At 33.8% G+C, this 54365-nt stretch overlaps 3 protein-coding genes across 4 annotated transcripts; 2 read left to right on the top strand and 1 right to left on the bottom strand.

Moving 5' to 3' along the window:
* Nucleotides 1–4497: 4497 nt before the first annotated feature.
* LOC145631384 (hyperosmolality-gated Ca2+ permeable channel 2.1-like) lies at nucleotides 4498–23965 on the top strand. Of its 2 annotated transcripts, XM_081683456.1 has the most exons (13): nucleotides 4498–4738; nucleotides 6740–7141; nucleotides 7867–8013; nucleotides 8660–8723; nucleotides 12564–12773; nucleotides 13866–14036; nucleotides 15787–15834; nucleotides 17114–17412; nucleotides 17905–18184; nucleotides 19686–19964; nucleotides 22976–23209; nucleotides 23309–23483; nucleotides 23594–23965. In XM_081683456.1, exons 2-13 carry the CDS (start codon nucleotides 6861–6863, stop codon nucleotides 23689–23691), a joined length of 2286 nt encoding a protein of 761 aa, XP_081539582.1. In that variant the 5' UTR covers nucleotides 4498–4738; nucleotides 6740–6860; the 3' UTR covers nucleotides 23692–23965. The 2 variants fall into 2 exon arrangements, with proteins under 2 accessions (XP_081539582.1, XP_081539583.1); XM_081683457.1 differs by lacking the exon at nucleotides 15787–15834 and having other exon boundaries at nucleotides 4499–4738.
* A 1443-nt stretch (nucleotides 23966–25408) lies between these two features.
* On the top strand, nucleotides 25409–26068 carry LOC145631263 (uncharacterized). The gene has a single exon (XM_081683349.1). The coding sequence runs from the start codon at nucleotides 25409–25411 to the stop codon at nucleotides 26066–26068; it is 660 nt and encodes a 219-aa protein (XP_081539475.1).
* A 16977-nt stretch (nucleotides 26069–43045) lies between these two features.
* On the bottom strand, nucleotides 43046–44851 carry LOC145631264 (uncharacterized). The gene is made up of 4 exons (XM_081683351.1): nucleotides 44491–44851; nucleotides 43896–44036; nucleotides 43662–43815; nucleotides 43046–43565 (listed from the first exon to the last, which is right to left on the bottom strand). Exons 1-4 carry the CDS (start codon nucleotides 44849–44851, stop codon nucleotides 43046–43048), a joined length of 1176 nt encoding a protein of 391 aa, XP_081539477.1.
* Between the last annotated feature and the right edge of the window lie 9514 nt (nucleotides 44852–54365).

Genomic DNA, 54365 nt, shown 5'->3' on the forward strand with positions numbered 1-54365 from the left:
TATCTGATATTAAATTTGAATTGAGTAAAGGAATACATCTTCCAATAAGAACCACCTGCTAGAACTTCTCGTTACAGACTTAATTTCAGTTCAATTCACCTCCAATCAGTTCAGTTCCTAATTTTCTTCTCTCATAAAATTATACATCCCTAATCTGAAGGAGTTATGTCTTCGATAAGTGTAATTACTAGATATATCAAGGATCACTATTATGGAGATAATAAGTTCATTCTATAGGGTCGTCAATGTTTGATGCTAGATTTGACAATTGATCTTTGGGCTAGCTTAATAGCCCAAAGCCTTATAGAATGGATCCTACAAGGTCACACATAAGAATATTGGGTTAAACAAGTTAGAGGCCCATTATTGGGCCTCATGAGTTCATGACATACCATATTGATAATTGGGCTTGGATAGTTAGAAGAGTCTAATGGGTTTTTGACTTGACATGGTTTTATTTCTAGATATGATCAATAAATATAAACCATGCCTAGGGTTGCATAACAGAACAATTGACATACAATGAATTTTCACACAAGCAACCAGGTTTCCCAAAAACCCTAACTCTCTCTCTTTCTACTCGGCCCTCTCTCTCTCCTCCCTGTCCGTACGGCCCTCCTCCCCGGGTGGCGCGTGTGGTGGCGCGTGGGTGGTGTTGTGGTGTGTTCGTGGCTCAAATCTCCGTTGAAGGTTGATTGAAGTGTTCAATCACAACTAACTAGCATTAGTGGAGGTTTAATCCATGCTCGTGGACTAAGTAGAGGAATCACGCTTGGGGTTCTTTATCTCCCATTGTTCTTGCTCGATCGCACGTGGAATCATGCTTCAAAGGTACGATTATATGTTCTTTATGTGTTATGCATTAGATCTTTGGATTAGGTACTGTATGAATATGATTCATGTATTTCCGCTGCGTAGTACCTATAATTCCCTACATAATCCACTTCGGCACTTCATACAATGCTTAAGCTAAGCCATTAACAAAGCACGGTTCAATGGAGTAAGTTACTAACTTACAGATTAAATCATTCAAACAATATTTATGGAAATGACACTATATGTGAAAAAAAACTATATAAAAGTATTAGAGCATCTCCAATGGTATACAAAAAGGATTTGCTTGCAAATTAATTTAACTTGTAAGCATGTAGCTTACCATTGGAATGACAATATTGATGTAGCTAGATCAAGCAACATTGCTTTATTTTCTATAAAAAAATCCCATCATCTTATATTATGACATGTTATGTGTATGATAGAAACTATTTTTATTTATTATTTTATTTTTCCAAGCTACAATGTTCTATTGCTCATCATTGGAGCACTTTGTAGCTTAAAAAAAATTAGCTTGAAATTTTGATGTATCAAGGTAAGCTACAAGGCTTGTAGATTACCACTAGGTTAATACTTAATGCTTAATACTTATCATTAGTTTAACACTATTATTTAATTATAAAAAAATTATACCTAATTGCAAAATAGGATGAAAGTTCTGTAATTATAATTTTTTTAAAAAAATTTATCACACTAAAGAAAACAGAGAGAATAATATATGCACGACTAATAAAAATAACTATGAATTACATTACAAAGTTATAGATAGCAAACTATTATTGCATGTTATTGTATAAAAAAATAATATCTTTGTTTGGATGTGTATAAATAGAATATACTTATCAAATAGGAAATGAAATATTATTGCATATATTTGTATTAAAAACTTTTCTAGAGAGAATAATATATGCACGAATAATAAAAATAACTATGAATTACATTACAAAGTTATAGATAGCAAACTATTATTGCATATTATTGTATGAAAAAATAATATCTTTGTTTGAATGTGTACAAATAGAATATACTTATCAAATAGGAAATGAAATATTATTGCATATATTTGTATTAAAAACTTTTCTAAGAAGCTTTGGCCAAAAAAAAAAAAAAAAAAAAAAAAACTTTTGGAGGGAAAAATTTTAACCAGGAGATGACATGTGTCATTCCTGGTTTCGCCTTTAGTATAAAGTTATAGATTGGAGATACCCTAAAAAACTAATCCATAATTTTTATTTTTAGCCAAATAAATTTCTCATCAAAAATCGATTTAGTCTGTTTTTCTAGGGCACAAGAATCAAAGAGAGAAATTATATTGGAATTCCCTTGTTCAATAGTATAAAGAAAGTTTGTACTTCATTTATCCATTTTTAGTTTTACAATGGGTCATTTTAATCCAGGTTAGTGGGGTAAATGGGGAGAAAATGTGCAAGACACACAAATTTGGCACGAACTTTTAGCCCGCTAGCACGACCCACAATAATAATTATAAAAAAACACTATGAATAATAAAAATAAAAACAATAAAAATAAAAATTATATATAAAAAAAAAAAAAAAAAATAATAATAATAATAATAATAATAATAAAGAGTCATAATAGTATAAAAAAACTATAAATAATAAAATTAAAAATATTAAAATTATTTAATTAATAATAAAATAATAGGCTGGCCCGCGGCCCTGCATGACCCCGCCTGGCAGGTACGTGGGCCGTGTCATGGGCGGGGGTATGCCATTTGGTGGCCTGGCACGACACAATCCGCCATTACCTCGCTCGACACTCTTGGCATGGCGAGGCACAACTCGTGCGCGACTCGACACGACACGATGCCCAACTCCATCTGCCATATCACTATTAACGAAAGCTTAGGAGATAAAAAAAAAAAAAAAAAAAAAAAAAAAACTCGGCCTATTGGTTTTGGGGAGGTCTTCTTGCACAGGCCCAAAACCGACCCTGGCCAAGAGCAGCTTATGTACATCATTAGTCAGAATTTGGTATCAGCCTCACATGCCAACTTGCAAATCATCTCCCTTTTTTTTTTTTAAACAAAAAAAAAATTTACTAAAAATATCCTATATCCTATCATAGCTGTGAAGGTAGTTGTTAGTTGTGTAAGTAGCTTTTAGCAGTCAGCAAGCTGTAGTTGTGAAAATAGATGATTGAAGTATGAGTGTTCAGTAAAGTAGCGGTTGACTAACTTTTACAAATAAAAATCAATATTTTACATTTAAAATCATAGATTAAATTTTCAACAGCTACCTCTACTTTCAAAAGCTAATGGTATGTTTGGCAAAATATAGTTGTGTAGGTAGTTGTAGCTGCGGAGATAGCTGTGAGCTGTGTATGTAGCTGTTAGCTGTGAAGATAAATAATTTAGAATATGATGGTTCGGTAAAGTAGCGGTTGACTAGCTGTTACATATAAAAATCAACATTTTATTTTTAAAACTATAGATTAAATTTTCAACAGCTACCTCTAATTTCAAAAGCTAATCTTTCTAACTTTTCATAAAAGCTATTTCCACCATTAAAAGCTACCCTAACCACTACTTTGCCAAACACTCACATTTTTTGTCAAGTAATGATTTGACTTGGTCAAACCACTAAAAGCTACTCAAAAACTATTGCCGAACACGCCTTAATATTTCTAACTTTTTATAAAAGCTACCTCCACCACTAAAAACTACCATAATCACTACTTTGCCAAACACTCACATTTTTTTGTTAAGTAGGGGTTTGACCAAGTTAAACTACTAAAAGTTACCTAAAAGCTACTCGAACGCTAGCGTCGAACACACCCATAGAGTGAAAAGAGGGTTTTGGGTGATAAATTTCACTTTCCCAAAATACCCCTCTTATTTTAGTTTTTTGTTTTTTTATAAAAAACTACGATCCTTAAAATAAAATAAAAATAAACTACTGCCTAAAAAAAAAACTACCATTTGAAAAGAAAAAAAAAAACATTTGAAAAAAAACCCAGAGAATCAAGCTTAATAGATACGAGTAACTATATATTCACACACACGTTTTTTCGTGTGTCTCTTAGCTTGTAAAATTAAAATATACTCCAAATCATGCATGGGCTCCATTTTTTAATGAGCGATATGAGCTCGACATGATACTAGTTTAATTTTATAACCATGTTTGAAGCACAATCCTATAATACGTGGGCCTCCAAAATCTACCCCGTATCAAGCTTTACCTCCCATGAAATATTCCCGACATGCTAAGCTTGGTTTGGTAACATAAGCCATCAACATCCGAAGCATTGAACGCAAGAATCTTAAACCGCGTAAAAATCACACCCATAAACAGAATTAAAATCGTACACTCCATTCCCACGTTAATTCCAAAATCACAGGGCACCAAAATTCCCAAATGAATAAATTCCTGAATACTTTCCATTTCAAGGCCGTAACGGTAAATCATCCACCATTACCCCACGTGACGTAATCATTCAATCAATAAAAATAAAAAAAATGCTGCGCTGGATACACTTAATACCTTCCACGTTGACCTACAGTCCAAAACGGTGTGACAACTACCCAATCACGCCGTCCCACGTGGCCAACCCCGTTACTTTCTCATTAATTTGTTTTATTCTTCCCTTTTAATTCACCACATAATTGATTAATTAAAAATAATTTCAGTTTTTTTTTTTTTTTTTTTTTTTTTTTGCATTATTCCAAAATAATCTCCGCCATCGCTCCAAAAATCCAAATTTTGATTCGGTTTTTCGTCGTTTTTTTTTTCGAAATTATCCCAAATTGTGTTTATAATTGCTTCTAGGTTTCATTACTTTCTCCATTCAATTGTTTGTGAAGTATATGCAAAACGTTTCAGTTTTTTTTATTTTTTATTTTGTTGCAATTTGGTTCGAATTCATCAATTTCGTCGGAATTCAGGTATTTTTCATTGCATTTTTGCAGTTTTTTCTTTTGTTACATGTTTCAGACATCTTAATTTCACTGGAATTTAGTGTAATTCTTAGATTTGATATTGAGTAATGGTTGTTCTTGATTAAGTTATTAATTTAAGATTAGTGAAAAATTGTATAATTGCACTATTATAGCTACAGAGCTATTATTACTTTAAATCAATTTCTGTGTTTTTTCATTTATTTATTATTATTATATTATTAAAGTGATACAGAAAGCTAAATTTCTTTGCCGTAAAGAATTTTGTCCAGAATTTTGCAGTTTTTAGTATTGTGTAATTTTGTCTTTAGTTTCTCATTTTTGTGGGCATGAGAGATTTCTTGAAATTCTGATAGGTGTAAGGCAATATAGATGTTTACATAGTCAGCGTTGCAAATTTTGATGAAGTATGTTGTAGGTGGCGGTTTTAGGGTGTATATGGTTGGCTGATGGTTTTGTGTTGATGTTTTGATGAATGATATTATAGCAAAACACTTTTTTCGTAGTCATCGCAGTAGATGAATCGACTTAACGGAGCGTTGGTCGAAAGTACTTGTACTATAATATCAGGTTCCATTGTTGAATTGATGATTGGGAAGAAAATAATGAGGTTGCTGGTTCTTGTATTGGCATTTGTCTGTCTGACAAGTCAAGAAATAGTTGAGAATATGTTTCATGGAGAATTAAACCCCTATAAACAGTAATGCAGCGTCTACAATGGTCAATCTCATGTCTACAGCGGATCTGTCACCATATTTAGTTGAATTAGTGAGAGGATAACTGGATAAGTTTGACAGATTGCAATCTTTGTGCATAGGGGAGCTGTTCAGGAGACCAAGCTGTTCGAGTTCTAATCGATATCTTCTAAATTATTGGCTTGTAGATGGAGGGTTTCCTTTGTGCATTTGGACCAAGACTGACTAGATTAGGTTCCAGCCAAAATGAACTGTATAAAGGAATACTGCCATTCATTTCATTTAGGGAACATAAGAAGTTTATTTGCAAAGATAAGGTTTGAGTGACTGAGTGTTGAGTTACTCACTTACAGTGAGAAAAGTAAAGTTTGAGTTCAAAATAAACGCTCTATACAATTAGACAGGTAATATGAAAAGGAATATTGTATCCCCTTGTCTTCTCCATTCCCGAGCTTGAAATGTTACTGTAGGATCCATGAGTAAGAATAAGATGCAAGACAGACTTCACACTAGTTGTCTCTAGAAAGTCCATTCAGTAAGTGGGGAATGTGCATATCATTTATTATTATACGCAATGTTTGATTGATATTCCCTCTGCTTATTAGGTCGGAGGGAGTTATGCTCTAAACAGGCCCTTTTGATTAGTAGAAAATCAATCATAGGAAGAGAAGATGCTTTAGATAGTAAAAGCTTCTTATAAAGTCTGATAATGTATTCTGGAAATCTCTACGATCTTCTAATCTCTGCCCTTAATCAGTATTTGCAATCCTGTTCCTGCTGTATCCTTTTTTAAGTTTTGAAGGAAAATTGTGATGGTTTGAACTCCCCAGCAGCCCAGTTTAAGCCATTGCACTGTGGGTTTTTGCTTGCCTGTACTCTCTTCCCCATAAAGCTTCTAACATTCCAACTGCAGATATTCACTAAGGAAAGGATTAGTCTCTTTATGCAATACATGGACCAGTGTTTTCTTTTTTTTTTTTTTTTTCTTTTTCAATCTGTGATCTGGGGTTTGATTCTCTTAGACAGGTAGATTATAATAGGTGTCTAACTTGATATAAATACTAGAGGAGATTAGGAGGAAATATTTTATAAATTTTTTGTAATACTCAATTTCTATATAGTGCTTATACCTCAGTGTTTTTATTGAAAATTGCTCTAATATGACTTTTGATACATAGAATTTGAATCTGTTCATATACTAGTAACTAGTAATGTACTTTTGGGATAATGTTTCTGCTAATTAGCTCTCCTCTTATTATCTCCTGATGCAATTCTTTTACATTTTTTTTGGCAGGCACCTGCATACTGTAACATTTGAATTCAGCACAGAACGGTCTTTCACAATGGCTCTATAATATAGAAATAATTCTGATTTTCTCATTACCATGGTAAAATCTTCCTGTTAGTGGTTTAAAATGGAGATATCTGCTCTATTGACCTCGGCCGGGATCAATATAGGCATTTGTTGTGTGCTTTTTTCATTATATTCCATATTGAGAAAACAGCCGAGCAATAGAAATGTATACTTTGGACGTAAATTGGCACAGATGCGATCAAAGCGTAGTGATCCTCATTGGTTTGAGAGATTTGTGCCTTCTCCTAGTTGGATTGTAAAGGCCTGGGAGACATCTGAAGATGTAATATTGGCTGCTGGGGGATTGGATGCTGTTGTATTTATGAGAATGCTTGTATTCAGGTGACTAATCTTGATTTCATACTCATTTAAAGTTGTATAATTTATTAATATGTTCAGTATATGCTTCGTCTTTATTTGATCTGCCTATTAACCATAGTTTTTTGTTTTAGCCATATGTATAACAGTATATGCTTCGTCTTTGTATGTCTATTGTACAATCGGTTGTAATTGTGCATGGTCCAACCAGGCTATTTTTTTGCACAGTATTATAATGATGGTTGAAGCTGTTAACTGGGGGGAGCATGAAAGACAAATTTGGAAAAAGAAGCTCCAATTTCGTGTAAAAAAAAAAAAAATGAATTATAGAATGTGGCCATCTTTATCGACTATTTATAAAATCTTGAGTGTTTGGTCCAACTTCGAATTGTGAAGTATAAAAAAATAGAGCAAATATGTAAATATGTAATCCTCTATTTTCTTGCCATTTTAGATAGATTACTGCTAATTTCTCAAATGCCATTGACTCTTTTTGGTATGGTTCAGTATAGCTTTTGAAACTAGAGAAGTAGGGCATTCCAAGGGGAGTTAGTGTTTAATAATCATGCAATTTCTGTACTATATGAAACTTGTCAGCATTTATTGGTCTTGTATTTTTGTTCCCTGTTCATGCTCTCTGTTTTTAGTCTTTTTACCCTTGTGTTTAATTCCTGCCCTTTTCTGATAAATGTTCCTATATATATGACCTATCTCTACAATCTGATGCTGCTTAATTATTTATTGTGCAGTATTAGAATTTTCTCAATTGCAGCTATTGTGTGCACTGCTATTGTGCTTCCCTTAAATTACTATGGTCAAGAAATGCAGCACAAGCTCATCCCTGCTGAGTCATTGGAAGTGTTTACCACTCAGAATGTTAAAGAAGGTTCTAGATGGTATGGTTGCCTCTTCTTATCTAGTGTAGTTGCATCTCTTTTTTTTGGAATTTTCTGGGTATGAAAAACAAGATTTATGATTCCTTCAATCTAATGTTTATAAAAGATATATAAAAAAATCTGGATAGTGTGTGTGTGTGTTTTTCCCCGTTTTTTTTTTTTTTTTGGAAAGATTTTCCCCGGTTTTTGTTACAAGCACATACACGCATATGCATCAAATGGTGTTAGTTAAAGAATTTATGACAACATGACGCATTGATCAATTTTCTTAATGCTTAGTTGGTATGTTAGCCGTTAGTGCGTAATGTTTCTACTTTATACTTCTTATACTTTATCTTTTGGAGTGCATTAATCATTTTCCATATATTTTTTCTGTTGAGGCCCTTGGGGAGCTGGGAGTTTCTTCTTAACTTTACTTTTGGGGTTGAGGTTATTGTTGATTTTGATAATTTGGGATGAGGGGGTGTTGAGATCCTCTCTTACCCCCTTTTGCGAGAAGATAATTCATCCTTCACGTATTATTTTTGGTTGTGTAATGGCAAAAAAAGTTTTATTTTTAGGCTGATTTTTCCAACAATAAAAGATTATAGTAATTATCATATATGCTGCTATTTAGTGTAATTGTTACTGTTGTTTTTTGTTTCAGGCTTTGGGCTCATTGTCTTGCACTGTATATCATTTCGTGCTCTGCGTGCATTCTTCTCTACTTTGTAAGTATAAATCATCTTAAGTATTTTAAAATTATAGACCACTTGCCCTTATTTCTTAATAATATTATATTCTTGTAAAATATTAAAATCGCCTATACCTTACAATTCATCTTAGTGAATTTTTCAACTTTAGTTTATACAAATTTGAGGAGTTGTTCAAGCTTGCTATTTTAATGCATCATATGAAGACATTGATGCATCACATAAAGATGTTGATCCTTTACACTATGTTTGGATAGAGAGAAATGGAGGGAAGAGAAGTGAAAGGGAAGGATGCATCATCCTTTGTTTAAATATCTAATGCAAGGAGGGAAGGGGAGGGAATGGGAGAGAATGGGAAGGATCCATTTTCCTTGCCCTTTTAATAAACTAAATCCCTCCATTGTTGGAGAGATTTGGAAGGAAAATGGGTGTTCACCTTCTCCCTTTCCTCTCCCTCCCGTAGTCCCTCTTTTTCCTCACCTTTCCTGGTGTTATCCAAACATAGTGTTAGATTGCAAAAAGATGACTACAAATGGCTTACAACATTAACAAAACCAAAGAACAAAAAATAATGGGGTTAGCTGCATGAATTATGATCTATCTCCTATGGCCATCCACATGGATCCATTTTTCCATTCACATGATTTATGAATCTATCTAGTGCTCCATGCTTTAACAAACCCTTTATTAGCAAAATTTGGATTTTAACACCAGCAAAAAACCCCAAAATGGTTTTTAACACCCCCATGAAAAAAATTTATTTTAACACCTCACAAATTTTTGAAAAATGGATTTTACCACCACTTAACGATTTCCGTCCAAAATTTTCATTAAGTGGGGTCCATAGTAACACGTGTCACCATTTTATTTGTTTTAAAAAAATAAAAAAGAAAATATTAATACTTCGTAAAAATGAAAAGCCTAAAACTACCCGTCCATAACCGCCACACCATTGGCACCTTCACCCAACGCTACGGGCCGGCAAACCGGCGGCGCATCCCCTCCCCCTCCCTCCCCCAACCCACCTGAACCCTCCCCATCACTTTTTGCAGCCCTAATCGGCGCCAAAAACCATTAAACCAAAACCCTCCTTCCCCAAAACGACCACAAATGGCCGAAATTGGTTGGAGTGGCCTTAACCGGCCGATTTCGTGGCTGTTTTGAGGAAGGAGGGTTTTGGTTTGGTGGTTTTTAGGGCCGATTAGGGTTACAGGAAAGGGAGGGGAGGGTTCAGGTGGGTTGGGGGAGGGAGGGAAAGGGGATGCGCCGCCGGTGTGCCTGCCGACAACATTAGGTGAAGGTGGCAGTGGTGGTTGGGTAGATTTAGGTTTTTTTTAAAATTTTTGTTTATTTATTTTCTTTTTTTTTGTCAATAATAAAGCGACATGTGGCTTTATGGCCCCACTTAACGGAATTAGTTAAGTGGTGTAAAAATCAAATTTTCGAAAAATGTTATGGTCTATGTTCACCGGACTCGGCTGAAATCTCGGAGTGTCCGTGTCGACACGACACGACGCGGATTCGGACACGAAATTCGTGTCAGATTCGGCACTGTGCACTCGGACACTTCAGAGAGAGGGGAAGGGGAGAAATAGAGCTGAATTTTTAAAAAAAAAAAATGCCTAATTTCTCAAGTAAAGGAGAAATATAGCTATGGGTAACTGGATAAGTAAGAAATTTGAGTGAGCAGGAAGAAGAAAGGCAGTACAAAAAAATATCAGAAAGTCAAAGTGTCGGTGCTCTACAGCTGTATTCCCCCCCTTTTATTGGTTTTTATTTATTCTTAAAATCCCTTTTTACTGTTGTGATAGTTATGTCCTTCACTTTTTTACCCCTTTATTTATTTCTCTTGTGTTGAGTTACTGGGTTACTTTATAGTTTATACTTAAGTACTTCATCTTTATTTAATTTTTTTTATATATATAAAAACCCAAATAATAAGTGTTATTGAGTTATTGTCATAGTTTTAGCATTATATGGTACTCGTATAATTTTTTTGAATATTAATGAAATATTTAAATATTTTGTAATGTATAATTTTTTTTGCAAAAAATGAAAATGCCGTGTCCCCGCACCCGTGTCAAAATATAGGACAGAGTCCCCGTGTCCTAAAATTTTGAAAATTGGCGAATCAGACACTCGGACACGTGTCCGTGTCCGACACACGTACCCGAGTCCATGTAACATAGGTTATGGTGTTAAAATAATTTTTTTATGGGGGTGTTAAAAACCATTTTGGGGTTTTTTTTGCTGGTGTTAAAATATAAATTTTCCACGGCATTATAAGCTTTTTAATTTCCACAACTCTTTTTTTTTGGTTTTCTTTTGAAATCTTTATTGACGCAATCCTCCATCTTCTATACCAGTGCATCCTGATTGCTATTTTACATTCTCATAACAATATAGGTTTTCTCTTATCTACACTCATCCTAACATAAAACACCTCTGCTACACTCATCTTCTTACTATGCTCCTTAGAGCATCAACACTCGTGGTATAATTTTATACCACGGTGTAAATATTCATCCAAAATATGATAATTTTTACTACAATGGTGGTGTAAAAGTATACCATGGAATGGTATATACCATCCCATGGTAAACATTTGCTTGGTCCCCGTGTAACATAAACCAACCGGTCACGCCATGTGACCTGGCTATCATGTATCATTTATATTTTTTTTTTCAATTGCATTTTAAAAAAAATTATAAAGTAAATAATTATGAAAAAATTACCATTGTTCATAATTTTTCAAGACCTACACATAAACACCATATTGATAAAGTTTTATATATTTTTTCGAATTCGCTTTTTACTACCTTAATTGCTTATTTTATTTAATTAACTTTACAAACATTAATTAGTTATTTCCAATAATAAAATAAAATATAATTATAATTAAATTAATTGTATAATTAATACATATAGGAGAAAGAAAGTGTGGTGGTAAACTTTTTTTATACCATAGGTAAGGGTGATTTTTTGGATAAAGTATATTGTATTGTGGTATAAATGATGTGGAGGAGTGAGAGAGTGGTAGAGAGAGAGGGATGGTATAAATTTTTATACCATGAGTGGTGATGCTCTTAGGACCTGTCTTTACTGAGGTGAACTGAACTTGAGTTGAACGGAATATTTGATGAGAGATGAAAATTAGGAACTGAACCGAAGAGAACATGCCCTTAAATGCCTATGCCTAACATTTTAACTTCTATAATAATCTTATTTCTTTGCAGTCTTACGTAAATTTTATTTTAACATTAAAGGCTTGCTACGATAGCTCAATAACCCCGTCCACATCGTTGTTCTCTATTTGGGCCACCTAGTCTACGAATTACATCTTAATCAATATCTCCTCTTCTGTGTGAAGTTGATTCAAAGATTTTAAAACATTCAATAGTGGGTAATTTTTTGTCATCACATGTCATAACACACTTTTAATTGGTTATACTTCAACTTAGCGTAAATTTGTTTTTATTTTTTTTATTTTTTATTTATTTATTTATTTTTTTAAAAAATTTCTAGCTTTTGTCTAAGTACTTAAAGCATATCTTTGTTGTAATTAATTTGTAATAAGGTAATCCTCGGTCACTCCTCCACAAGATATTTGTTTTACTTGTATACACACACCCTTAACCAGGTCAATATAAAGTTATAAAAACTTAGTAGAGAATTCTTTTAGTAAGATATATTAATTATTGGGCTATAGTTGGATTTTACAATATACCAAATGTGGCCTACTATTATGATTTAGAGGTTGTACCAAAAATTCATTAGCTACTCTCTAAATCTGAAAGTTTATTTGTGTATGAATAATTATGAAAGGGTTTTTCTCACTAGTACTGTAATTTCCTTCAGGAGAATAAAAGTATTATTAAGAGGCGCCTTGCGTACATTAAGGGATCTTCTCAAGATTTAAGTCAATTTGCTGTACTTGTTCGCGGGATACCTTGGTCTGTAGAAGAGTCATATAGTACTTCATTGAAGAATTACTTTACGAAGCATTATCCATCTTCTTATCTTTCACACCAGATGGTATATCATTGTGGAAAAATTGAGAAGCTGATGGTATGTTGACTTATAAGTAATACTGTAAATAGTATCTGGCTGTAAAAATCCCTTATAACTCTTTAGAAGTTTTAAATGTGTAATCTTGATAAAAAGCGTGATCGTGATGCTTGCATGCCGCTGTGTAGCCTTTTATGTACATATTAAAGGTTTTTCTTGCAAGTGATTTCTTTACAACCCTTCCTCCTTTATCTTAGTAGCTATCTCTTTTCCTTTTGTCTTAATTATCATATTTCATCTTTTTTTTTTGAATTCCTTGTGTTTGTTGGAGGTGTGCATGGGACCATGATGACATATTTTGAGGACTTATTCTTAGAGAAGTTGTATAGCCTGAAGATTTTACCTGATGGGGTACACGGCTACACATTTGGAGGGTGTAAGAGATCGATAAGATGCTTTTTAACAGAATTTATGGACTGAACTTAGGCATTTGGTACGTTGATGGAAATGAAATTCCTGATCGTAATTGGTTTCCAGTACAGCCAACCCGAGATTCATCAAAATGTTTTTAATTGTGGCCAATTATATCAATACCATCAACTTCAATACTTTAGGATAATTTTTTATTATATTCGAGGATGACCGTGCAAGCTATTTTCCTTCTTTAAACTTCATTGATTGCACAGCACACTTATAAGGACAGAGTACGAAAATTGGTAATGGTGCGGGGGTTGGACACTTTGACCTTAATTGCAAAACTTATTATGGCTGTCAAATTTTAATTTTCCTTTATCTGACCTATTTTTCCATCCTTGATGTGTTTGATATAGTTATTTTAACAGATCCTGTGGAGAAAAAGCGCAATCATAAAATAGATAAATTACCCACTCTATAGCGTATTCTGAATTTGTTGTCCTTATCAGCTGATTGTTCTATCATACAATGTGAACTTGGTTTCTTCTCGGCAGAATTATGAAGTCTTTATGGGTTTAGATATGTTATGGTGCAACTTTTGAAGCCTTTCATTTTGTTAAAAGTGTTAATGTTAGTTGGCTTTATTGTATTTTTAGTTTTATCATTTGCTGGCTGTCCATGCAGTTTCCTACCAAAATGTAACCTATTTATGACTGGTATTTAACGTATTTGATGCAGAAAAATGTCAGGGAGATGTACGATGTTCTCTATCATGATAGCATTCCTTCCTGTCACTCATGTGGTCTTCCAGGTGGAGGGCGTCCAAATGTATTCAACATTCTTGTTAATGAACCAGAAATCATTGAAAAAGGGAAGCTTGATTTGCAAGACTTGCGTGATAGAGGAAAGGTTAGAAATGATAAAGTTACCTGTTATGCTACTTTAGTACAGCTGTGAATGTGTCTGATTTCTACTTTCATCCTGCTCACTATCTACTGCCTCCGTTGTATATTATTTGCAACGATTAGACATTTTTCCTCTCTACTTTATGTCAAATTGTTGCAAATAATATGTAGCGGAGTTAGTATTTAGCAATAATTATTGCTGAATCAGTTTTTCTTAATTGTATTCTTGGTCTTATGCTTATTGATGCCTAACTTTATATTGGTAGAAGATGACTTGTTCTCTCTCTTGAGATTGGTGGTGGGGGTGGGAGGTGTGTTTCTTGACCTATAGCAGCGTATCCTGAATTGATGAAAAGGAAGGCTTTATGCTCTATATTTTTTATTAAACACTAAGATAGCTGATTAAAATTTGGTATATGTACCATCAGTTAAATGAACAACTGATTTAGGGCGTGATAAATGTCCTCGGGGGCTGGGTACACCATGCTCACTTCATCACATGTCGACTTGAGATATGGTCAAATTAGTTTGACAATACCTGTATACTAGGTAGGATAGGATCCAAATTTCTATCAGCTATTGATATGGTGGGTTATAGGGTATAACCTCAATCCTGCCCCCATCAGGCTAGGCCAATTGGTCTCTCTCTCTTAGTATAACAAGTCTCTTCTTCCTCCAATTTCTCCATCACTATGTCGTACGTAAGCTATCAAAAATAGTTGCGAATGTAATTCTTCTGATGGAGCAAAGTAAACGTCGTAATATCACAATACTAAGTATTATTCTTGGTAAAAAAAATTATGGTGATATTAGATGGGTATAAGGTCATTTTTGTCAAAACTAATGAAGTAATGTATATTGTTTGATATTGTATCAGGTAATTGTAACAGCTGTCATTATTTTCAATTTATCACCATAGCTAGAAGGTTGCTTTACCCTCATAGTAAGGACAATTGATTGTAAAGTTATACTCTTATTTAGATGGGAAATTCTAGCTCTTGTTTGTTTCACTATTCCTCAATGAGTATGGACTTAGATTCATCCGTTTTCCTTGCCAAATTAATGACCATATCACTAGAAAATAAACCAAAATCCATTTGGAGTTGGGGATTTTTTTATAAAGATTTTTAGCTTTAGTGATAATGAAAATGCAAAAACGAATGTCACTGTCTGGTTGTAAGAAGCTTTATGTCAAGCCTACTCATTCCAATGCAGGATGAATACATAATCTATGCTTGTCCAACTTTCATAAAACTAATGTTTATATAGATGAAGGAAGAACTCAGTTTTCTTATAGGTCTTATAAAAGTTTATGCTGTAATATGATTCTTTTGACCCCCAAACTTTTTGAATTCTGTAGCTATCTTTAAAAGTAATTAATTAGCTTTTGATTCCCCCCCCCCCCCCCAACCCCCTGAATTTAGCATACTTTGTGTAGTGGCCTGCTAAGCATACCAAGATTATCAAGTAGCAACCTACTTCAGATTGTAATGTATTTATCATTTAGGATTCCTCTTTTTGTTTATTCGTGACGTCAGCTTAATAGTTGTGTAATTGTGGGTTTGGGGAAAAGAATAGTTTAATTTTATTGGAGTTTAAGAAAAAACATTCTGGTGATATTATGGACTGGACTAGTGAAAGAAAAGTCAGCAGCCACTGTAGCTAGTCAATGAAGGGCTGTGTTTATTAGTTGATATCTGATGCTAGTGTTAAATGTTAAAAGGTTTATTAAAATTCCCTTGCTTGAATTCCAGCCATTGCTGGACTATGAAGAGCTATTTTCACTGGGAATTTTGTCCAAGGTAACCCTGTGGTGTTTTATATGCTTCCTTTTATTTTTTAATAATTATTGGTCGCAGAATTTCCATCTAAAGACTATTATCTGCAGTTTGTCATTCTTACCACCCCCTTGCATCCACCCAAATAAAAAATAGCATTTTATTTAGGCTATTTTGTTTTTTACCACCTCACAAAAACACGAAAATCTCTTTTACCACCTCCCAAAAAAAGTATTTTACTTTACCACCTCATAAAAAACACGAATATAGGTTTTACCACCACTTAACTGATTCCGTTTAAGAATTCGTTAAGTGGGCCCATAAAGCCACGTGTCGTGCTATTATTGGCCAAAAAAAGAAAAAAATAAAAAAAAAAGAAAAAAAAATTAAAAAACTCTAAAGCTACCCAGCCACCGCCACAGCGCCACCACCACGCCACCACCTAACCCACAACTACCCCCCGAACCTACCACTGGCGGCGCAACTCCACCCCCTCCCTCTTCCAACCCACCTGAACGCCCCCTTCCATCTCCCGCAACCGCAATCGACCCAAAAACCACCAACCCACAACCCTCAATGACCACGAATCCCCCCAAAATAGCCACGATTTCGGCCACAAATGGCCGAAATCGGCCGGTTAAGGCCACTCAGCCTTAAAACCGGCCGATTTCGGCCATTTGTGGCCGAAATCGTGACCGTATTAGGGAAGGAGGGTTTTGGGTTTGGTGGTTTTTGGGGGTGTTACGGTTGCGGGAAAGGGAGGGGGAGGGTTTAGGTGGGTTGGGGCTGGTGGTGCGACGCAGGTGGTGGTTTCGGGGAGTGCTGTGGTGAGTTGGGGGGGAAGGCGGCGGTGGCGCGGGGGTGGTGCCGCGGTGGTGGCCGGAGTAGTTTTAGGTTTTTTTTTGTTTTTTTTTTTAATTTCTCTTTTTTTTTTAACAAATAAAATGCTGACACGTGTTACTGTGGGCCACACTTAACGGAATTTTTGGATGGAAACCGTTAAGTGGTGGTAAAACCTATATTCGTGTTTTTTATGAGGTGGTAAAGTAAAATACTTTTTTTGGGAGGTGGTAAAAGAGATTTTCGTGTTTTTGTGAGGTGGTAAAAAACAAAATTTCCTTTTATTTATTTATTTTGTTATTAGGAAATTCTGGGTGAAGAACATCATTGATTATTTCAGATGCAGTTCTTGGATTAAGTATATTTGTTGATTTTTTTTTCATTTTTAGATAATCATGTGGTACTTGTTGAAGTAGTTATTACTTTTTTTTTTTTTACACTTTAGCTGCTTCTTTTGTTCCAGGAGTGTCCATCTGCTTTTGTGTTCTTTAAAACCCGCTATGCAGCTGCTTGCGCTGCACAAGCTCATCAGTCATCAAATCCTATGTTGTGGGTCACGAATCTGGCCCCAGAGCCGCGTGATGTATATTGGCCAAACCTAGCTATTCCGTATAGGCAATTCTGGTTGCGAAGGACAGCAACACTTCTGGCTACTGCGGCTTTTCTGGTCTTCTTTATTGCTCCAGTTACTCTTGTACAAAGTTTGGCTAATTTAACACAGCTCCAGCAGGCATTTCCCTTTTTGAAAGGACTGCTAAAGAAGTAAGTGACATGATGTTATAAAAAGATGTTTAATTTTTAAATACAGGTTGAATGTTAAATTGAATAATGTAATTCATTGATGATAAAACAAAACAATAGACGAAGAGATTTAGCATTATTATGTTTTGTTAGGCAATGCTAAATTTTAGGGGATTACGGTAAATAGGCCCTGTGTATGTGCAAGGCTGCTAATAGTTTGAATAATGAAAATTCTTTAGTATGCTCGTTGGACAACAGTGGAAGATTTCTCTTCTCCAGCATGCTGTGTTTGTTTGGAGATGAACTCCAAAAGCTGAATTTTGTCTTCTTATTTTTGAAGGCCAGAAAGGCATAGCATTTTTGGCTTGTAGCTGTTTGCAGTTGTGGATTTGGGACCCATTTGTCACCCTTTTGTCCAGCAAAAGGGCTGCTGAAGGCTGCATTGCTTGGTCAAATAGTTTTTGATGGCGCATCATTTAGTACTTATTTTTTCTTTTTGTTTCCTTCCCTCAGGCCGTATGTAAGCCAGCTGGTTACAGGGTACCTACCCAGTGTCATACTGGTATTGTTTTTTTATACCGTCCCACCATTGATGATACTCTTTTCAACAATTGAGGGGTCAATTTCTCGTAGTGGGAGGAAAAGGGGTGCATGCTGCAAAGTCTTGTTTTTCACCATTTGGAATGTTTTCTTTGTTAACATTGCATCTGGAACTGTGCTCAACAAATTGAACGTCTTTTCCCAACCAAAAGACATACCTACGCAACTAGCGGCTGGAGCAGTGCCTGCAGCGGTAAGTATGTGTTGTTTTCGTTTAATAGTTCTTTTTAGTTGTAGATCCCTCCTTGCTATCACTTTTTTTCTTTGTCATAGTATTCTTCTATCTCCTGCATGGGCTGTATCTCATATTGTAGCATATCTCAGTATAGCTAACAAGCTTTAGACAGCCTTAAAAAGCCTTTTTTTTTTCAATTTATATATACTACCTCCGTTTCATGTTTTTTGCAACTTTGGGGCATTATTTGCAAGACATAAAATATTCCAAAGTTGCAAAAAATATGAAACGGAGGTAGTATATCTTTTCTGAGACTTTTAAGTACAGATGCTTGGTCTTAGTTTGTCATTGGTTGTGCATTTAAAGAGTAATAGCTGAGACATGGACTCAGGTACTCTTGTATGACTCGGCCTTTTTATAAAATTTTCATGTTTTTGGCTGAAGATGAAGTGTCAAAATGTTTTACTTCCATGCCAGTGTTTCGAGAATGTAGCATGAGTACTTTAGAGCAAAAGAAGAGTCCAAGTAACATAGATAGAAAGAACCATTTTGGGTAGGGGTGGGGGTGGGGGTGGGGATGGACCTTAGTTTCATTATTCCGACCAGAAATGAGTCAATGATCAAAGATTAGTTTCTAAAGCTTATCTAGGATAAAAAAAACTGAATAAGGATTTGAGAGTTTCAAATCTGGTATTAATCATGAGGGTTGTTTATATGAAGGGTTGTCTTCAAAAATAAAAAAATGTGAAGGGTGTGTTCTTGTCATCTAGTTGTTCTACTTTCCTCTGTTTAATTTTTTATCTTACAAGAAAATAGTCTTAATTTGAGGCGTTTGACATGAGTTTAAGGGAAATATGCAAGGCACAGTGTGAGGATTTGCTAATACAAGTATATGGTTGCTCATTGAGATTTGGAGGTTGCAGGCTCAACTTGTGGTATTATGCTGCACATTTGTTGCTCGACTTCCTGAACTTGCTTTGGCAAAACCCTCTTGTGCAGGGTTACTTAGAGTTGGCTATCACAGGCATACATTTTATATGTTTTTTTTAAGCCCCTTAGCAACCTGCATGTCTGCTCTGCTTGTGTAACTAATCATTTTTTGATTCGTAGGAGAAAAAGGTTTCATTTAGATGATGCTGTAGAGTTTTAGTTATCTGTCTTAGGGTGCTAAGTTGGAATTCAGGTTGCTCTTTTGGAAGCAGTAGGTTCGACATTTGGAAATAGGCTGCATATACCTTGCATGACTGGCATTGGTTGGACCCTGCTGCATAGGGTTCTATATTTATAACTCTTATTATTTACTCTGTATCAAATGCTATGAATTACATATGTTTAGCGTACAAGTTTTATAAAATGCCTTTTTTTTAAAACAAGTTTTATTAAATGCCTTAATAAGTCCTGTCTGCATGCATGTTCTACAAATTTTACTGATTTTTTTCTCTTACAATTCTCTAAAGTTTTTTGAAGATGATGTAGCAAGGGTTTGTCTTACTGCTTTTTACTCACTAAAACTATGCAGGTCAAGTTCTTTATGACTTATGTCTTGACATCAGGTTGGACCAGTTTGGCATGCGAAGTTGTGCAACTCTGGCCTCTTCTCTGTAACTTCATCTATAAGTTCATCCTCAGAAAGAATCATGGCCCATTTGATGGAGAGTACACCTTTCCGTATCATTCTGAAGCACCTAGAGTCCTTTTATTTGGACTTCTTGGTTTAAATTTTGCAATCTTGGCACCTTTGATGCTGCCATTATTGCTGATTTATTTCTGTCTTGCTTACCTCGTGTACAAAAATCAGGTATGCTTTCTTTTTTTTTTCTTTTTCCCCTTATTAAGTCACATTTGTTTTTCCTTTTTTCAGTAATTAGTTCATGGAGTTTTTCCTCATGATGCAAAATGCTTCCCTATTGTTATTAGTATAAATCCTTTTTCTTTCATCTGCATTCTGAACCAATTTAAAAGTTTATAGGAAGCAAATGATAAAGATAAATCTCTAGGAAAATTGTTCTCTCGCATTAATTATTGTATGCAAGAGATTGGAAGGATGAAAGTATAGAGATAAGGAAGAAGAGAATTCGAGAGAAATGGATAATTGATTGTAACTTGGTGCAATTAAATCATCAAATGATGTTTACAAGCCCAGGTCTTAGAGTTGCTGGACATTCCCAATATCCCAACTACAAGCTAAGCTAAATTAAAAACGCTCCACAAATTTTTTTGATTCATTTGTTCCCTCATCGACCTCCTCCTTATATAGATATTCTTTCTGCTTTATTCTCTCCCTCTCTACTCTGTTAATTTGAATCAATTAACTCATCTATATATCACATGGGATCTTGATGTATACGTTTTGATTTGTATTATCAAAATATCAATTCTATATTTTTTTTTTAATATATAATCAATGATAATAATAGCCAAAGATTTTCATTAAAGACCACGTAAAAGTCCAATGAGTAGGACTTGGGAAAATAGAGGGAGTACCTTTCAGCTTATTTCCCAAGCTACCACATAAACCCTTATTATCCTTTCTCTTTGGACTAGTTCATTACATATTATGTTATTTTTTTTGGAAAAATTGATAAAAATAATCCCAAATTTGCCTCATTCGCCCGAAATAATCCCAACTTTGGATTATGTTTTAGTAATATGAACTTTGATATGAATTTGCTTTTAATGGTCCTCAGTCACTTTTTGAAAAGGTATTTTTAGTTTTTTTAAAATGTAATGTACACATGTCACCATGTAGTTGGTCAAAATAAGTTGTAATTTTAATTTTTTTAAAAAGATTATTAGTAATAATTCAAAAAAAAAAAAAAAAATTATTAGTAATTTTTTTTAAGGTTCAGATTATTAGTAATAATGAGAGTGAGGGATAGCTCAAGTGGTTAGAGCTTCCTTCCCGATTCCAGGAGATCCTGGGATCGATTCTCACCCGCGCCCTTGTGGCTCTCTAAACACCAAAAAAAGATTATTAGTAATAATTAACAGTTAACTAATTACTTTGACAATAATTAAAAGCTATTTATTTTCAAAAATAAATGCAAGAAAAACCACCAGCACCCACCGTACTTTTCTTGCCCTCCACCCTCACCGCGCCTGCCCCCACCGCAGTGACGCCTACACTACCCAAATTCCACGCAACCTTTTCGCCGATCGCTCTCTTCCCGCCGTGACCCCCTTACTTCGACCCTAACCCTTCCCTTCCCCCGCAACCCCTTTTTGCGATAATTACCCCCACCTATAACCACAAAACTAGAACAATTCAGAAAAGCGGTGGGGTTTGGGTGGGCTTCACCTGAATAGGCTTAGGAATTGTGGTGCGCGGGCCGGGTGAGGGGTCGGAATTAGGGCTATTTCGACAAGGGTAAGGGTTGCAGGTGGGTTCTTTGGTTGGGGAAGTGGATTCGAGGTAGGGGAGGGGCTGTCGGAATGGAGGGAAGAGAAGGGAGGTGGTGTTGCCGGCACAAGGAGGGACTCCCGACGTGGGATGGAGGCAGCAACGGGGAGGGTGGTTGGCTGGGGGGTGGTGTTTGTTTTAATTAAATAATTGTTTTTTATTTTTCTTTAAAAAATTCTTTTTAAAAAAAAAATTTTTAATTTTTTTTTTACCAATCATATGCTGACACGTGTCAGACCGGTTGGGACTATTGGAAGCAATTTCATATCAAAGTTCAGATTATTAAAAAATAATCCAAAGTTGGGATTATTTTGAGCGAATGAGGCAAAATTGAGATTATATTTGTCAATTTTTCCTACTACCTCCGTTTCATAAAATCTGCAATAAATTAGCTTGCACAATTCCCACCAACACCCACATACTCCACCAGCAACACCAATCGGCCGCACTACCACCACACAAACACCCACGCCACCCTAACTGCGAAAACCACCACGGAAACCACCATATACTCACCCTGTCACCACCACAGGCTTCGAAACATGCCCAAAATCCACCTCATCCACCTTGTAACCACAACCACCCACCTTGCCACAACCCCATGTCACCAGCCAGTCAGCCACCACCAAACGAACCGCAACGCCGTCACCAGCCAGCACCAACGAACTGGAAACCCACGTCACCAGTCACCAACCAACACCAACGAACCAAAACCCCAACTCACCACCACCAACGAATTGAAACCCCACCTCACCACCACTTAGATATGAAACCCACCTTACCACCGCAAAGATCGAAAACTGACAACCACAAAGACCTCACCCTTATTGGTTACAAAAAATTATCGAACCCTACCCAAATTAATTGTGAATTGAAAACTTTGAAAAGGGAGAAGAGAACGGGCAGTGAATCCTGAGAACCGAGGGCTATGATGAGAACGGGTGGCGTGGTGAGAGAAGAAGGAGAAGAGAGAGAAAAGTATTGCTGGTGGTTGAGGGGGAGGAGAGAGAAAAGTTAGGTGATGTTGGCGGTGGAGGTGGTTGTGAGGGAGGAGATAGAATGTGGGTTGGGGTTTTAATTGGGGATGAGTGGGTTAATAAGTTAATAAGAGTTTTATTGAAGTTAAGTAAAATTAAGTAAGGGTTTGGTGGTAATTTTATCAAAAAAAATTTACTAAGAGAGGAAACTTTTAGTTTGTTGTAGATAATGTATGTGTAGCTTCCGTTTTTGAAAAATGTTGCAGATTTTATAAAACGGAGGTAGTATTTTTTTTTTCTACTGGTTTCTTTTGGGTTGGAATATGTGGTTTGTCTTATGATTTGGCATTTGAACATGATCATATATGCATCATAACAACTTGCTTTAATTTGAACTGATGCACCCTTTTGCACATTAATTTTTTTCTTCAGATTCTCAATGTTTATATCACGGATTATGACAGTGGTGGTAAATATTGGCCAATTGTCCAGACCTCAACAATATTTTCTTTGGTGATGGCACAAATCATAGCTATGGGAGTCTTTGCATTGAAGAAGTCGCCAGTATGCTTAGGATTCACTATTCCATTGGCTATATGTACACTGTTATTCAATGAATATTGTAGGCAGAGATTTCTCCCCGTCTTCAAAAACATTGCTTCTGAGGTAACATATTTGATGTTTGTGGTTCTTATCTGTAAGCCTTTATTGTAATCACAAGGTGTAAACAAGAAAATATGAATTTGATGGATTGCATAATCGCAGGTTCTTATTGATTTGGATCAGCAAGATGAGGAAAATGGGAGGATGGAGGCTATATATCAACGGCTTCAATCTGCCTATTGTCAATTGGAATGGCTTGCATATGGTAGCTCCAGACCAAAAACAAAGTACTTGTGTAACGATGAAGACATTAGGCACACTCAAGAACTTAAGCCAGGTCTGTCCTGTTATTCCTTTTTTTTGGCATTGAGAATTTTATTCATTTATTGTATTTGTATCAATTCTTTATCAACTAATGCGTGAATTTGACATGTTTTGTCATTACAGAAACTGAATTTAGTCAAGAAATTACATCAGATGAATCTGTAGATAGACCAAGGCCTGCAAATCACAAGACAGACGTCGAATCCAGTCCAATTAGATAGTACAACACTACATCATTAGGCTATATGATTGTTTTTTTATTCTTCTTCCATTTTTGATATTCTGGAAGTGTATAGTGGTATAGACGTATAGTGGTCATATCTGGTTGAATCAGCGCTTGTAAGAGCAAGTTGATTGACAATATAATTGTATAGACTTGTATAGGATTTGAGGCAATACTTTTGTTCTCTGCTTCTTTTGTTCAATTATACAAACAAGACTCTACATTCCTCGAGACCTCCACATTACCAGGTTGCAATTTTCTTTTCTGGTTTATTTATGGAGCTTATACGTCATATACAAAGAGGGGGAAAAAAAAAAATTGTTTACAGTTTGATAGCATATAATTGTACTTTGTAAGAATTTCTTAGGTTCATTTCAATTCTGAACATATAATATAAAATTATTAACTTATATATATATATATATATATATATATATATATATATATATATATATATATATATATATATATATATATATATATATATATATATATATATATATATATATATATATATATATAACTTTCTTTCTTAGACCATCTCCTAAGGTGAGACTCAAAATTGAGTATTGAAATACTAAATGTGTTGATTTTTACCTCCAATGGTGATACCATACTCGCTTCTCAATTTAGCAACTCATGTGAAGCCTAATTTCTCAATGGTGAGACTCTCTAAAATATACAAATATCACTTTCAATTTATGGATTACCATTTCCATTTCTTTTTTATTATCAAATATTGTAAAATTAAAAAAAAAAAAAAGTTAAAACTTAAATAAATTTCCAAATATATTAGAATATTGACAATGTGCCCACAATTTTTGTCAAATGAGACTCAAAGTTGAGTAGGTTACTGTAATAAAATTAGGGGTCACGTACTATGTTAAATATAATGTCAGTTACGTGTGTATAAATCTTAGGTCCAAATCCACGCAATTAAGTCTCACCATTGAAAAGAGTCTTTTTACAATAACACATGTAAGTAATGTGTCAACTAAAAAAACACAATGACGTGCATTACTCCCTCCGTTTTTAAATACTTGCTCCATTTCTCCATGTGCGGAGTTTTAGGAGAAATTGGAGAAAGTAATAAAATATAAAGGTAGTGTGATAGTTAAGAAATAAAAAATTGTAAAAAAACAAAAGTAGAGGAAGTATAGGAGCAGAAAGAGTATTATATTGGGTTTACTAAGTGTGAGTAATAAATTAAATATTGTAAATGCTTTACAAAAAAGGAAATGGTGTAAGTATTTAAAAATAGCCGGAAAAAAGAAATTGAAGCAAGTATTTTAAAACGGAGGGATTATTAAGAGGAAGCACAATTTCTTTGATAATTACACACACCATTTTTTTATGGGAAATTAATATTATTACAATGTACAACAAATCAACAATCTAACATCAAACTACAAACGACCTTGTCTAATGATTTGACGTGACGATCTTCCGTGCATGGCGTTGTGATCTTCCGTCTTCGTCGTCAATCTTAATTATGACAGTCAGTCGTCAACAAAAAATCCTCATTTATTCACCGATTTCTCATTTTTTTGTAACCAAAAAAAAAAAAAAAAAAAAAAAAAAAACTCAGTACAGTAATTATTAATTTCATCTATAAATACCCGAAACCCTTCACCACTTCTCAGTTCTCACCCCTCAACCCCATTTGAGAGGAGAGAGAAAATCCAAAATAAAAAAAAACCTCCATTCCCCCAACAATGGCGGTTACCATCCATGAAAACCCACCACCTTCCCACAAAGTCCGGCACTACACCATCAGCATCTCTTCCACCCACACCATCTCCACCACCGTCACCTCCCACCCCGGCGCCGCACGCGACTGGATCCACCGCACACTCCACCAACACCGCCGTAACCGCCACCGTCTGATCATCGGCCTTGGCGTCCAATGGACTCCAAACACAATCTCTCTGATGAACAGCCCCGCCTCCACCATCCAGCTCTGCATCGGGTCTCGCTGCCTCATCTTCCAGCTCCACCACTCTCTCTCCTCCCCACGCATCCTTCGCCGCATTCTCTTCGACACTCGTAACACCTTCGTTGGGTTATGGAATCACTCTGATGCTTCGAAGCTTCTGGAGTGTGATCATAAGCTTGAGATGGTGAAGGGTATGCCGATTGATCTCAGGAATCATGTGTTTGACCGCCATGGGAGGTCGCTTCAAGGTGGTTCGATTGTTGACATTGCTGCTCAAGTTCTGAAAATTGAGATTGAATGGGATCATCAAACTTCAATGACTGATTGGGAGCTTCATCAGCTTAGTCGCTCTCAAGTTCGTCAAGCTACTGTTGATGCTTTTGTTGCTTTCGCCATTGGTATGGATGTTCAAGCTTGGAAACTTAACAATTATATCTGACTTTAAATGTCATTATTCCACTTCTTTTTTTTTTTTTTTTAAATTTATTTAAGTGGTAATTAATTAATGTGTCGGATGGTTTTATGTTACCCAAACTTTTAGCCTTTTAGGGTTTGTTTGGATGATGGGGGTTTTTGATCTTGGTGATTTTGTTTTACCATTTTGATATAATTTTCGGTTTAGGTGAAAACTGCCATTTTGATGGAATTGTGTGTAGCACCAAAATCTGACATGTTAATTTGTGAATTGCGAATTTAACCTTTATTCGTTTTTTTTTTTTTTTTTTTTTTTTTTAATAACTTATTTATTGTTATTAGATTTTTGTTTTTTTTTTAATATAAATATAGAAGTAATGTTTCAAAAACCAAAATGTAGGAACAAGTGAAATAATTTTTTATTTTTTAAAAATGTGATTGTTACTTTGTATTATGATAATCTTGTGGGATTGTGTTGAATACATTAAAATTTAATGTACTCCGTATACCTTTAACAAGAATTAATTTGTACGATTTAATACTATAAACTTTTACAAACATCCCATGATCCCCATCAACCTCTCGTCTGGTTTCCAAATCAGGTGAAACATAGCTTAAGGATTTTTCAAATTGTGCACAGCTAATTTTGGTATAACAACTGGAGAAAGTTATGCATCCTTGACTGTCATTCAACAAATCAAATAGGTGCACCTGTTATTCACTTCTGGCCAAAATGTTACAACATCTTCTGTGGAAAACATGAGAATTGTCCTAAAGTTCTATGTTGATCTCATCCATTAATGCCCAATATCTCCATCATAAAGTGTTTGAATCAATAAATCCACTTTTTATGTTTATTACTCCACTCATTATGTGCTTACAAGTTACAACATATACAATAATGTGTGTATGAGTAAATGGCATCTTTACCTCATTAGTAACCTAAAAAGTCCATCATTTGAGATTGTTTATAGCTTATAATACTTGTTTTAGGCTCTATTCTAATAAGGGCGTGGGATATCAAAGCTCAAGTTACAACAAAGAGTACATTATGTTCACTTATTAAAGATCATCTTATCGTTTTTGAATTTAATTAAACTTATCTGAAATTACTTTAACTTATTTCAAGTAAGAATGTGGTTAGCCCTTATTAACAAATTGCCATAATTTATTTTTCCTTAACTTAGCTTATGCAAACTTATTTTCTACAAGAAATAGAATAGGTTTAAGCAAACATATTGAGTTTAGTTAAAATCTAGTAAAAGCTTAGATAAGGTAATAAGGCAAATTAAAATTTGTGGAAATGAAGTAAATAAAATGAATTCTTAGCAAAAAATAGTACTAGTATATAACTTATCGTTAATATATGATGTGGGAAAAAAAAAATCTTATAGAAATATTTTATACATCTAGGTGTATTGTGCACCTGACTAACCCAAAGTTAGTTTTTGATCTACTGTTTGTGATTAAATGATAAACTATTATCAAAACTAAACAAAATACTAATGGATATATTGTGCAATTAGGTGAGTCTATATCTTTCCCTCGTCAAATAATTGGTGATTCCATTGAAATTCATCATGCTAAAATTTATTGCGATTATCCAAGATAATAATGATGTTATATGTGGAGAATTAATTTTTAAAGCAAACTATGCATAAAAGATAAAATCGGATAAGGATTGATAAGTAGATAAAAAGTACAAAGTAAGATAAATTCAAATGAGTTTTGAGAGCTTATAATTTCTTATCTATTTAACTAATTTTAGTCATAAATTTAACTTAGCTCTCCCTCATTTAAAGTTGTAGAATAGATTGATCTAGTTGTAGGGATTTATCAAAATTATTGTGAGTTATATTCATATGCTTTTCACTTTTAAACTATCTTATGCTAAACTTAGGGCATGTTTTCATACGTTTATTTTCAGTTCAGCTCAACTCAACTCTTAATTTTCTTCTCTTATAAAATATTCATTTCACTTTAGTTCAATCAATGAGAACAGACCCTTATTTTACACAACTTTAATTAATTTTTTGAAAAGAAAATTTAGGAAATCACCCTAATAAAATGAAAGTGAGCAAGTTGTTAGCATACAATTCAAGTATGAGAAAGTGAGAATTGTAATTTTAAAATTAGTAAAAAGTACACAAAATGAAAATAATTTGAGAAACTGATGATTGGTGTTTGATAGATTGTTTTTATTCAATAAATTATTCCCCAATTTTGGTCACAAAGTCCTTAATTAGTTAATTGATTAAAATTGACATTTGATTTTGAAATTTAAAGTAAATGACCAATTTTTTTGAAACTCCATCCATTTAAAAAAAAAAAAATCAGTTTTATCCACCGAAACACTCAAGTAAGCCTATTGCACCGCAGCACTTACCCCGCCACAATCAGTCCTACTCTGCAGTCTGCACTGCTGATTAGTCAAGTCCAGTCCAATCTTTTCTCCCTTCCCTCTATTTCTCTTTGCGTATTTGACAAGCTTTTATTTTACATTATTTAACCAACCATTTTCACAAAAAAAAACCGTTTTCTCTCTCTAAAAGTCTAAAACCAAAGCCACAACACAAACAATGAACCCAGATTCCATAACCATCATTCCCGATTGGAACCCCAACCCAAATCGTCGCAAAACTTACACCATTCTTCGCCGAAACAATTGACACCGTCGTCACCTCCACCCCCGCCGTCGCACGGCAGTGGGTTCACACTCTCCGGTACAACCACCGCCGTGCACTCTACACTTCCTCCCTCACCATCGGCCTCGGCGTTCAATGGCGTCCCACTTTCTCCCCTGACTCCGACACCGCCGCCACTCTCCAACTCTGCGTCGACTCCGACTGTCTCATCTTCCAACTCCATCACGCCTCCTCCGTCCCGGCCACCCTGAGGAAGCTTCTCTCCGACGATCGTGTCACCTTCGTTGGGGTCCACAATGGAAGAGACCGGAGACTTCTAGAAGAATCTGAGCATAGGTTGGAAGTTGAGTGTTTGGTTGATTTGGCTAAGAGATATGGGTATGGGAATTGGTCTATGGGAGAAATGGCGGCAAGATTAATGGGTGCTGATGACGTGGTTAAGCCTTATCGGTTGGGAGTGAGTAATTGGGAAGCTTATTGGTTGAGTGATGAACAGGTTCAGTATGCTTGTGTTGACGCTTATCTTTCTTATTGTCTTGCTCGAGCTCTGCAAGATCAAGATGATGATGATGATGATGATGATGATGATGCTGTGATGTCTTCTGATGGTAATGATTCTGATTTCTGATTATTATTAGTTTCGCCCTAGTTCCATTTTAAATTCCACTATTAACATGACACTATTAGGAAGCTATACTAAAATTTCTAAGTTAAATAGGGATTTCCAGTTTTTGTAATTTTGATTACCTTTTTGGGGTGGTCAATTTTGCTAGGTGGAGTGATTGTTTTGCTTTTACTACTTTACTCGTAATGTTTGGGTCTCAGTAGAATTTGTGCACATGAAATTTAATAAATTAGAGCAAGATTAGCGGATGACATCATCATTTTTAAAGTTTTATGTCTTAAGATATGACTTGTTTTTTTAATGCATTTAAGAAGCTCTAAACAAAATCTGAAGTAGAGTCTTCAAAACTCAAGACTCAACCTAAGACTCAACTCTACACAGTGTACACAGTGTTTTCCATATATATATACATCAAAACTCAGTGTTTTGATAAAAATAAAAAAAAGAAAAAAAGAAAAAACCTTTTTTAATTTCTCAATTACATTAAAATCTATGTACATTTCTTTTAAAAAAAAATCAATGTACATTGTTTAATTTTTTTTTTTTTTTTTTATATAGATATGTGCGTTTGTTTTTAAATTTTTATATACAAAAATCATGTTGTTTGTTTTATTTTATCTTAATTATGTATTTTAATTATCCTATTTTTTTTAAAAAAAAAAACTAATTATCCTATTATTTGTTATTGTTTGTTGGTTTTTAATATTTATCATGTATGTACCTAGTCATAATACAATTACCCGATATATGTATTGTAAAAGCTAAATGTCCTATTGATTTTTTTTTGCTTGATCTATTTTGATATTAATTTTCAACTATGATCTAAATTGGGTTAGAAATTTGTTACCCCAATGTGAATATTCATATCATATTAAAATTATGTATGTATTTCAATGTATGTATATATTAAAAGACAAAATAAAAAATTAATAAATATTTTAAAGAAATCTAAAATAAGTCTAAGGATTGAAGAGATAAATTTGATTGAGTCTTGAGGAGTCTTAACATAATTAGAAATCAAAAAAAAAATTAAATTTAATATAAAATCTAATGTGGCAATGAATTAAAATCTTAAGACTAGATAGGGCTAATCTTGCTCTTAGTTTAATTCCACGTGAATATGTATTGTTTACCTCCGTTACATATTATTTGCAACGATTTGATATAAAGTAGACTATCTCTATTATATATTATTTGCAATTATTTGACATAAAGTATAGAGGAAAAACGTCTAATCGTTGCAAATAATATGAAACCGAGGCAGTATTTCTTAAATTTAGATTTAATGAGAAGGATTTAGATCAGACCAGATCAAAACTTTGATTATCATTTATTTATTGTTAAATATAGTTAATTGCGTATTAAAATTGTTTATTAAAATTACATATTTAAAAAGTTCTTAATAAGACGAATCTAACAAGATCCATTTTGGTAATTTTTTTTTTATAGATTAGTATCAAAATACGGTCAAAGTTTAGTCAAGTTGTTAAATCAGTTCAGACCAGATCAGACCTTAAAAAATTCAAACCAGATCTACTTATTTCAGGTGAAGAGAATAAGTCCTTAGGAATTAGAAATACTTCGTATTGAAATATTTGCCATTAAAAATATATTTTTTTTTAATGTATTTGTACTCTTATACGAATTGAAGTACATGTTTTTTTTAGAATGATTTCTCCTATTTGTTCTGGCTGGAACATATTGCTATCTAAACTTGTGGAGACTTAACGGTGTTACTACGTTATTACACTGGTCTGAACATTTTCCCAACTATATAATGATGTTGATTCCTTGATTGAGTATATAAAACTAGAGAGCCTAATATGTACACGCGAGTCATTTGCTTATTCAATCAAAAATAATTAAAAATATTATTCGTTCATTTTAATATACCAAATTCTATTAAAACCAAACATAATGCCATATTTTAAATTGGGCATATATATAATGAAAATATAGTTGGTTAATATGGTTATAGGTCTAACATTATATAAGTGTTATATATACTCGGTACTGTTTAATGAACCTACAAAAATACTACACAAAACCTGAACAAGTTTAACAAACAACGAAGAGGGAATAACCATCGTGTGATAATCGACTGAGTGCACCGCCTTGTTGCTGACTGTGCCACCTATGCTAATACGAAGTAAGATTTATGGTGGAATTAAAAAGCTAGCTCGCAAAAGTTTAGAATTTGAAAATCCCATCCTAAGGGAATAATCAAACTTCCTTGAGAGATGAGGGGTGGATAGGCTTGGGTGTTGCAGTAAGGGACTAAAGTAGGGATGTCATCTTCAGTTAGAGCTGTCAAAAGCTGACCCGACTCGAACCCGATTATTAACCGACCCATCTGAACCCGAAAAAATGGTGACCCAAACCCGACTTGACCCGATCTGAAACCAACCCTAGACCTGAGTATGTGAGACTCGAACCCGAACATGAACCGACCTGGAGATGACCCTACACGAATGTAACCCATACATCATTGGCCTGAATCAAACCTGACTTGAACCAAAATTGATCCAAACCCCTTTTAATCTGTCAAAACCCGAATTTAACCCGACCTGTTACAAACCCGACCCGAAATCAACCCGACTTGTTATTGATCTGACCCAAATTCAACCCAACTTGTTATTGACCCGACCTATTACTACTCGACCCAAAAATTCAACTTGATCTGTTACTAACCCGACCCGAAATCAACACGACTTGTTATTGACCGGACTTAAATCCAATCTAAATTGTTCTTAACCCGATTTCAAATCCCTTTAAATTCAGTTTAGACCACCTTATTATTGTTAATCAAAGCATTTTGTCTAAGGAGACCAAGTCGGTTCAAACCAACAAAAGAAAAGAGCATCATTCCCAAATTTATGAGTTAAACATAGTATATATTTGTTGTATGGTCAAAGGAGATAATTATCTTCTTAATTTATAGAGTATAGTTCCCTAGTATGTTGCCAAATATATTATAGTCAAAGAAAATAATTAGCTTGATAAAAATGATAATTATCTATTTTAAAAAGTTAGTTGAACCCGAATTTGACCTGACTTGGAAATGACCCGACCAAATTGTAATCCGCAAATTATTGACTTGAACATAACTCGACTTGAACCCGAGAATGACTCGACTTGGAAATGACCTAACCTGATTATAACCCGCAAATTATTGACTTGAACCGAACCCGAGAATGACCTGACCTATATATAACCCGCAAATTATTAACTTGAACCGAACTCGACTAAAACCCGAGAATGACTCGACCTAATTCTAACCCGCAAATTATTGACTTGAACCGAACCCGAATCAAACCCGAGAATTACCATAACCCGTTTTAACCCGTTAAAACCCGAATTAAAACCGACTTATTGTTCACCCGATCCAAATGTAATCTGACCTGTTATTAACCCGACCTAAACCTGACCCAAACCCGATAAGATGTATGACCCGACGTGACCCGGCTCAAGCATGAACCAACCCGAATCCAGCCCGCATAGGTTATGGCATTAACCCGACCCGAGTTGACCCGACCCACTCTTACCCGACTAATTTAACCAAATTGACAGCTCTATACGGTTACAAACGGCATTGTATGAACCCAAGATGTATCCCCTAAAATCTAAAGACTTTTCGGGGGCTCTGAAACCTCCAAAATTTATCAAAAAGTGTGGATATTAGCCTTCAATTTTGGATTTTTTTACATTTTTTCACCCGGAAATAAAAATTGCTAAAATATTTACCATGGTCCCTAATACCCTCTGAGTGTTCAATTGGGTGGGTGAAACCATCTTATTAATGAACTCAAGCCTACTACGAACATTTACGACAACATATAATGATCATATATGGTTCCAAACAACATTATATGACCCCGATATGTATCCCCTAAAATCTCAAGTCTTTTCGACAACAGGCCTCGAAACCTCCAAAATTTCATAAAAAACATATATATTAGCCTTCAATTTTGGAATTTTTTGACCTTTTATTACCCGAAAATAAAAATTGCCGAAATGTTTACCATAATTCCTAATACCCTCCGAAAGTCCAATTGGGTGGGTGGAACCATCCAATTTGCCGTTAAACAACCAATTTACCGGTTTACAACTTACACCGATTTCATTAACTTAAGCCTACCACGAACATTTATGACAACAAATAATGATCATTTATTGTTCCAAGCAGCATTATATGATCCCAAGATATATCAACTAGAATTTCAATACTTTTCGACACCGGGGCCCGAAACCTGCAAAATTTCTCAAAAAGTGTCTATATTAGCCTTTAATTTTGGAATTTTTTGACTTTTTTTCGCCCGAAAATTAAAATTGTTAAAATGTTTACCATGTTCCCTAATATCCTCTGGGAGTCTATTGGGTAGGTGGAACCATCCAATTTGCCTTTAAACGTCCAATTTATCGGTTTACAACTTGCATCGATTTCATTAATTCAAGCTTATCACGAACATTTATGACAACATATAATGATCCTATATGGTTCCAAACGACTTTATATGACCCCGAGAAGTATCCCCTAAAATCTCAAACCTTTTTGATACTGAGCCCCGAAATCTCCAAAATTTCTCAAAAAGCGTGGATATTAGCCTTCATTTTTGGAATTTTTTTGACTATTTTTCCCACAGAAATACAAATTGCCGAAATGTTTACCATTTTCCCTAATACCCCTAGAGAGTCCAAATGAGTTGGTGGAACCATCCAATTTGCCTTTAAACGACCAATTTACCGGTTTACAACTTGCACCGATTTCATTAACTCAAGCCTACCACGAACATTCATGACAATAAATAATGATCATATATATGGTTCCAAACGACATTATTATATGACCCCGAGATGTATTCCCTAGAATTTCAAGACTTTTAAACACCAGGTCCCGAAAACTCAAAAATTTCTCAAAAACCGTGGATATTAGCCTTCAATTTTTGTATTTTTTTGCCCAGAATTAAAAATTGCTGAAATATTTACCATGGTCCCTAATACCCTCTTGGATTCCAATTGGGTAGACGAAACCATCCAATTTGTCTTTAAACAACCAATTTACCAATTTACAACTCACTGATTTCATTAATTCAAGTCTACCACGAACATTTATGAAAACATATAATGATCATATATGGTTCCAAACGACATTATATAACCCCGAGATATATCCCCTAAAATCTCAAGACTTTTCATCAACGGGTCCCGAAACCTCCAAATTTTTCAAAAAGCATGGTTATTAGCCTTCTTTATTGGAATTTTTCGACTTTTTTTTTCACCCGTAAATAAAAATTGTTGAAATGTTTACATGGTCCCTAATACCCTCTGGGAGTCCCATTGGGTAGGTGGAATCATCCATTTTGCCTTTAAACGGCAAATTTACCGATTTAAAACTTGCATCGATTTCATTAATTCAAGTCTACCACGAACATTTATGACAACAAATAATGATCATATACTGTTCCAAACGACATTATATGACCCCAAAATGTATTCCATAAAATTACAAACTTTTTAACTCCGGGCCTCGAAACCTCCAAAATTTCTTAAAAAGCGTGGATATTAGAGTATTAGACTTCAATTTTGGAATTTTTTTAACTTTTTTTCGATCGAAAATAAAAATTGCCAAAATGTTTACCATGATCACTAATATCCTCCGGGAGTCTAATTGGGTGGGTGGAACCATCCAATTTGCTTTTCAACGACCAATTTACCGATTTACAACTAGCACCGATTTCATTAACTCAAGCCTACCACTAACATTTATGACAAATATAATGATCATATATGGTTCTAAACGGCATTATATGACCCAGAGATGTATTCCCTAAAATCTCAAAGCTTTTCGACGCCGGGACTCGAAACCTCCAAATTTTTTTCGAAAAGCGTGGATATAAGCCTTCAATTTTGGAATTTTTTGACTTTTTTCGCCCAAAAATAACAATTGTCGAAATTTTTACCATGGTCCCTAATACCCTCCGGGAGTCCAATTGGGTAGGTGTATCCATCCAATTTTCCTTTAAACGACCAATTACCGGTTAACAACTTGCACCGATTTCATTAAATCAAGCATACCACGAACATTTATGACAACATATAATGATAATACTACCTCCATTAAATGTTATCTGCAACTTTTGCCATTTCGAGATGATCAGGGTTATGTGCAACTTTCCATTTTATTTCCATTTTTAGTAAAGAAAAAGGCATGAAATTACCTTTTTACCCTACTTAATTTTTTTTTTGTTAATTATTACCCTTATTATCTCCTAAAACTAATCAGATTTCACTAACCTAAAACTAATCAGATTAATCTAACCTAATTATTCCCTCCCTTTATTTTCACATCCCCCTCCTTCTCTCCTCATTTCCTCACTTCCCCAACCACCAAAAATTAATTTCTGATGGTTGGGTATTCCTTTATGTTCTTTCATCTTCTTCAGAAGATGAACCCTAGTTCATCGTTTCCCAGTTTCTCTCTCCTCTTCTACTTCGATTCTTCATTTTCCTCTCTCCAGATCTACTCTTCACCACTCCATTTTCTCACCAAAAGAGTCCCCAACGAAAATGGTTAATCTTGATCCTTTGAAAGATGCGTACTTGGCCACAAATGATAAGGGTGAGGAGAATTTGATCCGGCACTTCATCCATTGCTTTGAAACTGGCAACCCTTTTCCTCGTGAGTTCTACGAGTCTTCTGAAACTGGTCCCTCTGTACTCTATACACATACAGAGCTTTGGGTCAAGTGCTCAAGAGTTTGGATGAGGAGGAGCGCTTGAAGAGGGAGGAGGGGAAAGAGGTTCCTGTAGATATGGTGGCTGAATCTGGCGGTCCTGCTCCTGCTCCTGCTCCTGCTCCTGCAGATCTGGGGTCTGTTTCTCCTGCTCTTGCAGATCTTGTGGCTGAATCTGCTTTGGGGAGTGTTGTGGCTCCTCAAAAGGCCAGATCTAAGAGGCCTTGGTCACCCCCCAAGGTCAGATCTACGAGGAAGGCGACGCGTGTCGCTCTAAGGAGGATGCGTGGGCTTCCAGACCATGAGTTCATCATCCTTTCTTCTGATGAGGATGAGGAAATGGAGGAGGCTTCTCCTTCTCCTCCCAAGATGCCTGACTCTGGATGCTCTTCAGTCCCTGTGGTCAAATGCTATGTGAGGCGGATGAACCGTTCAGTTCAACCCTCTGAGTGACTGCTTTTGTAACTATTCCTAACCCTAATCTCTTTAATTTATAATCACGAGTCCCTCATATATCTTGGTTGCTTTGTTTTTAATTCCTGCATGTGTTCTGGGCTTGATTGTTTATGTTTTACTGGATTATGTTGTTGCTTGACGAACTACATGAGTCCTGTTGCCAATTTGTTGTTGGATTGTTATTGATATGTGGTGGATTTGTTGGATGAGCATGCATGTGGCTTAAATATAGAGCATGTGGTGTTGGAATGTTGTTCATATGTTGTTGGTCGTATTATTGTTGGGATATGGTGTATGATGTTCTTTTGCCTGTGATGATGCTGCCTAATGCTGCTTGTCTGATTGAAAGTGTGTTGCCTTGATCTCCTTGTTTGTGTACCAATAAAGATGGAACAAGGGATTGTGATTGATGAATGATGAATGCTGAGTTCAGTTTGGTGTGTTTCTTTTGTTGTGTGGTGTATACAATGTTCTCAATGATCATATTTTGTAGAGAACAATGCCTATAGTTTGGTGTTCCTGCTTTAGAAGTGCATGAAAGAGTCCCTCCCTTTTGTTATGTGCCCCATGAATGTATGGAGTCCCCCTGCCTGTATGAAATACCACCCTAAGTCACATGTATGGTCCATATGATGAAGGGACTCCAATGAATTTCACTTAACACATTAGACTTGCTCCAATAATCTCTTGTTTGAGATTGTTGTTGAGGTAACAATGTTGTCAAGTGTAGTATTCAACACCATTTATCACCTTCTGATGGACTTATAGTTTCACAACACAGCAAAAACTTGTCTTTGTCATTTCATTCAAAAAGTGATTACAAAAGTTGATTAAAATTACACTACAAAACTTTCTATAAAAGGAAAAAAAAAGGTTTGTTGCGAGTAATATGTAACGGCCTTTTTTAGTAATTGTTGCGAGTAAAAAGAAACGGAGGGAGTATAAAAGATTTGAAATAATATTATTATAGAATCAAATACTAACAAAAAAAATATAAAAGGTTAAAAAGGGAAGGGGGTTTTGGAGGGAAAAAACAATACCAGGATGTGACAGCCTTAGTGACACATGTCACCCTCATATTTGTTTTAGTATTAAGTTATTATTATTATTATTGATTGATTGATGATGATTAGATTTGAGAAAATGAAAACAAAGAGATAAAAATATTTTTCCTCATCATAGTTATACTCCTTACACTACAACTAAATTCAAACAGCACGAACTTCATATGCAGAAACACTATAAACATGGAAATTAAGTTTGTGAAATAATTAATGTTAAAAAAAATGAGGGAGCCCGGAAGAAATTTTATTTTCACTTTTTTTTTTTAAGGAAATTTTTAATTTTACTTTTGATTGAAGGTTTGAATATGCTATCTCAATAATTGATATTTCCTTACTTTGATCCCTCCAATTTCCATATATTTTATACCTAGATATTACTCCCTCCGTCCCCGATTGATAGTCACTTTTGTTAAAAAAATCACGGGAATTAAGGAAAAAATAATAAAGAAAGTTCATTGAAAAAGTAAATTTACATTGGGTATGAAAAAACTTAGAGAGAGAAAGTAATTAAAGTACATGTGAAAGTAAAATTTACATGAGAATGTTAAATTTGCATAAATATTTTTGCAAATGTTAAAGAATTTTGGTAAAAAAAATAATATTAATGGTACTTGAAAAAAGCAAATGTGACTAACATTTTGAATCACCAAAAATGGCAAAAGTGACTATCAATCGGGAACTGAGGGAGTAATATTCCAATATCTAAATAATAATATTGATATTTTTGTGACAGAATCAAATCAAGTCTATGAGATAATTAAACATATATTAAAGATACATAATTAAATATGTTAAAAATTAGTGATCTTCCTTCCTCGTATGACTCCTTTTCAAAATCAAAATCAATATCAATATTATTTTGAGAATCCCTCCTTATTTATAATATTGTTTCCTATATACAAGTATCTCTTTTCGTGATTTTTTTCTATAGTTTCATAGCTAGGAAAATCATGACATTCCAAAATTAAGAAGTTTATTCAGGCTATAAATTGAAAGTTGGCTTAGCATACAATGTAATACTCGCTTAAATCATTCATCCTTAAATCAAAATCGTTTAATTAATTACTTAAAACACGTAATTAAGAGCAATGGAAGCAAGTGGCAAATCAAAAATCATCCTTTTCATTTTATTTTCTCTCCTAATGACGGCACACTGTAAGTTTTGAAATGATTTATGGCCTAGTTTGGGAAAATATCTTTAGTTAATGGAACAAATTCCATAGAAATTGTTTAAACCAAAATTAATTCCTTCTTTGCATTGTTTTAAAAACTTATTCCCTGAATACTGTCCATGTAGGATCAGTATTAGTTTGTTTGTTTGTTTTTGTTTTTTTTTTTGTTTTTTGTTTTTTGTTTTTTTTTTTTTTTTTTTTTTTTTTTTTTTTTGCAGCTGTTGGTAATCAGTTGTATTTGAAGAGCCAATATTGTTGTTGGCGGATCTTTCTGCAAGGTTTTTTGAAGATGGAGTTTGATCTGATTGCAAATTATTTCCTGAGGTCGAATGCAAAGATATTCCCCTAAAATTAAAACAGGATGTAAAAATAAAAACATGAGAATTCATAATTGTATGAAATTACCTAGTGAGATTATATCAAAACAAATTTGCCCATAATTCATAATTGTATGAAATTATCCAGAAAATCAAAACAAAATTACAATTAGAAATTGGTGTTTTAGAAAGAGAAAGAAAGAGAGAAAAAAAAAGAGGTAGAAGAAAGAGAAAGAAGATCTAAGAAGAAGAAAATGGAAGTGAGGAAGTAGCTATGAAAACAATAACTTAATTGGCTGGACATTGTTTGCGTTTTGCAGCTACAACGATTCAAGTGCACACTCTCCGACATACCATTGTTGATTTGTTAACTCTTAGTGAGAACCGAGGAGAGAGAAAATGGGAGGATAGGGAAGACGTGGTAACTAGTAAAGTATTAAAGGCGATTTTACACTTTATTTATTTATTTTTGTTTAAAAGAATAACAAAGCTAATACCCGATCCTAGGTGGACACTATCTAGGGAATAAGTTTTTAAAACAATATTTAGGGACATCGTCCTTAGTTAATGACTTAATGTTTACTTTGTACGTTTATTGTTTGTGTGCTCCATTTAATTTGTTTGTTCTTCTTTTATAATTTTTTTTTTTGACAAATTCTTCTTTTATAATTTAATTTCTTATACATACAGATTTGTATTATCTAATGAATTTGTAATTGTACATGTATTTAGGTAATGTTAATGACAATGGAAGAATTAGTGATGCCGAAAACGGAGAAGGGCTGAATAAGTTTAGCAGCAAAATTAAAGTAGATAATTGTAGTCCAACACCATGCGCTTCAGGAGGTGGCACTTGCTATTGCTGTATTGTTGGGGCATGCTATTATTCATCTGCGGCATGTTGTTCTCATTGCAAATGTTAAGCGCAATTAATACTCCAAACGTGTTGCAAAAGGGATCTTTTACCAAAATGGCTATTTTAAGTATTTACCAAAACGGCTAATTATAAAATTTAATCCTCAAATTAGCTAAATTTATTGATTTGAAAGGAAACTATTTATTTTTATATTCCTTTGAACCTGTTTGGTTCACTTTATGATTTTTTTTTTAGTTTTATTTAAAAAGATTTAGTTTTATTTATTTTTAATTTTGGATTTATTTAAATTCTAATGCCATAGTATAAAATATCCCATTATTTTGAACAATAACAATCAATTTTATTTTATTTTTTTGAACGGACAATCAAGCAATTCTCAATTTTTAAAAAATTACATAACATAAACAACCACTCAAAAAAATGATCCAAACTTCCAATCAACAAAAGAAATAAAAAATACAACTATTTTTTTTAAACACATAAAAATAGAAATAAATGTATGTAAGTTTGATTCATCATATACATTAAACAAATAAAATATTCATACTAGCCGACAAACAAAAAGTATACAATTAGGGCCTGTTTCGATTGACTGAACTCAGCTGAACTGAACTGAGCTGAACTGAACTGAACTGAACTTATTAATTAGTGATTTTTAACTACGGATTAGTGATATTTGATTATTTATTGATTATTTATTACTATACATATGTGTATATACAAATGTACATATTAAAATATTTACGAAAAATATACTATATAATTATAATTATAAAATGTATGGAAAATATATTATAAAATGTATGGAAAATATATTATAAAATGTATGGAAAATATTTTAAAAATTTGAAACCTCTAAACATTTTAAACACATATATTATTTATTATTATTATTATTATTATTATTATTATTATTATTATTATTATTATTATTATTATTATTATTTATTGATGATTATTATTATTATTATTATTATTATTATTATTATTATTGTTAATAATAATAATAATAATAATAATAATAATATTATTATTGTTTTTGTTGTTGTTGTCGTCGTAATAAGAGTTTAAAAGAATGAAATTTGGCTTTATATTATTAGCAATATCATTAGACATAAATTAAAAGCTGAACTGAACTGAGCTGAGCTGAGCTGAGCTGAACTGAACTGAACTGAACTGAACTGAATTTCAACGGAACAGAACAGGCCCTTAATTTAATAGATATGAAAAAGATGAACAATACCCTAAAATCCCTTATCGTCGTATAAATTTCTAAGTTTGTGTATGTAGGTTACAACTTACAAATGTACAGCTTGGAAAGCAAATACTTAAAAAAAATTCCGCACATGTATGGCTAATTACAACATGATACAAAATAAATTTCTAAAATAGGAGTATCAGTTTAACCCTATATAATTTTTAAAAAAAAAAAAAATTGATAAAGATAAATAAGTAGATGGACATAATTTTTTATCAACAAAAGTGTTAAATCAAATTATGATGCACATTTTTTATTTTTTTTATTTTTTTATTTTTTTTTTATTTTTTTTTATTTTTTTATTTTTTTTTTAAGAAGAAGAAGGCAAGCAAGTCATATGTCATTAATTAACGAACAAATTGTCCATGAGTATATAGGGCATTACTATATCGTCTATATGTCTACATTTTGACAATGATTCATAAGACTATAAGAGTGTTTCTATCATATATCAATTAGTATTATGTGCACCTATAAATAGGTAAATCACGTCTATACTTTAGAACATTTAGTAAAAAAAATTGAACATTGTACAAAAAATGAATATTTAGTAAAAATATATGAACATGTCATAATAATTGAACATAAACATGCAATTTAGATGTTCATATTTTATAAAGAAATGTTCATTTTGTACACAGTAAATAATCAGTATATATTACAAAAGTATTGAATTACTACGAGTCAGACAAACTTCTTTCAAAATTTGTTTGACTCGTAATAATTCAAAATTTGCGATTGTTCAGTTTTTTTTTTTTTTTTACTAAATGTTCAAATTTTCTTATTGTTCATATTTTTTTGGGAAATTCCCATTGGTAACATCCAGGTTTTGACTTTTCCCAGCGGTACCACATTTTTTTTTGACTTCCTAATGATACACCCCAGTTTTTGACTTACTAACTAACGTGATTAAGTCTGTTAATCAGACGTTAATAAGTTGGTTTTGTAGCAGCTTAGGTTTAAAAAAAAGGGAAAAGTCTATTATGCCCCCACTTAAATCATTTGCCCTCCAAACTTTCCCTCTCTTATTTTTCTGTTATTTCCCACCTAAACAATTCCCTCCCTTTAAATGCGCCACTTCCTATTTTTTTCCCCATTTCATTTCTCCCCCATTATTGAATTTATCTTACTCTCCAATTGTTTGACATAGCTGGTTCTTCAAGCTCTGGTTTTTCTTCTGGCAGCAGACATGGAAGGTCCACCCAGGGAGAACCTATTTCAAGTGCAAGCACTGTGGTATCTTCATGTGGGTCACTGAAAATCAATTGATGGGAAACACAACAGGGGAGAGAAATGTTGCTGAGTATGCTAATCTGAGAGAAGAATCCAATGAATTTACAGAGAGATCATATGAATTTGCAGCCTCGATTTAGTTTGTACCTGATTTTACTTTATTTTGTTGCTCTCAATTTAAAGTGATGTACTATGTGAAATTATTAGCAATATTAATTTGTCATGCCATATATTTGGTAGATCATTAGCATTTAAAGGTTGTACTGTTTGAATTTATGAATGACAAATGAAAAAAAGGAAACATCAATTAGCTTTTTGTTTTATATACTTTTTGAAATTAGTAATGATTCTAACACAACCTTTTATCTAAATGAACTGATATCACAACTTTAAACAAAGCCAAAGTTGGCTGATTTCATATAACCAAAATGTAGATAGTTAACAAAGTTAAGTTCCAAACCAAAATATATCAATTCCAAACAACAAACTACACTGTCAGAATCCAAAAATAAATACTTAAATTCCCTAGCTTTTACTGAACAAAAAATCAGCTTAAGTATCAAAAAAGAGAGTTGAATACATATAACTCTCTGCTACTGTATCCAAACTTAGAGAATTAGATTAGGCTTGAGACAGATTCAATGGTTGGGTAGGAATCTGTGAGGCATTCAATTCTGTTGGATGTTCAGCTGAGGGTCTTCCTTGATTCATGGACTTGGATCCTGCAGCCTCAGATGTTGCTGTCTTTGAAGCCTTTGCTGCATTAGATTGATCTTTGACCCTTGGGTTCTTGATGACAACAGGCTCAGAAGCCTTCAACTCTTTTCCAGTTAAGCCCCCCTTACAGGTTGCCTTATTGTGCCCAAAGCAACCACACTTGCTGCACTTCACTGTTTTGCTTCTTTTGCCTGGTTGCACTTCTCCTTCTTCTCTTTTTCTATTCCTACTTGGCCTTCCAATTCCCCTCTTCATCTTAGGGGGCATGATAATTCTACCTGAGTCATCAGAAGGCCATTGTTCTGTGTCTGGAATGGGGTTAATGCACACACTGTAAGACTGCTTATATGTCTTCACAGAGTACCAGGAGCTAACAAAGTCATGTGGGTCTAACTTTGCATCAATTAGTGCCCTAATGGCATGCCTACATGGTACCCCAGATAATTGTCATGCCCCACATGAACAAATTTTCTTGTTAAGGCTCAGAGGGAACTGAGATCTACCTTCATGGATTTCATACTCCCCTGGGCTGGACTTGTACACTCTACAGTTTGAGCTTGCCTTTCCTATCTCTTTCACCAGTTTCACAATCTTTGGACAAATGTCTTCATTTTTCCAAGACTTTGCATTCTCAAGCCTTGTTGCAATTCTCACCATGCATACCCTCCTTATGCCTGCATATTCAATCTAAATTAGACAACTACTCACAATTTATAAACATTCAACTGAAGTAAACAAGTTATGCACAATGTACCTTCTAGCAAAGTTAATACAGGCCTACACCTATTAACTCCAAGTGTGGAGTTAAAGCTTTCCACAAAATTAGATGTATTGGATTCATTGCATACATCAGGGTTAAATTTATGCTTACTCCACTTGGACTGTTCCCCCAAGTCTGCAAACCAAGACATGACTTCATCACCTCCATGTTTCTAAAGCTTCTCCATAGCTTTCCTGAATGTTATATGCAAATGTTGAGAATTGCAGAATGTGAATGCACATGTGAAAGCAGAAGTTGAGTAGTATACCTGAATGTGAAAGCAGAAGTAGCATTACAAGCTCTCCAAAACAGGACATACATGAGAGGGCCTGGAAACTTCTTTTTGTAGTTCCTACTAAGGTGACTACAATAGAACCTTCTGTCAGCTTATGGTCACACATTGTCCAAAGCTAATTCAACTCCCTGAAACAGTGATGAATTAGATAAGTATGCATATATATATATATATATATATATATATATATATATATATATATATATATATATATATATATATATATATATATATATATATATATATATATATATATCAAGAACAGAACTGAACAACAAAATTAAAGTTAGGTACTTGCCTTTTTCCTATCAGAAATGATTGTCCAATGCTTTCTTGAGGACTCTTTGACAATATTCAGAAAATGCCAAAAGAAATAGCTCCATGACTCCTTGTCTTCTTGGCTTACTACAGCATAGGCAATGGGAAAAATCTCATTATTGCCATCTATACCCACAGCAGATAGCAATATGCCCCCATAATTTCCTTTGAGGTGTGTTCCATCTACACCAATCAAAGGTCTGACACCTCTAAGAAGGCCCTTCCATTGTCCAGTGAAAGAAATGAATATGCTTGTAAACTGAAGCTGCTTAGGTAGGGACTCAGATTCTTTCCAAGCACAAAAAGCTTTACTTCCAGGGTTTGTTTCAATGCACATTTGAGCATACATAGGCAGCAAAGAGTATGACTGTAACACCCCAATAATTCTCCCTTTTCCAAACCACTTACTTTAAATAAAAATAGAGGAGAACCATTGGCATGTTACCGCCACGTGTTAAAACGTTAAGGCTTTATCAAAGTATTGCAGCGGAAATCCAACTTAAATATTAAAATAATATAATTTAGAAAACCAATAAGTCAAAGCTTACAAATTGGAACCATAAAGGCCCTTATTAAAACCAAACCAATATTCAAATCCCAAAACATAATTAAAATAGTAAAACATAAATAAGTTCAACACAAAGAACGAATACTCTCAATCACACCAATCCCTTGACAATGCGTATGTCAAATCCCCGAACTTCACATCATCAAGCTAACCTGTGCAATACTGCTCCCCAATAATACAAGTGTAATAATTGGATCATCACAGGGTCATTGAAAGGCGAAGGCCATGACAAAAGAAAACACACAAAAGCACGCAATCAGCAAAGCTGAGTACATACAAGCTACAACGTACCAAGCCTAGCATGCTCAACTAATTAAAGTAAATAAACATACAACACAAATTCATTAATCAAGACTCCACACTTAAATAATTCAATCGACTCAACATACTTGCTAATCAATTCCAAACACTTGACTCTTTATATTTAATTTAATTAATTTAATTTGGAGTAAGCAATAGACGAGGTTGTCCAATCCACCAAATCATTTTGGTCCCAAATGACCAATTAAAAATAAAAGTTTAGCGCGATGTAAGAATGGGCGCGACTCCATTCTCACAAAGTTAGTCTAGGATAATCAACATTAATAGCTCAATTAAATAATGTAGTTCAAAACTACATAACACATTGTACTCTGAAAATAACCTTTATCAACTCAACCTCGAATAATAATAATACCATTCTTTACTCAACTCTGTATCCCATAAGTGTGCCATGCTCGTTGTCCTATACCTAGCCTTGGACATGGGTAATTCGAATAAAACCAACAAGTATAAAAACTTGAATACTCCCAATAACTAGAAAACACCTTGAACCAGACCACATACGGGTCAATTCCCACTGTAGGGGACCATAGAAAAATAAATAATAAAGATTGTACCTCATTCTTAACTCATGATCATTATCTCATTACCAACATGCCAAGGACTAAGGTCTATAACGCCGAGCCTCAAACCCATAACAAAATAAATAATTCTCAACCTTTTGATCTCACACATTGATCAAATAACCATTCACAAATTAATTTATAATATCTCAATATTGGCACATGTTCCCAAATAACATAACAATTCGATTCGTAATATCTCAACTCTTAAAACACATACTAATAACCCAAATATAATCATATCTCAACCCAAAAATAATACTCTGCATTAATAATCCTAAAACCTCAAGAACAATATCCAATTATACAATAATAATATAAGGTAATAATTAATAAATTCATTCCATTTAAACCATTAAATTCCAATCCTTTACTAATCCAAATGTGGTTAACAAACCAATCCAATAAAATTATGCTTGTATCAACATTCCATACAAATAATTAATCAAATATAATTCAACATGTTTGCATCCATAATTCCATACAAACATAATCAATTCACCAAAACATATCTCATAAACATAAGCACATGAATTAAATCAATGTGTAACCAAACAATTTCCATCCAAGTGTTCCCTAATCATGAAACTAAGTTCTTTCCTTTTGGTACCTAAACATGATACTACTTATAACGAAGTAGACAGGTACGTACCTCGTATAAACAATCCTTTGTGCCACTTTTAATCATTAAAAGTCTCCTAAGAAATAATCACTTCCTAGAAAACAAGCAACAATAATAAATTAATACTTAACCAAATTTCCAGCAATATAATTTAGATTAAAACTCCTTAAAAGTTCATTAAAAACATGTTTTTATGGTTAATTATGCATTAGAAATACAATAGGAACAAAATCCCCAATTTAATTAGTCATAAGAACCCTAAAATCCCAATTTAAATAAATTGAAACCCTAGGTTTTAAAATTATAAAATCTGAAAATTATAACAACAATTATAATCTGAAATTATTAGTTTAAAACATAAAAACATGATTTTGATACTAAAAATATAAACTTTATACTATAAAATCAAAACCCAAAACTAATTATAAACATTAAGCATAAAAAAAACTTCGTTAAAAATCAAAAACTTCCCGAAAATCATATTTAGAGGATGAATTTGGCCACGAGAGGGTGGTGCTCACTACCAAAGTTTTTTTTAAAACATTGTTTCCACATGGAAAACACTACTTTTTTGTCAAAATCGGATGAATTCAGAACCTGATCGGGATTAAAACGGGATTAATATTAACGAACCAAAATCTAAACATTAAAACACGAATTTACGTGTTCAAAATAATCTGGAATTAAGTTAAACTAATTAGTAGTATAATCACCAAAATTTCAAAACATCATTACTATAAAAGCCCTAAATCGATTGTTCATAAAAACCCTAAAATCATGATTTTCAATGATTAAAAACCCTAGGTTATTAAATTTACAAAATCTGAAAATTATAACATTTATAAAATCTGAAATTATAAAGTTTAATCATCAAAATACAATTTGATACTAATTAAATTAATTTCAAACAATAAAATCAAAACCCATAATCAATAATTATAATTACACAAATTAATAAAACAAAGGAGAAAGAAAATAAGACTAACCTTTTGTGTGGGGAAATTTTTGAGGATGTATGGGGTATTTATAGGAGAGAGAGTAGTAGGGTAAGTAGGGATATTGGGCCTCATTAAATTAATGGGTCAATTAAGAAAGTAAACTGGGTTTGGTTTGTTTGTTGGACATAAATTATAGAAGGAAGGTTCATAAAAAGTTCTTTGTAATAAAATCGTTTATCAACCCCAAAAATAATTTGAAACTTTTGAAATTAAATTCCGGAAAAATACAAGTAAATATTATAAATAATATATAATTTCATTTATAATATATTTTAAAATGTGGGGGATTACAATGACTCATCATGTCCTCCAAAGAGTTGCTCAATGACAAAACTCTTTAACCTGTACAAAGTGGACTGTCTCATGTATATGCCATATCTTTGGAAAAGCAACTCATTTAGTGCTTTGCCAGGAATGTCAGGGTTAGCTCTGATGTCTTCCATAACCTTCTGAGAAGCCCACTTAACATTGCATATGGGGTTGTATGTCTCTAACCCCCTGCAAGTATGCACATTGGGCCATATCTTCTTAATGGCCCAGGTTCTGCCATCTGAAAGTCTGCTTGCATGTAACCTCCAGTGACAACACTGAGATTGGCACACAGCAGTGTACCTCTTGTTGTCAGCATAATCAACATTAATAGCAAATCTTTCTTGCACAGCAAAGTCTTTCAGTGTATCCTTAAAGTGTGCTTTATCTGTAAAAATCATCCATGGTCTGAGTTGAATCTTGCCAAAATCTGCATCCTCATACATCTCTCCATTCTTGTACAACCTTTTAAAGTAATCCCCATCATCTTCATCATCTAAAAATTCAAACCATTTCCCTGGTTTCCAATTATCCTTTATTTTAGGAATCCTTTGAAGCTGTACCAGCTCATCTGCAGGTATATCCCCCTTTGGTGCTACTTCTCCATCAGAATCTTCTTCATCACAATCACCCTCTCTTTCTCCAGATTCACTACTTTGCACAAAAAACTGCATATTTTTCCTTCTCACCTTTATACTAGAGACTTGACCCTCCTCTTCACCCTCATTCAAACCAGAGCTAGTACCCTCCACCTCACTCTCATTCCTACCAGATTCATCACTTTGGACAACAAAATCCATCTTCCTTCTCACCTTTAATTTTCTAACAGGACCCCCCTCTTCACCCTCATTCAAACCAATACTAAGGTCATAATCTTGACTCTCAATCATACATGAATCAACACCAAGCATCCTTCTCTCTATGGCAGCAGTACCAACCTTTAACCTTAACCCCTTTCTAATTGTTGTGGTCCTGGGAAGCTTTTTTGCAAAAACAGAGCTTTGAGATGATTTAGGCAAAAGTTGGACATTAGAATCAGCTGTCTCAGTCACTGTAATAGGTGAAAATCTTGGGCTCCTTCTCAAAGGTAAGCTCTTGAAAACAGTATTTGGTGACCTAGGGGATGGTGGTTGCATTGGGGTTGATTTAGTGGCAGCTTTCTTTTTTTTTGTTTGCAACATTGACCTTCTTTGCCTTTTCTATCCTTTCCATGGAAGCCTCAAACAGTTTCCTACCCTTGGTATACTCATGTTCATTTTGTTCAGGAATTAGTTCATCTACTGGTGAATCATGATCAGCATACCTAGGTGGAGATGAATTATTTAAATTGATCTCTTCTATGGAAGGCTGAGAGGGATCTCTTTGTGGTGATTGTGTTTGGGGTGCAGTGTTATTAGTGGATTCATCAATCTTAGGAGATCCTGTTTGGGGTGCAGTGATCTTAGTGGATTCATCAATTTTGGGAGGTTCTGTTTGGGGTGCAGTCAACTGTGAAGATTCATTAGTTTGGGGTGCATGTTTGGACTTCCTTAAGTTCATGATCATTCTATTAAGAGGACTTGGTTTTTTGGCAAACCCAACCCAAATGTCATACACATCACACTGACCTAGGCTCTGAAACATCTTATATAAATCAGTATCATCTAATAAAGGGTTATGCTTTTGATTGTAAGCATAATTAAAGGAAGGGTTGATGATAGGAAACTCGGGGTCTATGTCAACATCGTCTTCAAATTCAACAACCAAGTCAATCAAATTGCATGTATCTAAGTCAACTTTAAAGTCAATATGTTTCCCAAAGTAATGAAACCTTAACACAACTTCATTACTATCACCCATTCTGCAAAATAAGGCAAACAAAGTACACAATTACAACATGCACAAATATTCTACACACTTTAAACAACACACATTCACAGATTCACCTATCAATCAAACATGATCAAGCCATATCATCCATATACATCATATACATCAACATATACATCAACAAATTAACCTAAATTAACATGTAGATGTAAATAACCAAAATTCGCATAATTGCTCAACATATTCATCAAGAAATTGGTCTAAATTCACTCAAAACAAAACACCAAACAAAATCATCAATTTTTTAAAAAATTGAACAGTAGTAGTACTAACATACCTGAATTATGGAACGTATCAATCTCCAAGCTTTGAAACCCAACGAAAATTGCAACAAATCTCTGTAAACCCTAGGTTCTCCTTTCGATTCAACAGAGCAAATTAGAAATAATTTTGAAATTGGTTTGGTTTATGTCAAATCGACATAAATAGAAGGGGAAGGGGTTTTGATCGTTGGAGGGAAGGGTTTAAAAGGGGGTAAATTAGTCTTTTTAATTTTTTTTACCCAAAGTATATTTTAACCTAGATTCACTAACCTATTAACGTCTGATTAACAGACTTAATCACGTCAGTTAGTAAGTCAAAAACTGGGGTATATCATTAGGAAGTCAAAAAAAAATGTGGTACCGCTGGGAAAAGTCAAAAACTGGATGGTACCAATGGGAATTTCCCTATTTTTTTTTTACTAAATGTTCAAAAAAGTAGGTGTGGTACATTGTGATTGTTCAGATTTTTATTCACTATATGTTCGAAATTTGCGATGTTCATATTTTTTTTACTAAATGTTCAAAATTCGCGATTGTTCAGGATTTTTATATGTTCAAAAGTATATGCGTGATGCATTACGATTGTTCAGATTTTTTAACTAAATGTTCAAAATTTGTGATGTTCAGATGTTTTTACCACATGTTCATGATTTGCAATTGTTCAATTTTTTTTTACTAAATGTTCAAAATTATAGGCGTGATACACCTATTTTTAGATGTATCATGGTGCACATTAGAATTTGCGTAAATTTACTGTAATTTAGTTTTGGGCCTTAACACAGTCCACACTCCACAACATTAGCATCGGGCCCTGGGTTAGGTCCTAAATTTAGTTTTGGGACTCACGTCAAATCTAATATATATATATAAAGGGGAGTTTTTTCCCGAGATTTTAGAGCGCCATGTAGGATTTTTATTTTTAAAAAATTATTAGAACGCCACATATGATTAATATTTTTAAAACGCTGCAATAGGATTATGCCACCTAAAATTAGTTAACGTGCCACGTAAGATTATAAATTATAGTTATATCCAATAAATAATTCAAGTGTCACATAAGCATAATTGACCAATGAGATTTTAATGGTTACATTAATTGAATACGAAATATTATCTTTTGAGATTATAGTAATTTTATCTAATATTTTAAAACAAATACGGAGAAAATGATATATTACGTACAACTAATAAAATAACAAATGTAATCACATAAATATAAAAAATATTTTTTAGAAAAAAATAGATCGACCTGTGCATCGCACGGGCTTCATCTAGTATTCTTACATTATGAAAGTATTTCGCTAAACCTTATTAAATGAGGTGTTTTTTTATTTTTTATTTTATTTATTTATTTATTTATTATTATTACAAAATATACTACTACAATACTCAAGTGGGAGTATGTTAGCATGTACAATGTAGGTTGCAAAGCATATAAAAAATTCTACTTACAACTTATTACATACATGGCTAATTAACAACATTAACCTTGATACAAATACTAGTATATTTTTATAATTACTAATTTAACATTTAATAATCGGTAAATTTTGTATGTGACTGGCCACATCGTGGCAGAAGTTACTCGATTAGGGGTTACTTGGTCCTACATTATGAATAACCCCTGACTGAAAAACTCGAGTAACCCCGGTTACATGATGGGGCTAATCACACTGAAAAATCTCCCTTTATAATTTTAAAGACAAAAGTATGTCTTATGAATTAAATTATAATGCAGATAATATGAGTTGTTAAATACTTTATATGCTCTGTTTCAAAAAAAAAAAAAAAAAAAAATTGTACTCTAATTCGGATTTTTGTCAATAAATTTATTGCAATTGATTTTGGGACTTAACATAGTCCACAACTCCACAACATAGCATAGGTCAGCCACTCCCTAACGCCTGGGGTCTAAATTTTATTTTGGGTCGCATCTAATACATATACATGTTTTTTTTCCGCATCTAATCCATTGTTTATGTTTGAAGGTACTAACATATTTAAAAGCATGAGGGTTATTGTAATCCATTGTTTATGTTTGAAGATACTAAAATATGTGGACAAAATAAAACATTCAGTTTAAATTGTACAAAATTATGTAGTAAATATATAATTACTTGGATGGTTACACAATAAATTTTAGTATTTATTAACATATAGATACGAGTAATGATACATGCTTACTGACAATCTCTAAGTCCAACTAAATTATTTTCTTACAATACTAAATGAAACTTGACATGGCCGAAAACAATAGCCACAAACTCAAATATTGCGAAATCGACATCAGAAAGCAGGATACAAATGCAAACACTATGGGCACGAAGTAGTCAACACAACGGTTGTTCCACACTGATGCGCAACCGTCCTTGTCATAATAATTGAGTAGGAGCACTCCACCCGTTGAACAAACACCAGAGAGTGATAGTACGGCGATCACCTTGTACCAAAATATTCTAGTGTTATTAATATATATAATACATATATGATATATCATTCATTCATTAGTATGTAAAATTTATTGAATACATTCATACCCAGTCTCCCAACGTAACAAATATTAAGAAAGAAACCACTTGAAGGTTCAAGTGATTCCTCAGCGCAATGTAATCGATTATCGCAAGAGCAAGGCTCCACAGCACTTGAAGCCCCATTATTATGATTAAAGTGCTGAAACAATTATAAAAAAAACAATGATTTTAGGAATGATTAAGGGGATCGTACGTAATATAGAAAAATAACACTTACTTATAGGAGGTGCTTGAGTAGAACTTGAGCCGATTAGCCCATAATAATGTCACCAAGGAGAGGGCTACAAACGACGCCTGAGCGGCTCTCAGTGTCAGCCCACTCTTTGTCCCCGGTGCACATATCATTATGATGTGGGTAAAAATCTAGTGATTTTGGGGGAGATTAGAGAAGGAGAGGAGAAAATTGGGAGTAGGTGAGTTTTTGTCAAGTGGGCGGCTATTAACAGTAAACAGTGGGAGTAAATGAGTAATGGAGGGTTGAGAGAGAATAGTGGTGGTTATTTACAGTGGGAGTAATGGAGGTTTGAGAGATAATGTATACTTTATGGAAACCATAAGCTTAGCTTGCTAATTCTAGTAGAAATTACAATGAAATGAGAGTGTGGATTATATTGAAGAAGAAATCCCACCTTATGTCATGAATGCTGTTACATCTGATGTACCTTAATTCTCTTTTCCCTTGATGATATTTTGCTGGTGCTTTGTGTCAAGTGACTAAGTTTGGAACTTATGGCTATATGGTGTGTTGCAACTTGTAAATAATTGTGGCATATTTATAATATATATGGAACTTATAGGAACATGTATATGTATTTCAAGGAGAGGTGGCAGTGACCAACTGCATCATACTTATAATGAACCTACAAGGGAAAAAAAGGAAGATGTAACTGATTAGCAATGATGACTAAAAGCATCATACTACTAATGAACCTAGAAAGGTACTTTTAAAGTTATAACTTTAATTTGATGCTGTGGAGCATAATTTTATAATGCTAATCTTTCACTATTTTACTATTAATACATGATTTAATTTACTTAAATAACTCTTAACGAACTAAGATGACTATTGTAGGGAATAATTTCAAGCCTTTAAAATCCCACTAGCTTGAACCTCACTGTGATCATACACTAAAGTACGGTGGCGTCCAAAAGGGAAGAAGATAGAGCAAAAGAGTCGCCAACAAGTTTTTTTAGAAACTTGTAAACCATTCACGAGGTGAAGGTTACACCCCTTAACGATCCAAGAGATCGTCAACTCCATAAGGTCATGAACCAAATAAGGGTACGGGGATGATGGTACAAATCCAACCTAAAAGAGATTGAATCTGCCCTAATAATAGGCCTCTACTTTATTCTGCTCGTATTCATGTGCGCTTTCTGATTAACATACAATCAATAGGATTAACCCTAAACCTGTTTATCTATGTTGGTTGAATTTAATGCACAAATAAACTATTATTAGCGATCACTTGAATTATAATCACAATTTACCCTAACAAGATTATTAATTATCTTATTAAGCGTGATTACAAGTACAAATTCCCTTTAAACATACAATAAAAGGTGATCAAGCAATAACAAATAAAATAATGTATCAAGCAACATAATAAATAATAATCATGAATTATAATCATAATCATGTTAAAGCATAATAAACATAGCAAGATCCTAGGCATGATACTAACAAGATTAATAACAAACCCTAGCATGTCACTAAGCAATAAAAATCAAATATTTAGCCCTAACATGATACTAACATGAATTAATATTAGGAAGAATATAGAAAGCATCGTACTTTTAATCATAC

The sequence above is a fragment of the Chenopodium album genome, chromosome 5, assembly GCF_948465745.1.
Source record: "Chenopodium album chromosome 5, dcCheAlbu1.1, whole genome shotgun sequence".
Classification (NCBI taxonomy): Eukaryota; Viridiplantae; Streptophyta; class Magnoliopsida; order Caryophyllales; family Amaranthaceae; genus Chenopodium; species Chenopodium album.

What these genes read in the sequence shown, in the direction of transcription:
- LOC145631384 (XM_081683456.1), top strand. Translation starts at nt 6,861, where the DNA reads ATGGAGATATCTGCTCTATTGACCTCGGCCGGGATCAATATAGGCATT. An exon ending in ACTTGCGTGATAGAGGAAAG is followed by an intron (nt 14,037 to 15,786) that starts GTTAGAAATGAT and finishes CTTGAATTCCAG; the next exon opens with CCATTGCTGGACTATGAAGA. An exon ending in TCAAAAACATTGCTTCTGAG is followed by an intron (nt 23,210 to 23,308) that starts GTAACATATTTG and finishes GCATAATCGCAG; the next exon opens with GTTCTTATTGATTTGGATCA.
- LOC145631263 (XM_081683349.1), top strand. Translation starts at nt 25,409, where the DNA reads ATGGCGGTTACCATCCATGAAAACCCACCACCTTCCCACAAAGTCCGG.
- LOC145631264 (XM_081683351.1), bottom strand. Translation starts at nt 44,851, where the DNA reads ATGTGCATTGAAACAAACCCTGGAAGTAAAGCTTTTTGTGCTTGGAAA. An exon ending in TTCTGATAGGAAAAAGGCAA is followed by an intron (nt 44,037 to 44,490) that starts GTACCTAACTTT and finishes CTTGGTTTGCAG; the next exon opens with ACTTGGGGGAACAGTCCAAG. An exon ending in TGTATTAACTTTGCTAGAAG is followed by an intron (nt 43,816 to 43,895) that starts GTACATTGTGCA and finishes TTGAATATGCAG; the next exon opens with GCATAAGGAGGGTATGCATG.